The following is a 72,089-nucleotide window of genomic DNA, read 5'->3' on the forward strand; positions in this document are numbered from 1 at the left end:
AGAGTACACCTTATGAGAAGGATTTAGGAGTCATTGTGGACTCTAAACTATCAACTTCCCAACAATGTTCAGAAGCCATTAAGAAGGCTAACAGATTGTTAGGTTATATAGCACGAAATGTGGAGTACAAGTCCAAGGAGGTTAAGCTGAACCTTTATAATGCACTGGTGAGGCCTCATCTGGAGTACTGTGTGCAGTTTTCTTCTCCAGGCTACAAAAAGGACATAGCAGTGCTGAAAAAAGTCGAGAGAAGAGTGACTAGGCTGATTATAGTGTTTCCGGGGGATGAATTATGAGGAAAGATTAAAAAAGCTGAGCCTTTTCAATTTACACAAAAAGAGATTAAGAGAAGACATGATTGAAGTGTTTAAAATTATGAAGACAATTAGTAAAGTGGATCAAGACTGTTATTTTAAAATGAGTTCATCAAGAACAAAAGGACACAGTTAGTAACTCAAGGGTAAATTTTGCACAAACATTAGGAAGTTTTTCTTTACACAGAGAACCACAGACACTTTAAATAAGCTACCAAGTAGCGTGGTAGACAGTAGGACTTTTAAAACTAGACATGTTTTTTTAGAAGAATTAAGTGGATAGGACTGGCGAGCTTCGTTGGGCTGAATGGCCTGTTCACGTCTAGATTGTTCTAATGTTTAATTTCTGTGTATACAGTGGATTCTGACAATATTAACACCCCTTCACATTCTGAAAACATTTTTGTGTTGTAAATTTATTTTTAAAGGGATAATTTTGCCAGTTTGCCTATCAATCTACATTCAACCCATAATAAAAAATGAAAAAATGTCTTAAGAAAGGTTTGCAAGTTTATTAAAAACAAAAAAACTGAAATCTCTCATTCATATGAGTATTCAGACTTTTTGCCGTGGCAGTCCAAGTTGTGGTCAGGTGCCTCCTGTTTACTTTATTTCTCCTTGAGATGTGTCTAGAACTTGACTGGAGTCCGCCTGTGGCAAACTGAATTGATTGGACATAGTGTGGAATGGCACATACCTGTGCATACACTGTAGTTCCCACAATTCACACTGCAAGTTAGGACAAAAACAAAGCCACGAAGTCCAAGGAACTCTCTGTTGACCTCTGTGATAAAATTGGCTGAGGCATAGATAAGGACAAGAGTATAAAAACTAATAATAAAAAAAGAAAGATTTTGAGACTTCATTTTGATTGTGTTGGAAAACATTCAAAGGTTCGATAATAGTGCCGTCTGGTGGTTTACAGAAATCATAGCAGCCATGAACTCGACAGACAGTGGAGGAAGTGCACTTACAAGCCATTGTTAACCGCACCGTTTCAGTAGCACATGTACACTAAAATTTTAAGAATGCACTCTGTGTTCATTTTGATTTTATGATAATTGTGTCATTAAAATGCTGCAATAAACCTACATGTTACTATAGGTTTTTTTTTTTTGTAGATAAAATTAATGTTTAAATGCCCTGTCCTTAAGACATAATTTGTTGCCATTACAGAAACCTTTGGATATCGTGGGTTTAACAATGTTATGTTTAACAGAAGATCAACACTGAGAGCAATTAACATTACAAAAAAATAATTACATTAATTTCTATGGAAAAGAAACTCAGCCCAGATGTGAACTGTTTATTTTGAGTACATTTGTCTTGGCAACTTAAAAGAGTGTAACATATACAAGAATACCTAATAAAGAGTGCAGAATGCATATTGGCTTCAAAAGGTTATACTTGAAATAAAGTAGCCTAAAAGCATACTAGATCTTACCCAACATATTCCAAAAAAATAAAACTGCAAATAAATGGCAAGGATTTAAAGGTGTTTTTATTGTGTACACAGCAGCATCATGATAATTGCGGAGTGAATTATGCAAATATGTATTTAATAAGGTTTTGTCTCATTTGTGGAAGTGAAAATAGAATGACTTGATTAATGGAATGTGTAAATTTAAATAGTGGTACAATAAAAAAAGTTCATTTCTGCTTTTAGTACAGGAGGCAAAGTCAAGTTGAAAAGGCAGTTAAGTAATTGTGAAGCAGATACTCTGCTTCGTCACCAGACATTATATTAATGATGGACTAAGGATTACAAAAAGCTTTATACAAAGAGGTTGTTCATGATTTTTACATGTTCTTCACAAAACTGACAAGAGAAAGACACTGTAAGTATGATGCTGTTTACAGTAAAATGAAAACAACTTATTTTGAAAAACAGACTAAAACAAATGTGGTAATCGTTTTGAAACTGATGTCTAGTTAACATCTCCCTTAATGCCACCAGCATTTGTAGATGTCATTTTCCTTCCATGATAATACTGTGGACTTGAACCAAGAATATATATTCTTAAAACAAACTGAATTAGTCTGAATTATGTGCATCCACACAAACATTTTTACATCTAAATGAAGTTCAGCTACTCTGCAGTATTGGGCTTTATCAGTCCATAGTCCATAGCTATCTGTAGACACTGTTTTGCTGCTCTAGATGCTTGACTTTGCTTAGCGTGATCATCTTTGGCCAGGACAGAAAGTATTTCCAGCACTTCACTCTCAATTAGACGTTTAGCTAGGTCGTGCTCAGCCTGCATCATATTCATTGTTATCACTGTGCCACGATGCTGCAGGTCCACACTGTCACTAAGGAGCAGAGCCTGCAGAATTTCTAGCCAGTGTGTTGTCTGGAAAAGAATGTTTGAACATTAAGGAGAAATTGTGATTGAAGACTCACAGATTAAAGGACTACTATTTTTGTAGTCAAAGGAATGAAAAACATATAAAAAAATTACACTACATTAAAAAATTATCTTAGATAATGCTGAGCTTTGGACAGGGCGTACACAAATTAATCATCCAATTTACCCAATAAAGCCTTTAAATTTACCTGCTTATCCTGTCATGGAATTAACAAGAAAATAAAAGAATACACTTGATCTCAGACAATACCTAAAAGTGCATTTTTATCATATTATTGTACACATTGGTATACACTGCTCAATGCAAGTAATTACCTATGAGACTATCCAGTGCAAAAGAAATTATAATGATAAAAAGAAACATGGTATTTAAACAAGGCTGAAGTTGAAATTCTTATTAATGAGGTAAAGGATTCCTGGCATGCTTAATTTTGTAGCATGGTCTGGTGGCACAATTAAAAGGGCACTTGGCAAAAGATAGCTTTTTATAAGGTTAAGACTGTAATAGTCCTGTCTTTAGTGAAAGGAAGATTATTTGGAATCCTATTTATTCTCTCAGAAAAGACCTTGTGAGGGACCCATTATAAAGTACAGCGTGTACAAAGGTGATCTTTACAAACTTACTGTGTCTGGGATTCTCGAACAGAGCTGAGGCTGCAATGATGTCAGCATTGCTAGAGTCCCAGAAGCTGCTTTCCGTAGCTTCTCATCATCCTCACCACTGTATAAAACCAGAAGCTTTAACCTGTCATTTCCTGTAGCAGCAAACATGTCTTGTACCTATGAAGAATATTCAATCAGAGATGGACAAGTACCACATTAATAACAAGTTTAAACATTTATAATGACTGCAGGCCATTCAGCCATTAACAGAACTAGTGTTTCTGTAGTAATACCTAGTTATATTTTAATTCTGCCGCCTGAATCATGGTCCAATCAAAACAGTCTATATTTGCTTCCTGTCAAATCTCTCTTATAGACTTATGAAGATGTTTGTTCCCACACTCCCTCTTTTCTGCTTACATCACACAAATCTATCAGAGAGCTGAGATCTTGTGATGCCGCCCTTTTTCCATCCATCCATCTATTTGTAAACACGCAGTGAAGTTGGAGCTTATCCTAGCAAGCACAAGGCAGGAAAAGTCCATGATCAGGCCACCAGTCCATCACAGGATAAACACACACACACACAAATACACCCCAGGGTCAATTTAGCAACACCAATTCACCTAACCATCTCGTCTTTGGTGTGTCTTTAGGAAACTGCAACACCCAGAGAAAACCTACAGAGACATGGGGAGAACATGCAAACTCTATGCAGGGAACACCTGAGCCATTTAACAGGTCATTTTGTTGTGAGACTGCAGCGCTACCACTGTGTCACAGTACTGCCTGCTGCCTTTTTTATTATTCCAAGTCTGTTTTGCAACTACTAGAAAACATTCATCTGTCTCAGCATTCAAAATCGAGGCTAAAACCCTACTACGGCCTTCATGGCTTTTTAAATGAAGGAACTTTATTTATAAATTTCAACTCTCTCTGCTGTTAAGAATAACACTATTCTCACTACCTCACTGTTTATATTCCACTTGGTCTGTTACACCCCACCTTTTGATGTTAACTTCATCTACTAGCCTGTAATACTTGAGATATATATTTTTTCTACTTTTTACCCTATCTTGCAGCTTTATGCTATACCTGTATCTTATCTGCACATCTTCTTATGTGAGATAGGGTTGCCAGACGTCCCTTATATACGGGACATGTCCCATATTTGATAATTTTGTCCCCTGTCCCGTACTGACCTTTCAAGGACACCCAAATTTCCCATATTTAGTTCATTTTCAAATTTTGTAATAAAAATGTATTTTTACTGCCTTCTTACGGTACTTAGTTGTAACTTTGTAAGTAATTATACTTTCTTTTCTCAGATTCTCTTGATGAAAATAACCCAAATGTAACGAGGAAACGAGTATTTGCTGCCTGTTTGCAACTTGTTCAGTTGCTCTGGTTGGCTGAGGACAGCGACACTCTTACCGTTTTGTTCTCCAGCCGCGCTGCTGTGCAGTTCTGGATCAGCACTGCAACATACAGTGACTGTCAACAAAGTGTATTGTTACTACTTGCCACGGCCCACTTTTTTTCTAACTGCCTGTATTAAATAATAATATTTCTCTGTTGTCTGTATTAAATATTTTCAAATGATTTCACTTTTACAGAATTTTTGTTTAGCTTGTATTAAGTAATTGTCAAATGATTTTACTTTTGTTTTCCCCATAACCCATTAAAATCCTTGCTTTATGTTTTTAACTTATGTCTCTACTTTTATATAACATATTGGCCCGGGTGTGTAGGGGGCATGTCTAAATTTATATATATAGTAATATAGAGAGAGATTTTAAGAGTTTCCTGTATTTCTAATTTTCTAATCTGGCAACCCTAAGGTGAAATAATAAGATAATAAGTTTTCCATCATGCTTAAGATACTGTTACAAATGCTAATTACATTGGCTTACCTTAGGTCAAAAAAGAGATCTCAATGATTTTTAAAGATAGCTGATTTTTGCAGCACATTTGTCAGCATTGGAAGTGATGAAGATTGGGCAATTATGGACTAAAATGCAAAGTCATTCTAATAAATGTCTGCAGCTCGATTCAAGTTGCAAAGAAAAGGGCAAGGAACTCTATTATTTAATGGCAAGTGTTAATGTAAAGTAGAAGTGGGAAGCATCATCTATCAAGAGCTTTATAGAGAGAAATACAGTGGTCAGATTGCAGCACACAAGCTTCTCATTATTCCTAAAAAATATATTTTTGCAAAAATATATAAATAAATAAATCGGTGGATTTGCTTTTCTGAGCACATCAATTACATCATCTGGTCAAATTAACCATTCTTCAAACAGAGTTCCATAAATTAAATAAAGAAAAAAAGTTTCTTGCAGTAATGGGTTCTGGTGGCTCTGTTATGGTATGGATGCAATTTCCACACATGGTATAATTTAATTAATTTCTTTAAGTACAACATAAATTTCAATAAGCACAACGTGATCACAGTTCTTCAGTGATCACATAAATCCTATGGCGATGGAAGTAGAATCTATCCTAAGCACATGGCACAAGATCTGACATATAAACCATATACCATCCAAGTCATTAGATCTCAGCCCAATTCAACTCTTATGTCTAAAGCAGATCCCAATTCCACATTTTCCACCACCATTATAAACAAATTCTCTTGAAAGAAATAGTAATTCTCATGAAAGAATGGTGTCATCTCTATAAATAAAGGTGTAGTCACGTCCAGAAAGTATACTATGGTGCCCTGAAAGCCACTCTGACAAATCTGGATCTGGAAACATCAACTTATATTGATGTTTTCTTTATTTTTAGTTAGTTGACTATAGTCTTTGTCCTGCTTAAGATGTCACCAGGTTTTGGTCCTTTGTCATGAATTCTTGGTTCCACTTTTAGATTTAAGATATACAAATGGATAGAGTGCATTCTGCACTGCATCATCCAAACCTCTAAGCTACTTGTTGCACCCTTGTCCACCTGTTGTTTTCAAAGCATATTATTTTTACAGCAATAACTCAATGATGAAGTTTAACAGTTATACAATAAATTCTAATTTCATACACTGCCTAATTATAAGGCTCCAGTGGATATTTAAGTACCAAAACATACCCATCTCCTTAAGAATTTAACTTCCCTTGACAGAATAACCCACTGTTTGCTTCTTACCTCTTTGCAAAGGACCATATTGCACATGCACTCTGTGGCAGCCGTACGTATCATTTCATGATCTTCAAACATATAGCCCTCTATTTTGGTCACTGCTTTCTCCTTAACTATTTTCTGCCTGCATGCACACAAAACAGACAATGTTCATTTAATTTAAATTAGGAAAGCTTGAGAAAGTTTAAGCTTTTTGACTTTTATATTAGCATCAATAAAAATAAATACTGTATGAATCTCGGCCCAGTCACTGTCTTTACGGAGTTTGCGGATTCCCCATGAATTCCCCTGGAAAATGTTGCTGGAGATAGGATTTCCTGATCTATAGCACTCAACACATTGTCATTGTAAGCCTCATCTGGACATGGAAATGGATACTAAAATGAACTAGTCGCCTCTTACTCTTCGTGTTTGATTTGCAAATTTCTTTCCACTCAGCACAATCCTTTTATATATTAAAAACTTGCTTTGTGCATTATAACCTTCAGTAGCATAGCAGGAAACAATTCTGTGACCATCATATCAAAATCTGACAAGCCTTATCATATAATAAAAACCCTCCTTACTGTTGAGCTATAAAGGATAGAAGAGTTTAATATAAAGATTTAACAAAAATTATAAGAAAGTCTGACTCTGTAACTATGCTGCTTTTTTCATGACCCCTTATTTCACAATAAACTTCATTAACACTTCGCTTTCTTACATAATGCTGGGCCACTGATCGGTGCCCATCCATTTTTCATATTTTCAAGTCATACATTAAATGCTTCTTATCTAATACCTTGAAACCACTATAGTATACCTAAAACTCTACTTTCTCTTGAATATTAATCACTATATTTATTCTTATCTTTATTCTCTTTATCTCTAAATTCAACAGAACCAAATTGTATTTTTTTAACCATTTATTACTTCAAATATTATACTGAGGTGCAGCTCAGAAGAGCCAGTATCGCACACTATGAAAAAATGCAAGCACATGGGATCACTACTAGATTATGAATGCCTCATTCCAAAATACCAAAAACTTTAAAGATTGAACCTGCAATGTCTGATACTGCATTTGAATTTTAAGTAATGTATATTTTATATAATTAAACTATAATCAACAATACTACTTTCAGTATTAAAAAATATTTAAATTTTATTTAAAATTACTGTAAGGGAAATAAATCAGGAGTGGTCTCCCTTAGACTTTCTCATATACTCTCCGATATGTGGTTCGATATTTGAGGAGTAAACCGCAAGACAATGATTATACTTTTATATTACGTACATTAAAGAACCATCAACAACAAATCAAATCAAATTAATAATATATTGAACATTTTTTATAGAAGTAAATCGGACTCGGCACCTGCATGAATAAAAGGTAAAGTACCACTTCCGGTTAGCAGAAATAGACCAAAAGTTGGTAGAAATCTACGTTTTGTACCTAATACTTATATGCAAATTTTGGTTGACCTAAGCGAAAGTGTACTCAAGTTATCGTGTTTACATACACACACAGCACACACAGACATAATTCCAAAAATGATACTTTCAGTATAAAACGTCGAGATTCATCAAAATCTCGAAATGGAATTTTTGGAGGATTCCAATACATTCTCTATATTTTATATACGAGAAAGTCAGGGAGGTCTAAAACATTGAGATTCATCAAAATCTCGGCATCGAAATTTTCAACGATTACAATATTTTCCCTATACTTCATATACGAGAAAGTAAAAACACGCATTTCTGAACTGTGCAACACTATTATTGTTTTAAAGTGAGAAAAGCAATTAATCTGTTCATGTTTTTTTAAAAAAACAGAACCTATCCTGCTATCACAGGAGTCGACTCTGGATAGAGTGTAAGTTAATCACAGAGTATGCCCACATGTACATTAACTAACACTGGACTAGCATCAAAATACTAGTTAACCTAACCTGCACATCTTTCGGATACAGAAGGAAAATTCCAGGACCTGATGAAAAACTCACCTCTACATGATGAAACACAAACAGTGACTACACCCCAATTTAAACCTGGCCTACTCAAACTCTGAGGCAGCACCACTGCCATCACTGCTGCACCATCATTGCTATGCTGCCCAAAGTAAGAAAATATTCAGGGATTTTTTTTTAATTAATGATTCATACGATCTATGAAAGATGATCATATAATGGATGGTCTTTCCCACTGTTAAGCTGAGATCTTCTGTACGATATCTGATAGTAACAGCTCACTATCTGTAATTTAAAAATTTAAAAATGCATTAAATTGTGCATAAGACTGCTAGTTCAGTTTTATCTAGTGACACTCTGTGTAACCCAGGACCAGACTCACCTGTACACAAATAATAAACTTACATTTTTAAAAAAGAATCGATATTCCCAATAATATAATGCATAAAAACATGCCAGTTTGTTGCCTGTAAATCTGAAATGGAAAAGGAGGTTAAAAAATGTATGTAAGTATTTCTTTGGCAGGATTTAGAGAGGTCTTTGTTGATGCATTCAGTGTGATACTAAGTCAAATTTAGGGTTAGATATGTGATTGCTATTTATCCTCCGGTTTATAGTCACAATTCCTGCAGCTTGTGGATTATCTTTTAATACACATATCCAAACAACCCAAGTCATGGTCTCACATTTTTAATAGCCTGACAGGTCAAGTTTGACCAACCTGTAACCAACAAGGCTAAAATAACCAAGTTAAATTGCTCATATTGTTTTAGTCCACCTTAAATGCAAGGTCTACTGAAGATATTTTGCCTTATAATGGAATCTTCATTTTGCTTTCTTCTTAGTATGCCTCACACAGCTACATATGTAGAAGATATTAACAAAAATGTTTAATAATAGAAATATATTTCCATGATAAATGCAACATCTGGATGGCTAAAGAACTAACAATGGTACATAAAATTTAAATGCAGCATCTAAAAACACTTGGTGACTGACCTGACTCGTTCATTTATGCCAGCAAGGTTTGTAAGTGCCATGAGAGCTTCAAAGTTCTGTAGCGCAGTGCAGTCGAGTGCCAATAAGCTGACAAGTGGCCGAACCACTTCATAAATCTGGAAAAAATGAAAAATCACATGGAACTAACTGGTAAATTCACAACAGTAAAATATGCATTTAAAATAGATTAAGATGATGTGTGAATGTGAGTGAACAATAACTATCTCTGTATAAATATTTGTTTTAATTACCCACTGTTTGAATATAAAGCCTATTTGAAATGATTCATTCAATTGTACACAAACCATTTTAGGATAAAACAATTGTATCACAAACTGAAAATGGTCAAGGCAGTCTTCTGTCTATTTTTAGTTGTAATCATCAGCATTGTGATAAATGAACAATCTTTATTCTGTATTGTCAGAGCAGATTGTGTTACTTTATTCTATGCATTTATTTATACATCATATGTACACTGGGTGTATGTGTGCATAAGAAAACCTTGAGTATAGCTTTTCAAGAGGCAAAATATTCCCAAAATTCCTACAACTTTAAGCAGTAAAATTCATTTATTTGTAAGCAGCAACTACAGAATAAAAAGACCTTACTGCTCAATATGTACTTTGTGCTTTACTTGCAGCAATAAAAAATATCTTACTCTTTCCCCTGGAAATGCTATTTCAGGATTTGATGTGATGGCAATCTTTGCCAATGCTTGTCCCGCTTTTGACTTCCCAACATCGATTCCTTCTGTGGCCAAAGGAATCAAAGCCTGCCAGGCAGAAACATTGTTTAGTAAAGAAATAAACTCTTAAAACAAAATACTAATTGGAAATCAGAATCAGATAAAGCAAAAATACTGTTCTTTTTTAAAGGGTAGAAAATGTACCTGTTTGATTATAACTGCTTTTTTCATTAGGTACTTGAAAAACTGTATGATCAGTCGGTATAGGCCAGCTGGTCTTCTTTTTTACAGTCGTTTCCATGCATTAATAGTTTGTAATACACTCATAGAAATTAATATCAGGATATTAAATAAAATCATAAAGAAGATCTCTAACCTTGCCAGCACCTTGGGCAACCACTAGACCCCTGTCTTCAGGTTTCTCCACTAGAGCCAAAAACACCCTGTGGGAAAAACATGTCAAATTTCTAATCTAGAACTTTATGTTTGAGAAACATTTGTGTAAAATATGTGTTTGATTAACAGTAGACACAACAAAGACTGCCATGTGGTTACTTCAATTAACATTTTTCTGTTGGCTACACATTTGCTCTCCCTTTTGGGCCATTGATTCAAAAGGTGAGCTGTCTAACAGAAGCTGCTTACCTTGCAATGCACTCTTTACAAGCATCAGTGAGAGCAGGACTCTCTTGTTTCACCATACACACGAGTGCAGACACAACTCCAGCCTCCAAGAGCTTTGTGATGCGTTTTTCCACAAAACATGTCACATCCTACAATATAAGAAGTATGTGTAAAAATTCAATCATTTACACAGCCTGTATTTGTATGTGCTACAGCCATTTATAATTGAAATTCTAGTGAACAAATGACCAGTGTTGTTAAAAAGCACAGGACTACTTTGTGACAACTGTAAAATATAAATAATTCATTAATTAATACAAGTCCTATTACCAAGAAATAAAAGTCAGTATACCGCTATTAAATCAATGAAACTGAGGAAACAATATTTTATTTAAGTACCTACTTTATGGTGCACATACACAGAAATAAATTAAACCAAGATTTATATGGGCCTCTTTGCTTTTGACTCTGTATTACAATAAACAGGTTAAGAGAAAAAAAGTGAGTGAGGTAAAATAAAATAAAAAAGCAGATGCTGAATTAAGTTGTGCACACCAAATGTTATGTTCACAATTAGTATCTACATCCATCACTGTGGTCATCCAAACAACAAGAAAACTGAGTTAAAACTATTTTAAATGTTTTTAACAAAAATTAAAGATTTTAAAATACTTTGACAAATAATTCCAAATGATACAAGTGTCTATTATAAAAGAAAAGACGAGACAAAACTATTTTCAAGAGATTATTTTCAAAAAAAGACGAGACAAAACTATTTTCAAGAGATTTTTTTCAGGTCCCACGAGAAAAGACTATTGCCAAAAGATTTTTTCAAGTCCCGCCCTCCTCTCAAATATTTGCGATTAATGGCCCACTCCCACGATCCTCTCATTCGTGTGAATGCTTTTGTCAGACACAGTTCCTGCGCTCTCAGCTCTTATAAATTTTTACATTTTCCTCACTTTAAGTTCCTAATAATAGAAGACTTATTATGTCCAAATCTTAATGAAGAATTTCATCCCGAAGGGTTAGCAACAGAAGAAATGAGTACACGGGCAATCCTAGCACCGAGAAACGATGAAATCAAACGAATTAATGCAAAAATTGTCAATCGGTTACATGGCAAATTGGTTAAATGCGTATCAATAGACTATGCTGAAACAGTTGGTGGTGACTGTGCGGAAGATGAAAACATCAACTTACAATATCACATAGAATATCTACAACCATTAACACCATCCAGTCTTCCACCGGCCGAATTACTGTTGAAAGAAGGATGTATCGTAATGTTATTGCGTAATTCATGCATGAGTGATGGGCTATACAATAGGACAAGATTAGTTGTATTCAAAATTGGTCGAACAATTCTGACATGTAAAATTTTAACATGCGACAAGAAAGGTAATGTAGTACATCTTCCGCGGATAACATTAGACACCAAAGGAGATCTAGATATGCCATTCGTATTAAAACGTTTACAGTTTCCCATTAGAATAGCTTAAAATAGTTTTTGCTATAACAATTAAAAAAAATCACAGGGACAAAAATTTGAAAAAGTCAGTTTATTTATTAGAGAGAAAGAAACAATATGGCAGTTATACGTTGTGTTGTCACAATGCAACTCCAAACACGGAATCAGAATTCAAAGCGAATTTTTGACGAAAAGTAATTTCACATATTGTTTTTACTGAAGTTTTACAGTTAAAGTGTAAGTTTAAAAAGTATTTGCATGTTAATTTCAAAGCCAAACAGAACAAAAACGTATAACGCAACAAATACCTCTAACGCAACATGAAACACAATTTTCTTTCAATTTAATACGTTTTACTATTTTTATACTATGGTTAATTACTTGCTGTAATGTAAAATAGTTAGGTCTTTTATGCATATGTAACAATTCCCATGAAAATAACAATCTGTTTAAATTGTACATCCGTTTCCCCATACACGAGCGGTAGATCCGCAAATTGGCTAGGTGAGCGAAGCAAGCAGGGAGCAGAGCCCCCTAGTTGAGTTAAAAAAAAAAAAAAAAAAAAAAAAAAAAAAAAAAATCAAATGACAGATGATAAAAATGTTAATATATAAAAAAAAACACCTTGAATTTCCTGCTTTGACAAGTCACTGCTTCAATAACTCGATTATTCACAGAAACACGATTTCTAAAATGCAATGTAAACCCTTGTTCCGATTATAGAGAAATTGGGTTATTGGCTTCTGAGAAACCTGATTAACAGAGGTAGATTTCTATGTGAAAAATCTGATTATATGACCAGGTAAACCTTTAATTGGATTAGTGTTAAGGATTTGTAGTCTGTGCATGTCCGTTACACTCTGACAGTCTGAGCATGTATTTGCTTTACACACGCTTTTAGAAGCCATGGGTAGAAGTGTCCACAAAATACGTTTCAAGAGGGAAATGTTTGTGCAATCACATTATTCCTTCTCTTGGCTGAAATAGTCTTTGTAATTATTTCACAAATCACTAAATTTGTGTTGATAAGCTAAAACTGAGCAGCTGAGTAACATGTTAACAGTAACGTGTGTTAAGTAGTCTGATTACTTTTCTTAAAAAACCTAACACAATATTTATCTTATTGAAGTAAAAATACCTGCGTTATTATTATTATTATTATTATTCCAGTAACACTGGGCGTAAGGCAAGAAGCACACATACTGGGTCAGCCCTTTGCAGGGCTTAATCGCACAACCAAGCAGAAAAGAGTTTGCTTCTTGTAATCTGGTAAAAGAAACCTATAAATAAAGCGTCAATTTGACTAAAAATATTTTAAAAACACAGGAAAATTATCATAGACTTCATACTTATTTTCTGATTCATGGTGCCCAATGATAATGTTTAACTATTTTTTGTGCAGTTTAAAGGAGAACTCCAAAAGATTACTTGTGCACATAATGATCAGTGTGTAAGAAACTAGGATTCTGCCATAACCAAGTTATTCACCTTAACTCAATTATGTACAGTATGTGCATGTAAACACACTGGTTGTCTTACCTTGGGGTGCTCCTCAGGAACATGCTGCTTAGCATATTTTGCCAATTCCACTAACTGTGGGTCAGGCTTCTCTGTGTCATAACTATTCGTACAGTTCACTAGCGTTGATCCAACAGCAAACAGCACAGTCTTGTCCTCGGACTATCAAACATATATTTAAAAAGCAGGTCTTTTAGCAAGTCTACATAACTTTTTTTACTAACAAGACTTCTCTTGAGACAAAAAAGAAATCTCTTACTTTGTTTTTCTCAAGTAAAATACATACAGTCTGATATTTACAATCAACATAATGAAGTATTCAATACAATAAAAAGAACAGGATACTGTCAAATTTGGCGATGAATTATGACAAAGAAGCCTTTGGTACCTTGGCAAGCTGAAACATGGCCTGCAGAGCTTGCTTATCCTCTACCAGTTCCTCCTTGACATCAGCATCAAAAGTCAGATAGGCAAGGCCCTCCACAGCCCACCGCCGAGAACTTGGTGGCATTGAATCGTTGCATAACCACCTAGGGAGATAACATGCCCTTTTTAGCTCAAAGGCAAATGATTTTTAGAATGAAATAAGTTTGCATGTAGGACCTATTTTTTTTAAACAAAACCAATGTCTATATGATGAAAATATATTTTGTGTATTACACACATTGTGTATAAGAATAATTGTATTATCAATTCTCAATTAAAACATACAAGAATATTTGGTATAGAAGTAAAACTACAAAATATGAATAAAGAATAATTTACTTCAGCAAACTATAAAGTTAATTGTTACATGGTGGGGTGAAAAAAAGGTTTCAGTTTTTCTGAAGCACAACATACTATAAGTTTCTATAACAAAATGAGACCTGGACGCCCAATAGGCACAATAATGCTGGAACTGTGTACATACTAGCGAGAAACACTCACTTGCGGCACTGTTTGGCCAGTTTAAGAGTTGATCCTTCAGCAAACTGTTTCATGCTGAAATCTGTGCCTCCTGCAGATCCCAGTTTACATAATCCCTGAAAAAATTTAAAAAATAAAAAAACACCACATTTTTCAAAATAATTCTTGGCTATATTTTTAGTACTCAATGGCCTAAATGTTACTTATTAAACAAAAATGAGAACAAGTATAGTTATTTTGTAGGAATTCCAGTATACACTATCTCCATAAATAAAATAGCATTTAATAGAATTAAGGGGAAAAAAGCACGTTTTTTGGCGCTTTCGATTCTGAAGACTTGTTTTGTTTCCTGGAAAACTATGACCTGCTTCCTGCAAGTAAAGGATAAACAGCAGGGTTTTGTTCACAAGCAAGCGTAGAAGTGATTGAGATTGATCAAAGAATCAATGCAGCAAATGGCCGCTTTGTAAACACTGTATTGAACCATAACGGTGGACCAGACTTTCTCCAAACCCATCCTCATCTTTGGTCACAAGCTTTAGGTAATAACTGAAAGAATGGGATCATGAACACAAAGCAGCCGAAATTAAGTTTCCTTCACAGGATTACTGATTGGTTGTGAAGCTCAGCATTATTGGAGTAACTTCATGTAGAACCATTGCATCTTTAAAGTGAGAGTAATAAATCAAGATAGTTAGACCATGTAGTTTGAATGCCTCATGAGTACCACCCTCAGAGCAGAGCTAGGCATAGCCCACTGGGAGAGAAGACAAGTGGCGAGACATAGTGGAGAGGTTCTTGGCTGGTCTATGGTGGCCAAATACAAATATTTTATATATATATATATATATATATATATATTATATAAAAAAAAAACCTGGAAAGCAAAAGCAAGCAAGGCTACGATACATGATCTTCTCAGAAGACATTTAAAAGACCTGCGAGATGACAGAGACTTGCCACGGTGCGTCTCGCGTGGACCGTAAACATGAGACTTGGTGCCAAGAGATTGTTCCAGGGCCATCTCACGGGGACGCGGAACATGAGATTCTTGCAAGACACACCCTACTTACAAAAGATATTATATAAGCGCACACCCATCAAAAAAAACTCAGTGGTGTAAAAGTGTGTAGTACACACAGATCATGTGCTCCCAGCACATATAAAGCGTATAAGGACAATATGGAGAATAGAGACCCAAAGGCGTTGGAGAGAAAAAAAGGCAGATAAGAGATTATGAAAGCAGTGGAATTGGAAAGGCTCAAACAAATGATGGCGCAATACACATGCAGAGAAAGGTACAGAATATGAAAACAGTAAAATTAGAAAGTATTGTAGCATCCCAGCCAGGTTGAGGGCTTTTTGGTTTTAAGTGACTGTTAGGTCCGATTGAGGGAGGGCGGAGTACAGCACGGAAGACTGATGGCGGGGTATTGATTGATGCGGTAACGGTGGGCATTGCAGAGGGTGCTAGAAAGTTGTGTTTGGGGTTAGGAAGTTGGCGATTGTTCAAGTAAAAATTTTGTGACACTTTATCATGTCTGTCACTACAGTATCAAAGAAAAGATTACCGCAAACAAAAGATGATTAATCATCCGAACCAGGTGTAATTGAAAAAATAGCAGGGCAAATCGAGGTCAGAAAAAAGGAGTAGACAACAAAGTCTTTTCACATTCGCATCAATCAATGCAGAAAACATGGATTTACACAATAATGGACCATACGCTATGAGAATCTGTGGTCCTTGAACAGTTTAAGCAACGACAAGTTAAATTTCAAAGAATACACACGGATCACGGAGAAGCGATGCATATTTTAACAGGCAAAAAGAAAGGTAATGTGTATATTCCGTGAATAACATTACACACCAAAGGAGATCGTGATAAGCCATTCGTATTAAAATGTTTACAGTTTACCGTGAGCATAGCTTTTGCTATGGCAATCAATAAACCACAAGGACAAACATTAGAAAAACTCGGATTATTTATTACAGAAACAATATTCACTCACGGGCAGGTATACGTTGCGTTGTCACAATGTGTCTCCAAAAAATATTGTTTTTAATGAAGCTTTAAAGTAAAAGTGCAAACAATGAAATTGAAACAATTCCAAAGTAAAAAAAAAAAATGTAATTGTTTATCCGATTAACCAAACGAAGCCCCCTAGTATATATATATATATATATATATATATATATATATATATATATATATATATATATATTATATCTCATGTCACACATGTGCTTGGGAGTCAACCAAAATGACCAGCAAACACCAATTCCATGCCAGGCCAGGGGGCGGCGGGTTGCACTGAACCTTTTTCTTTTCTTTCCGCAGACCAAACAAGAGAAATCCTGCCTGTATCCGAGTACGCTCTGAAGATGTCACTTCCTGTCCCGGCCCCGAGGACGTCACTTCTTTTGAACCGCCTATAAAAAACCCCTCATCCTCCATACTTGATTAGTTCTGTTTTGGACTCTAACCTGTACACATTGTATGCAAATTTAAGCCTTTTGCAACCAGGGAAATTATACGGGCGGCTGCCCCTAACCTTCGTTGTGTGCCTGGCTATTTCTTCACAACATATATTATTACAATTATCACAATTATATATATATATATGTGTGTGTGTGTGTGTGTGTGTGTGTGTGTGTGTTTATGTGTAATTTTGAGAGAGTCTAGTAATTTACATCACCATTTTCCTGGAGCAGCGTTGGGCGATCGTGGTTATTGAGAAACACTACATAAAATAAAGCCTTATTGAACTTAGACTTCTCATTTTTAATTCCATCCTTATTTTCACACCAAATTTATTGAACAAGTAAACGTTACTGTAATTACTAAAAGTATCTTTGTAAATATTGGCTGTAAAGTTAACTAGGAATAGAACAAAATATAACATAATTGTCTCACCACCAGCGCCCGAACACGAATCCGGTCATTTTCACTTCTTTTGTAGAGATCTTTAAGCAATGCTACTCCATTGGCAGTAATGAAGGATGCTCTCTTAGCCTTGCCAGAGGCATGGATCAAGGCCTCGACTGCCACCTGCTGATGTAATTCTATGTCAGAACCACATAGCGTAATGACAGTATTCATGACACCTGTGAGTTCCAGGGTCCGATTTCCCACATCACTTGGGCCCTGCAGAAGAACTGAAATTGTCTGGATTGCATGTAGCTTGCCAGTTAGACCCTCAGATTCAAAGTGTGACCTGCCAAAAAAATTAATTTAATATAAAAAATTACCAGTATTATTGTTTCTACCTGCAATTCACATCACAGAATCTGTAATGTATACAGTCAAGCGTGTACAACAAGCAACATTATAGGATACTCTGCAAAGCATTTAATATCAGAAAACATAGCAACCCACAATATTACAATACAGGAGTGGTACCAGCAAGGAACACAATATTAAAAAAAAATAATATAACATCATATAAACCATGGGAAAATACTTGAGGTTAGGTAGAGTTGTAGAATTCTTTGGCAAACACTAATTAATTGTATGCATCAATTAATAACTAAACAGTGAAATATAAAAGTTTGGACTTCTTAAACAAAAATGCTTCAGGTCTTTATTCTCAACCAAAAACATGAAGTCAAATAAATATATTACTAATGTACATTATATGTTATATCAAAAGTCAGAGCAGTTCAAAGAGGAGACTTTTTATGATGCATATACTCTCTTACTTTATGTAATCCTCACAGAGACGATTAAAGTTCTCTCTCTCAGTATCACATTTTAGGTCATCATACATCTTGGTAAGCAGCACAGAGCAACTCATGTGTGTGCTGTCTGTCAAAGGTGGTCCATCTGTTATTCCTGACACTGTGCCAGCAACCTCCAAGATTTTGTTTAATCCTGAGGAAAGAACAAATATAAATATATGGTAGATATTCTCTTTTGCTATATTGTTGACTTCATAAATGATGTGTCTTTTTTGATAAGCTAAACAGACTAAATGCCCATCACTTGAATATGTCGAGGTTAGAATTTACATGTAGACTTTACTCAGAACATAAGAAGTTTGACAAATGAGGGGAGACCATTTTTTTTAAGCTTGTATGGATAGCTGACAGCCAAGTGCCCCAGTACCTTAACTAGACACCCTTCAAATGTACTCAAGGTCTCCACCCCATCATACAACTCAGTAGCACGACCCCAACCCCACAATATCTCTCTATTATAAAAAAAAAAAATCTTGGGATGAGACGAGACTTTTTTTCCTGCAACGAGACATGATCTTTTCAAGAAAGATCTTTTGAAGAGAGAGAGAGACACTTTCACGTCCCACGAGACGGTCAAGTCACATACTTACACTTTGTTGTAATGAAAGCATCTGCTGAATGTATTTCGTAGTAACGCGATTTCTATAGACTCATGTCATATGGGGAAACTGTCGGGACCATAAAAATACTTTGTTGTAATACTCTCTCGCCTCAGTCTCTCTCCTCTCTCTGCGCCGCTGCAAAGCCCCGCCCACCTAGCGTTCTGAAAAGTCTGAGTGAGTCTCCGTTGCCGGCAGTTCTCTCGCGGCCCGGCTGTCAGACGGGGGTTGGGGACCCCTGCTGTAGACCATTCATGGGAGATCCCACCTGGCCCTCTTGATGTCACTTCCGGGACCGAGCCTATGGAACGAGACCTTGCCGGCTCCAGCCCCTGTAATGTCACGTCCAGGCTCGAACCTATGGCTGAAGACCTTCATGAGCCCGACCCCTTTGACCTCACTTCCTGTCTTCCCCTTTAAAAGCCTCCACCTTTTCCCTATTCCCTCAGTTCTGTTTTGGACTCAGTTTTGTGCACATCAGTGCTGTATTCACTTGAACGACTTTGCAGCCAGGAAATCAATTATATGGGTGGCTGCCCCAAATCTTTCTATGACTCTAAGTCGAGTTTGTGACAGTATATCTATCTATCTATTTATATATCTATTTATATATCTATTTTTTTTTTTTTCCTGTCACCCAATAAAGTGTTATCCAGTTTCATTGTGAAATGCTGAGACCTTTAAGGCTTACTATAACAATAAATGTCTCATAAGTATACTATATAACCCAAAGTCTTTATTAAAGATGTGTTATGTAATAGTTAAATGACTAGTATGGGCACAATAGGTAGCTCCAATTTAAAGTGTTGTAATTGGTGCCTTATAAATCCAATTGGCATCAAACAAAACATTTGTAAAGATCCCGCAACATAGTAGTATCTGACTAATAGATGTATCTACAGCAGGTAGCCCTTCAAGAATACGTAGATTTCTAAAAAATACATACCATGATCAATGACCCAAAGAGTGAGAGCATTGTTGGGATCCTTCTGTGATTTCCGGGGAACATGCTTAATGAGCAAGTTAAGAGCATTATCTCGGCCTGCTCCTGAGACAGTTCTCTTTGTCAAGACATCCAAGATATGTTTCAACATAGATCGAAGTTCCCGTGAAGGCTCTATATTAAGAGAAATACCAGTCATATCTTTTCTTAGAACAGAGAAAAAAAGGTGTTGTTTTGGATTGTTTTCTAGTTTTTAGTTTGAGACCAGTGTTGGGGGTGACTCGTTTACAAACTTTTTTTAACACACATTTCTTTAGAGTAACATGTAAAGTAACACAATACTTACTTTCTACCACTCCAAAATATATATATACTGTATTATTTTGCTGAAGTATGCCCTCTTTTTGCTAAGAATTTGCCTGCTGCTGTTGGGAGTAAAGTCACGAGGATAAAAGGGCAAAAATGATGTCAATTGTGGAGATGCACCCCATAATTGTGTTTTTACCACATGCTGCAAATGGCAAAGCAGATGTAGCCTAAATGATGAATTTCAAAGAGAGACTGGGTATACGGGTCCAGGAATGATGAACAAAGGGATGAATATAACACAACAAGGTTATCAAAGCGCAAGGAAGATATGCAAAAAAAATCTTAAGTGCATCTCTTCGTCATGTAGGTCACCCAGTCATGAGAATATTATACTCACCCTCCCTTTACCGCTTTTCGTTAATGGGTATGACACTCTTCCTTCTCCTCTATCTTTCTCTTAAAGCCAGTCACACTTCCTCTGCTGTGAAATTGTTAGGTATGTGACATTGAGAGTATCATTCCAGAGAGTATCAACGAGCAGTTTAAACAGGCTGTCACAAACAGAAATGATTTTTTCGCTTACAGTGCATATGCTTTGCGTTGCACTCTGCGTAAACTTCACATGGCAAGTACGATTAACAAGGTTTTAGGAAGCCAGTGATCATTGCAGCAAATTGAAGTGTTCTCTAAGTGCAGTGTCTTCTCACTGCGCTGCTAAAGGGTTTTATTTTATAGCTGCTTCCTCCAAGTATTTCTGCCCCCTCAAACACGTCATGGTCACCTGAGGAACATGAACTTTTCAGGCCCGGACCCAGAGGCACTACAGTATTTCTAAAACACAAGGAAATAATTAAATATGGCTGTGTTTGTGGTCAGTTTCATGAAAGATTATAGGTTTAGGATTTAATAACGAATACTGGCCAGTGAAATGTGCAATTTTTTTATAGAAAAGTAATGTACTGTTTGTAACATATTACATTTTAAAATAAGTAACTATAAAACATTTTTTGGTTACTTTTTTGTGAAGTAAGAAACAATGCAACTGCTTTTCATAGTAATGGCCCCCAAAACTGTTCACTTTTTTAATGGCATACTACAAGCTTCTGGATGGAAATTTCTATGAAATTTAATTTCAAAGTACTTGTCCTCCCACAAGCAGAGGCTTTAGTTACAAAGTCATAACTTTTTGTAATAATACACTGACAAATGCAACGGATGGTCAATTGGTTTAGCTGATTAATTCATTACATTGTTCGCTAATTTTACTTATGCCAACTGTTGTGAACCGCTGTTACTGAGCCTTTCCCTTTCTCTGCCTCTACCTTCTGTCCTGAAAAGGTGCTTGTTACATTGTAAACTACAGTCATATGAAAAACTTTGGGAACCCCTCTTAATTCGTTGGATTTTTGTTTATCATTGGCTGAACTTTCAAAGTAGCAACTTCCTTTTAATATAGGACACGCCTTATGGAAACAGTAGTATTTCAGCAGTGACATTAAGTTTATTGGATTAACAGAAAATATGCAATATGCATCATAACAAAATTAGACAGGTGCATAAATTTGGGCACCCCAACAGAGATATTACATCAATACTTTGTTGAGCCTCTTTTTACAAATATAACAGCCTCTAGACGCCTCTTATAACCTTTGATGAGTGTCTGGATTCTGGATGCAGGTATTTTTGACCATTCTTCCATACAAAATCTCTCCAGTTCAGTTATATTTGATGGCTGTCGAGCATGGACAGCCTGCTTCAAATCATCCCATAGATTTTTGATGACATTCAAGTCAGGGGACTGTGACGGCCATTCCAGAACATTGTACTTCTCCCTCTGCATGAATGCCTTTGTAGATTTTGAACTGTGTTTTGGGTCATTGTATTGTTGGAATATCTTGGAATGCGGTGTTCTTCTTCCGCCATGCAAAGTGCTTTTTGTTATGACCAAATACAGTGGCACCTTGGATTGCGAGCATAATTCGTTCCAGAAACGTGCTTGTAATCAAAAGCACTTGTATATCAAGTCCATAAGAAATAATGGAAACTCAGATGATTCGTTCCACAACCTAAAACTATTCATATAAAAATGATTAATACAAAATATAAAGTAAAAATACATAAAACAAATTAACCTGCATTTTACCTGTGAAAAGAATCATGGCTGATGTGAGGGAGACAAGAGAGAGGAGGATTATTGTGTAGGACGGCTTTCACTCTAACTACCAGAATCACTGCTATCTGTTGGCTCACTGGAATCTTCCTCTTTTTTTGAGACTTTAAAAATGGAACCTCTCCAATGACAGTTGCTTTTGCCTGAAGAGTCACTACACTTGGACACAAAATGAAAAAAATGCTTTACGCACTGTACGGTTTCTAAATTCTTTTGGGATTCCACACAACGGGATGACATGCGGAAGAGCATCCCAAAGCAACCGCAGGCTCCCAGCGTTGTAGCAGTTCTCCGTTAAAAAGTGAATCCGAAAAGATCGCGGACATAGTATAAACGCCTGCCGTTGACGGGTGATACACGGAAAATAATAAATTCAGGGCACAGTATTACTTGGCCACTAACCTGGCTATAACCCTGCCTGACTGCTGTGTCTGTGTATAGGAGAGTGGCAGATCCCGCTACAATAAATAATTGTGCTGTTCCTGTTTCAAGCTGAATAAAGCTGGTGTTTTTAAAGTACTGAGACTCAGCTTCGTGTTTTGGGGTGCAAGACAGGGACTCGCACGTTACAACACACACATGTGGTCACAATGCTATAGTAAACAGTATAAGCTCGTACGGATGTTGACTATATGATTGTGGGAGACGATTACCGACAATCCCGCAGCGAGAGAGAGAGAGATGAACCATCAGCTCAGTTGTGATCACGTGACGCTCGACAGACAACACGTATACATACTACTTGCATTGCAAGACGTCGCTCGTTTATCAAGTTAAAATTTATTAAAAATTTTAGTTCGTCTTGCAAAACACTCGCAAACCAAGTTACTCGCAATCCAAGGTTCCACTGTAACTCAATTTTTGTCTCATCAGTCCAAAGCACTTTGTTCCAAAATGAATCCAGCTTGTCTAAATGATCATTTGCATACAACAGGCAACTCTGTTTGTGGAGTGAATGCAGAAAGGGCTTCTTTCTCATCACCCTGCCATACAGATGTTCTTTGTGCAAAGTGTACTGAATTGTAGCCCAATGTACAGATGCACCATCTGCAGCAAGATGTTCTTGCAGGTCTTTGGAGGTGATCTGTGGGTTGTCTGTAATCATTCTCACATTCCTGCGCATATGCTGCTCCTGTATTTTTCTTGGCCTGCCAGACCTGCTGGGTTTAACAGCAACTGTGCCTGTGGCCTTCCATTTCCTGATTATATTCCTTATAGTTGAAACTGACAGTTTAAACCTCTGAGATAGCTTTTTGTAGCCTTCCCCTAAACCATGATACTGAACAATCTTTGTTTTCAGATCTTTTGAGAGTTGCTTTGACGATCCCATGCGGTTACTCTTCAGAGGAGAGTCAAAGGAAAGCACAACTTCCAATTGACCACCTTAAATACCTTTTCTCATGATTGGACACACCTGTCTATGAAGTTCAGGGCTTAACAAGCTAATCCAACCAATTTGGTGTTGCAAGTAATCAGTATTGAGCAGTTACATGCATTCAAATCAGCAAAATTACAAGGGGACCCACATTTTGCACAGCCAGATTTTCACATTAGATTTAATTTCATACAACTAAATACTGCTTCACTAAAAATCTTTGTTCGGAAAACACCCCTGTACTCAGATGTTCTTAGGAAATGAAAGACATACCACTGTTATCTTTTTTGTTGAAAGTAGAGTAAATTATTATGCAGGCTGAAATGGGTTCTCAAACTTTTTCATATGACTGTATAAGTATGGGCAAATTACCATTAGAATTTAAGAGTAAAGGAAGGCCATTGTGTGATTTCACCAAAATTGTATGCAATGTCCTGAATTGTACTTTATGCATATATTGAATTTCCTGGCAAGGACAGCACAGACAGGTGGAATACGTCAGTTAGGATTTCATTTTGTTTTATAGAATCTGTACAAAGTATAGCCATTTCAAGTTAGATTAGTATTATTTATCCTAATTTAATTTACATTATCATTGGAGGCCTTCAAAACTGAGAAGACCAATAAAAGATTAAACAATTCTGATATGTGTGGATATTTTATAATAGTAAAAAAGATGATTATTCCCACACGGCAAAAAATAAGAGATTGTCCTAGGCACAATGATATGGCTTTGCATCCATCTTTTGTAGATGCACATTGACACTGCCCTTCACAAACTTTACTGGATATATTATATATGCACTGTGAATAGGTGGCAGTTAGCAGAAGGTTACAGGGTAATCCCAGGTGAAGGTTCTGGAGGAGACACAGAGACCCACACTGTCAAGTACAAAGGAACTAGATATACCAGCATGGGATAGAAGGGAAGAGTCTGCTGGAAGTATTGTATGTGTACTAAAATGAGGGAGAACACAAGGAAGGAAAACAGTAGAATAGTGAAACATGCAACATGGATGTGAGCATGCAGTGATTTTTCAGGACAGTGGACCAAAACAATCCCAAAAAGGATGCATGACACCCCATCAATGCAAGAAGTAAGGTCACTAAGGGCTTTGCAGGAAGTGAAGACACTTCAGGGTAATCGGGTGTGGTGAAAGATGTTCCCAGGTAATAAAAAAATGGAACAGTACTACACTTTTTAAGGTGGTAAGTGGCAGGACGTCAATTTAAAAACTCCAGTCTGTTAAGAGGCGGTACATACTGGAAAGACTGGAATCACCCGTTTAAATCAAACCCATATGGACGCTGTCTCACAGACCCAGCCCAATAAGAGCACCTGAAGGCTCAGAGATGTAGGAAGAGAAGAATCCAGTTGAAGGAATTTTACTTTGGTGGTGTTCTAGTTAAAAAAAAAAAAATCCATACTTTACCCCAAAAACTTGACTCAAGCCTAATGGGGGAATTTAAAGAGAAAGTGCTAGGTGGTACTTTCAGGTGATAAGTGGGCAAACCATCCCACCAGACATTAAAGGCACTCTTAGAAGATAAAGAGGGGCAGCAGGCCTGCCTTTAGAAAGAAGATGAGTGCTTGGTGGAAGTTTCAGGTAGACAAGTAGGCAAACTAACTCTCCAGATAGCCAGAGAGAAAAAGACTTGTAAAAATAGAAGCAGTGGGATTTTGGTTTGTCCAGGTTACTTTGGTATTGTGTGTTTTGCTTTGTTTCTTCCTATTTAAAGGTGTCAGTCATTATACTGTAACATTCCAAAATTAAGACCAAATTACCTAACTCCATGGTACATTAAACACAACTAGCAAAAACCAATAGACAACCAAACAAAAAGGTCACTTATGTTGGACAACTGGTTTGAGCGTACTCACCCAACACAACAGCTTCTTCTTTTCCACGTACTTCCTTGCTCATACCTTCCATCAGAGCTTCGAACATGACTTGAAGGAGATGACAAACTGCAAGTGAGACCTGTTCAGCCCCACATCCCATCACACTGCAAAGCCGATCCATACCCAGTTCATTTACAATAACCATAGTCTATTAAAAAAGATACATAAATACACACACCAATAAAAATGTGATAAACAAGGACCTGCTCACGAGTGTTGAACTATTCTGGAATTCTATAAACATCTTAAAAGTTTTGATAGTAAATTGTATCAAAACACAACAAAAACCTGAACAGAATAAAAGTGTGATACTGAAATAAACATTTCCATTCAAGAACATTGTTGTGGTCAGGGAAAAAAATGTCAAACCCGTTAATTCTTTCATATTTAAAACAAGGGGGCTCCGCCCCCTGCTCGCTTCGCTCGCCTACCCCCGGCGTTTTGAACCCGCGGCCGCTGGGCAGCCACGTGTGAGGATGACACACATCCGGGTCCGTCCCCGCTGTGTGGTGTGGACGTTTAACTGTTGTTGTTTCTGCCTTTTATATTCTGTATCTCGGTGTGCATGTGTTTCGTGCCTAGGTTTTTTTTGAAGCTGTTGCATTCTAGTTTTCATCATCTGTAACCCGCACTCCATGTGTTCGTCCCCGTTCTTTAATCCTTTTATAAAGTTTGACTCTGTTACCTACTCTCTGTTTTATTTCTGACCTCGCTTTATTCTGCTTGCGGCATGTCAGACGGTTCGTAGTCTCTCACGTTTTACTCTGGGCAGGGGGGCTTTGTTCTGTAACCTGCTCTGCATGTGTCTGTACCTGTTCTTTAACCTCTTTATGACATTTTACTTTGTTTTCTACTCTGACGGTTCGTAGTTTCTCCCGTTTCACTCGGGATTTGGTGCCTGTTTCCTAATCTGTGTTTTATTTCTGACCTCGCTTTATCCTGCTTGCGGCATGTCAGACGGTTCGTAGTCTTTCTCGTTTTACTCTGGGCAGGGGGGCTTTGTTCTATAACCTGCTCTGTATGTGTTTGTCCCTGTTCTTTAACCTCTTTATGACGTTTTACTTTGTTTCCTACTCTAACGGTTCGTAGTCTCTCCCGTTTTGCTCTGGGGGGAGGGGGGGGGGGGCTTTGTGTGGCGCCTGCGCACGTGCGTAGTCTCTCCCGTCTCACTCGGGTTTGGGGCTTTGTGTGGCACTTGCGCAGTATGTCTATTGCGTCCACGGGCAGGTCCCTGCGTCCATATCCGGTTTACCATTCTCGTTTAGTAATATGGATTATTCATTGGACTGAATGCTGCTTTCCAAATTTTAAAACATTCTAAAAGATGAGATAAAAAAATAATGGAACACAATGCTTTTCAAAATCAACCTTTTTTTAAGCATGAAAGAATAGTGCACTTCAACAGCGTGCCCCTCACCCTGGACTGGTGTCCACTGCACAGCCCTACCAACGTCCTAACAGCTGGCAGCACCATCTCTTCCTTTCCAGAATCCAGCAGTCTCTGCAGAAGTTGCACGCCATCGTTGCGAAAGATCTGCTCTGCCCCTGCATCCTCTCTGGATAGGACTACTAGATTTTGTGCTGCCTTGACAAGAAAAAAAAAAGAAGAAGAAATGAAAGACAGAGATGTATACTTTCTATAATCGATATTTAATAAAGATTAAAAAAAAATAAAAGATCAGCATGTTAGAAACAGAACTCAAGAGGAATACAATACCTCACATTATTTTTTCAAGAAAACATTTGGTGCCTGTAATTTTGTTCACAATCTTGGGATGCTGTTATGTGCAGCTTAAAAGTGATTTTACCAAAAAATGTGTCTCTCCGATCAGCTTACAATTATGACAAAAAAGGCAGCAGAAATAAGTTTGAAAACTTCCCAACTTCAAAACAGAGAATCTTCCTGTTCCTGTATATTGAGTGATGCATTAAAATTGCTATCTTGTTAAGTAAGTGTTTTCTCAAGAATGTATTCTATTTTTTGAGTTGCTAGTCGTTAAAGAATTGCAGTTGTTTTCATTACTATGTGGCCTGACAAGTGTGATATTTTATTGGTTCCACAATGCATATTTAGGATGCAAACTTTATACTACACAATTAAGTGCAACTAGCTAAAGCTTCAGACTACTGGGATCATCAAAGAATTCGAAGAAAATTAATGAATTAAGAGGGGTTTTTTTTATTTATTTTGTCATACAGATATACACACCAATCTTCTTTTGCTTAAACTAAAAGGCTCGGCTCTTTTAATCTTCCTTCATAATTCATCACTTGTAGCCCTGGAATCAGCCTAGTCACTCATCTCTGAACTTTTTCTAGCACTGCTATGTCCTTTTTGTGACCTGGAGACCAAAACTGCACACAGTACTCAAGATGAGGTCTAACCTTTGCGTTATAAAGCTTGATTTGAGCATAACTTCCTTGGACTTGTACTCTACACATTATACTATATAGCCTAACATTCTGTCAGCCTTCTTAATGGCTTCTGAACACTGTCTGGAAGTTGATAGTGTTAAGTCCACTATGACTCCTAAATCCATCTCATAAGGTATACTTTTGATTTTTAGACCTTCCATTGTGTATTCAAACCAAACATGTTTATGTCCTACGTGTAATACTTTACATTTACTGACATTAAATTTCGCCTGCCACAAATCTGCCCAAGCCTGTACGCTATCCTAGTCTACCTGTATTGGTTCAACATATTCTCGATCATCTGCCAATCTACATCGAGCTGCCGTGTGGGACATCCTGAGGGTTCGCGGGATCCTCTCGAGGTTGCTGGATATCATGGCCGGCCTGTACACTGGTACTGTGAGTGATGTGCAGAGTGGAGGTAGGATCTCTGCGTTTTTCCCAGTTGATTCTGGGGTTCATCAGGGGTGTGTTCTTGCTCCTACTCTGTTCAATGCTTGTATGGACTGGGTATTAGGCAAGGTTGTGGGGTCCAGCGGCTGTGGGGCATCTGTTGGTGAAGAAAGATTCATGGATCTTGATTTTGCTAATGATGCTGTGATCTTCACGGAGTCAATGTAGGCTCTGATCAGGGCACTCGAGAGACTGAGCGAGGAGTCTGAGTGTCTGGGCTAGCGAGTGTCCTGGTTAAAAACCAAGATCCAGGCCTTTAATGACCTCTTGGGCATAGCCATCAGCAGTGTGTCTGTTTGCGGAGAGAGTGACAACCTAGTCAAAAGGTTTACTTACCTTGGCAGTGACATTCATGTCTCTGGTGACTCTTCCTATGAAGTCAGTAGACAGATTGGGAGAGCATGGGGGGTCATGAGGTCACTGGAAAGGGGTGTGTGGCACTCCTGATATCTCTGCAAAAGGACGAAGGTCCAAGTCTTTAGAGTCCTGGTGCTTCCTATCTTGCTATATGGTTGCGAGACACGGACGCTATCCAGTGACCTGAGACGAAGACTGGACTCCTTTGGTACTGTGTCTCTTCGGAGAATCCTTGGGTACCGTTGGTTTGACTTTGTGTCAAATGAGCGGTTGCTCATGGAGTCCCAAATGAGGCACATTACCTGCATTGTGAGGGAGCGTCAGTTACAGCACTACGGCCATGTGGCGTGTTTCCCTGAGGGTGATCCGGCTCGTAAGATCCTCATTGTTGGGGACCCGAGTGGCTAGACCAGGCCAAAGGGTCACCCATGTAACACCTGGCCGCGGCAGATAGAGGGTAATTTCCAGAGGGTGGGACTGGACTGTGCGTCTGCCTGGGGGGTTGCCTACTGGGATCCCGAGTTGTTTCGTTGTGTAGTGGGTGCATCAACGCACTGTACCAGTGCATGCTCCCCAACTTGTCTTACATAGCTTGGTATCATCTGCAAACTTAACCAGCTTGTCACTTAAATTCTTATCCAAATCATAAACACCACTCTTAACATCAGCCAGTTCTGATAATGTTCCTCGCACCCTCTGTTTCTTGTGTCTAAGCCAATCTTGTACCCATCAACAAACACCCTCAACTCGCATCTTTTAACTTGATGGCTAAGCTCTCGTATAGCACCTTATCAAATGCTTTCTGAAAGTCAAGATAAATAATATCATATGCTCCACTTTGATCATATCCTTTGATTGCTTCCTCATAGAATTCCAGCATATTGGTAAAACATGATCTCCCTCTTCTGAACCCATGCTATCTGTTCATGTCTTGCCATGTGTTACTCCATCATATCCTTAATAATTCCTTCAATTATTTTTCCTGTGATACACATTAAGCTTGCTGGCCTAAAGTTGCTTGGATCTCTCTGGACACCCTTTTTATATAACAGGATAATATTTGTCTTTTTTCCAGTCCTTCGGAACCTTCTCAGTGCGCAGTCACTTCCTAAAATTATGTGTCAAGGGTTTATATACACTGCCTGTCCAAAAAAAAATGTCGCCACCTGGATTTAACTAAGCAAATAGGTACGAGCCTCCTATTGGATAATTACTGCATGGGCAATTATCTTTCAGCTGGCAACAAGTTATTTAACCCCAACTGGTGCAATGAGTTGCTTCTTATTTCTTAAACAACCATGTCGAAAGACACATCTCGTGGTCGTGGAAAAGATGTTAGTCTGTTTGAGAAGGGTCAAATCATTGGCATGCATCAAGAAGAGAAAACATGTAAGGAGATTACATAAACTTCTAAAATTGGGTTAAGAACTGTCCAACGCATTATTAAAAACTGGAAGGATAGTGGGGACCCTTCGTCTTCAAGGAAGAAATGTGGCCAGAAAAAAATCCTGAATGATCGTGATCGGCGATCACTTAAGCATTTGGTGAAATCAAATCGAAAAAAAACAACAGTAGAACTCAGGTCTATGTTTAATAGTGAAAGTAAGAGCATTTCCACACGCACAGTGCGAAGGGAACTCAAGGGATTGGGACTGAACAGTTGTGTAGCCGTAAGAAAACCACTAATCAGTGAGGCAAACCGGAAAAAAAGGCTTCAGTTTGCTAGGGAGCATTAAGATTGGACTCTGGAGCAATGGAAGAAGATCATGTGGTCTGATGAGTCCAGATTTACCCTGTTCCAGAGTGATGGGCACATCAGGGTAAGAAGAAAGGCAGATGAGGTGATGCACCCATCATGCAAAATCTGGGTCAAAAATTAATGCAACACTGGATGGAACTAAATCTTGTGACATTGCAGAAGCTTATCGAAACAATGCCACAGCGAATGCGTGCCGTAATCAAAGCTAAAGGCGGTCCAACAAAATATTAGAGTGTGTGACCTTTTTTTTTGGCCAGGCAGTGTATGTACGTGCTAACATCCTTTAGAACACGAGGGTAAAGATTATCAGGTTCTGGTAATCTGTTTCATTTCCGCCTATTTATTATAAGCAGTACTTCTCCCTCCATGTCACTCAGTACCTCCTTAGTAGTCTCATTTACCGCCGGGAGGTTATCCACTTCCTCACATGTGAAGACCTCAGAAAAATGCAAGTTTAGAGCATCTGCTATTTCATTGTCTGTGTATATGAATTTCCCTTAACTATACCTGATGCACATCACCTCCTCCTTGACTGTTCTATTTTTTTGTTTTTTAATCTTATTTATGCTCTTTCTATGAATAGCAGTGTCAGCACAGATACTGCACAGTGACTGTTGCATTAACTATATTTAAAATAATGCCAATTAATTTACATATAATTTTAGAAAATTATTACATAAAAATAATACTCCCTTATGGAAAAATTGCTTGGTATATTAATGCTATACTACCCTAAATCATACTTTTTAATTGAAGAAACTGATGCTTTGGCAGAAAACAACTAAATATTACAAAACACTAATATAAAATAAAAACTTCACAGAAATTAAAAATATTTGACTTGGAAAATTGCAAGGATCAATTCTCCAGCAGTAATTCAAAACATTTTCTGTTTTTGGCTTTATTATCAAAAATTTAACGGTCAAACATATTATAGTCTAAATGTGAAAAGTCATTAAATTTTAGTCTGAGCCATTTTTGAATTGGTAAATATTATCTGGTCATTTTGGAGGATTAGTATATACCAACATTCAAGGTGAGAATCAAAAACACTAATACACTTACAGAATTTCTTCATTTGGATTCAATACATACCTTATGTCTGTCTGATTCCTTGACTGAAGGGTCCAAAAGAAGGTTGAACATCTGCTGTACACGAGAGTCAGTGGAAGAGAACTGACTCGCCTAAAAAAAATAAAAAATCGCTGTATCAGAAACAAAAAAAGAAATGTCCAGGGGTTTTACCTCGTCACTGTTAAAATATAGTCTTGAACCTTTTCTTGAATCTGTGCTCCCAAATTCCGCAAGGATTCTTGAAAAGCTTTGTTTTTTGGTTCAATCTTTGCGCACATCTGGATGTCCATGAAGGCCTGATCCAAACGACCCAGGTTTTGTAGGGCTTGCGAACGGCGGAATCGAGCTTTCACATCACCAGGGTCAGTGTTCAAGGCTAAAAAGGGAGACAAGAAAGATCATAAATAACCTTAAATATTAATATGAGGCGATAACTGTGGGAAAGCAAATGCACAGAAAAAAGCACACCTTTTGAGGCATCGTCTTCAGCTTTTGAAAAGTCCTCCTGGTAAGAAAAAAATCTAGAGCTTTATTTGACATGTATTGGAAAAGTTTATCTTGAATACTGTATGTATTAGCTAGAACTGCTTTCTATAGTACGGCTTACTTGCTGTACTGAGCATATTAAGAAAACTTTGTTAATAACTAGTAATTATCATATTTGTAAATAACAGTTTGTACTCTCTCTCCTTCTCACCGTTTCTCCTTTGTCTTCCTTGCCACCTGTCTATACACAGTGCATCAGATCTAAGACTATCATTTTAACTTGATCGGTTGGTGTTTTGTTATTTTTTTGTTTCTGAAATAAAAAGTAATATATCAAAATCAGGTTTCCTCTCCCTGTTGTTTTGGCCACAATTTTCTGTTTGGCAAAGGCATTTGGGAGTGGTGTAGGGCATGGGCCACTGTGACCTGTACCCCACTTATGCTTTGTGTTATCTTTCTATCATCTTTTTGTGTCATCATCATGGGAGTACTGCAGCAGACATTTTTAAGCCTGGATGGCCTTCCTATTGCCAACCAACCTTACTTGACATGCAAGATGGAGGTTGACTTCATTTTCATGCTGCACTGACATGCTATCAGAGTATTCAGAGCTCCAAGTTGTGATGGTTTCACCTTCCTGCTTTAGAACATTCGTGTGAATTTTCAGTCACTGTTTATTTGTCACAGGGTCAGTAAAAAAAGCAATCATAGAAAAACTATATGTTTTTCATGAAAATAAAGAACATGTTTAATTAAAAATGTATCACTTTGCTCCAAATGAAATTCAACCACAAAAATGGAAATTCTGGCTAACCAGGTTATATTTTTAATTTTATATAACTGAGTAAGGTAAAAGGTCAGTGTTACTTTTTTTTTATTTTGATACATTTTGTTAATTCCTGAGGGGAAATTATCTTTTTGCAAAGATTTTCGGGTCCATAACACAGGGTCAGCCATTGTTCAGCACCTCTGGAGCAACTTTCAGGTTAAGGGCCTTGCTCAAGGGCACAATGAAGTAGGAAGGACACCTTCTGGGATTTCAACCGACAACCTTCCAGATACCAGCCCCGATCCTTATCCACAGAGCCAATGCTCTGCCTTTTATGTTGTAACTCTGAGAATTCAAGTAGCTTTGTTTTCTCTGAATTGTCCAACTTGTAGCTCCGAGTTCATAGGCCACTCATGTGGAATTTCCAATTCGGAAACTTGTACTCACTGTCTGTCTGATAGCATGTGAATGCAGCATAACCCCAGCTCACAGCACTCTATGGAAGTTCCAAATAAAATCATTTTGCCTGCCAAAAACATCAAGAATTCTCTGACCAGTTTAAGATAACAAGCAGCACGGTTGCGGTACAGAATTGCTTCCTCTGATGGACCGTCACTTAGCTTCAGGGCCTTGGTGTAACAAACTAGTGCACCATGGAAATCCCCGGAGTTGAATAGATTATTCCCTTCAGCTCGTAAGGAAGCAGGATCCTGAAGTGTGGAAAAAAAGAAATTTGCAAAATAATGAGCAAAACCATTCAAATACAAGCTAGGATAAAATCTTCCATATACAGTATAACATGGTATATTTCCCCTTTGGCACAAATTAAATACTGTACTGTCTAATGTAATTTAATAGAAAGAAAGAAAGAAAGAAAGAAAGAAAGAAAGAAAGAAAGAACTTTAACTGGAAAGTTATAAAATGTAAATATAAAATATGTTGCGCCAATTTTCAATCCAAATTTATAAGCAACAAGTGTTAGGTAACTACTGACTCTAAACAACACCCATATACACAATAAGTGGGTTGAAATGTATGCATGAGTGTGGCCTGTCATAGGTTGTTCTATGCCTAATGCCCAATACTGCCAGGATCTCCTTTGGTCAAAGTAACCCTGAATTAGATTAAGTACATCTGCCAATGTATTAACTAATGGACATTCAAATGAACTGCCAAAGAAATCTTGTGTTTAGAAGTGGCGTATGTGATCATCCATCCATCTGCTGAACCTAACATAATACATTCTGCCAAGACTGCATAAGGCAAAATTAAACCTGGATGAGACCCCTGTTCCTCCTAGTTTGCTAACGATTAACTCATAATGCTCCTATAATAATCATGATACATGTGTTTCCATCAACATCATAGATACAGTATACAACAAGTAAGCTGACATTGAACTTTAATTAAAAAATAAAGACACCCATATGGCGTCTTAATTTGCAGGCAACTTATTTTCCATGTGTTTCTGTAAATGAAGATTTCACTTGAATGTATGGCTGTTAACAATTAATTCAAAAATTCTCAACTTAAGATGAGCTACCACTATTGGCAAAAACATTCACTGTTGTAATAAGAGGATGTGGCACCCAATGCTGTTTAGCACAGGCACCCACTCCCTGTTAGTCTTAACTTAATAAGCGGGTTAGGAAATCATGGAGGAATGAATGGATATATATCTGCTGTAAAAACTCTTTGTTTTAAACTTAGGATGACATGTTTTGCACTTGATCAGAAAAGGACACTGTGGAGCAAATCCATTAAAAACAGTTGCTTAAAGTGGAGTTTACCGGTAATTTGATTTTACATTTCAGAAGACATTTGAAAGCGACTAGTGTTCGTCTTATATTTCAGCTAAATGGGTGTTACAAACAACCTATGTTGCAATCTAGCACTCTCTCCACATGAGAACAGAATGCATAATAAAAGTCTCCATCCAGTATTGCAAATTGAGACTTAAAACCTACAAGGCTGGGAAATATCCCGCGACCGGTCCGTTCGTATGACCTCATGCAGCACACAATACCCTAATTTGGTTAAAACCTGCAGAAGCCTATTTAATTATTAAAGATGTACGTCATCTATTTTATTACCTGCTTTTTGTCGTTTTCACTCATTTCAGATCTCTACTAAAACTCCACCTATTGTATGGCTCTGTGTCTTCATAAAACTCAAATTATTTGAAAACAGTTCCAAAGGAGGATCGCTAGATCAACAATCAATAAAGTCTACAGAACATCCCATACACATCTTCTAACTTCCTGTGTTCTGTAGGAAGCGGCGTAATGACGCTTACGTTATCTCCGCCCCAACTCCATGTGACGTATTTGCTCCGCCCTCCTTCGTGAGCTGATTGGAGAATAGAGTTTAGTGAGAGGGATGGACCACCGCTCTCAACAGACATCTGGTCGAATGTCGTAGATCTTCTTTGCGATCCTTAACCTAAAAAGGAAGAGTGGATTACTAAGAATTCTGCACATTTTGCGATATTCGAGTCGCATTCTTGAAAATGTAACGATAATGCTTTATATGAACAATGCAACGAAGTATGTTTTTGCCATCTCGCTGCATTATGAAATTTTATTGTTTATATGCCATATGAGTAGCCATCGCTAGAAGTGTGCGACTTAAAGTGCATGCACATTCAACATTCAAATATCCATTTGAAGGTAATATGTTTGATTGCTGGTGTATCGATCTTTATTGTGCTCCTGAGGCTGAACAATTTTCCTGTTTGTCATAGGTGTACAGTGTAATGATCCGTAATCAACAAGTGACACTGTTTACAATATTAAATCTACCAAATGCCAATCAACCGTAAAGAAGAATAAGCTTGAGGAAATACTCGCTCAAGTGGAGCGCCTTATGCGATACTTTATAAATATTCCTGAGTAGCTGATGCACATCCGTATCGGATTAGTCGTACCCAATCTACGACCTTGACAGGGAGTACCTACGTGGTTGTGTTTTTGTCAATACCCTAAAATCGAGTAACGCTAAAGATCTCTCCACTTCAAAATTAATTTCTTAAACTTAAAAAATAGGCACACACAAACCTTTAAGAAAAAAAAAACTAGTTATGGTAACTGCCTTTTACCGGGATCTGAGAAAACAACAAAATCTTACTTGTACTTAATGAAAGCACGTCACATAGCACGGTAAGAAATGAATGGCTTCCAGACACCAATTCGATGCTATTAATGGAGCTTCGGGGTCTGAGTTGGGTATGACGGGAGTGGAAGTCTAAAAGGTAAATGAGCATTTGTGTAGAAAAGCTAGCTTGATGAGACTTTAGCGTTATAAAGAAGCCAACTGGAACCTTGCTGAGCAGGACAACGCAACGTACTGCCAGTCAGTGAATATCGTTTCTTTCTACAAGAAATGTGTTGGTTTTGGCAGGTAGCAGGTATTGGTAGGGGGGGGGGGGGGGGGCAATGTCTTGTTAGTCTCAGAGGCCCTTGGACTTGGGCTCCATTCCTGCCTTATAGTATTTGAATCTGTTAAAAAATGATGACATGTTATAAGTAATACACATGTGTTGTGATGTCATTTGTGGCAAGCTGCTGATTTAATAAGCAGTTTTTGTATACCTTGTATTAAGGCAAAATCCAGAAGCCTAAACTTGAAATGTACCTGTCACTTTGCTCACCCAGCAATTCAGCTAAGCTTGTTGTAAGTTTAGTAAATTTCCAAGGAAGATGACAGGAATCAAAATTGTGGTTACTTAAATAAATAACAATAATATTTTTCTCTCATCATTCATATGGATCTCAATTCACAGAAGAGAACAGCATGACATTCAAACGGCAGTATCCATCAGGAGCCAAGACAAGAAATAAAAAAAAAGCTATTTACAGGTGAGAGGAGAGAGCACAATGCATATAAATACTGTATTTTATGAGCCACCAGTGTTTGATATACTCTATTGTCAAACATGTTTTACTTTGATACTCACTGTGATTGAACAGTCTTCGGCAAATTTTCAGTGGCAAGGTTTTGTTTTGCAAAGTGTTCTGCACTGCTGAAAAGCCCCCTGTTTTGCACCTTAGCTAGAATTTTCAAATTATTTTATTTTCTAAAGTTTTTGTTTAAAATGCAATCTTTTGAATATTTCTGTAAATTCACGATGTGCCTATGTAGGTGACAACAGTTAAAAAAAGATGGTATTAAGAAGTGCTACACTTTTGAATTATAGGAGCACAATATCATTGCTAGTATGCTATGAATGATGTTTATTTTCTTCATGTTTTAGTACTCATCCTCGACTGGTGGTCATTATAGCTCTAAATGCTCTTAATCGTTTAGTGTCAATGTTCCACTTTAATCACAACTCAAACATTGTCTTAAGTTACAGCCAGATGACTACATAGTACACTTGAATCTGGTAATGGAGAGATGCAGAAAAGGAATGCACAAGGCATAATTTTTGTTAGGGCACCAGGAAGGACAGGGCTATCACAGTTTGTAGGGCATATCATGTACACAGTCACATTCACTCATACTGAGCCAGTTTAGTGTACTATACTTATTATCATTCATGTCATTGGGATAAAAAAGCCAGAATATGCAGAGAACAACTTAGTTGAACACATTAAAAAATGTACAAACTCCACAATGACATCATCCTCCTTCCTGTTTCCAGGATATTGATAATAATAGTTATGTACCAAGGATATAATAGTGCAATCCAGTATATGCATAGCAATCCGGCAGTGTGCAAACAGTACAGAGCAAAGTCTTCAATAAATATTTCATGATAAAAACATTATCCTTGCAGAGGTTGAAAGCCATAAATAAATAAGGCAAATACATAGGTTCTTCTTCTTCTTTCGGCTGCTCCTGTTAGGGGTTGCCACAGCGGATCATCTTTCTCCATGTCTTCCTGTCCTTTGCATCTTGCTCTGTTTACACCCATCACCTGCATGTTTTCTCTCTCCATATCCATTAACCTCCTTTTAGGCCTTCCTCTTTTCCTCTTGGCTGGCAGCTCTGTACTTAGCATCCTTTTCCCAATATACCCAGCATCTCTCCTCTGCACATGTCCAAACCAATGCAATCTCGCCACTCTGAGTTTGTCTCCAAACTGTCCAACCTGAGTCGACCCTCTAATGTACTCATTTCTAATCCTGCCCATCCTTGTCACACTCAATGCAAATCTTAACATCTTTAACTCTGCCACCTCCAGCTCTGTCTCCTGTTTTCTGGTCAGTGCCACCGTCTCCAACCCATATAACATAGCTGGTCTCATTACCATCCTGTAGACCTTCCCTTTCACTCTTGTTGATACCCGTCTGTCACAAATTACTCCTGACACTCTCCTCCACCCATTCCACCCTGCCTGCACTCTCTTTTTCACCTCTCTTCCACAATTCCCGTTACTCTGTATTGTTGATCCCAAGTATTTAAACTCATCCACCTTCACCAACTCTACTCTCTACATTCTCACCATTTCACTGACCTCCCTCTCATTTACACACATGTATTCTGTCTTGTTCCTACTGACCTTCATTCCTCTCCTCTCTAGAGCATATCTCCACCTCTCCAGGGGCTTCTCAACCTGCTCCCTACTCTTGTTACAGATCACAATGTCATCAGCAAACATCATAGTCCATGGGAACTCCTGTCTAAACTAATCTGTCAACCTGTCCATCACCATTGCAAATAAGAAAGGGCTCAGAGCTGATCCCTGATGTAATCCCACCTCCACATTGAATGCGTCTATCACTCCTACCACAGATCTCACCATTGTCACACTTCCCTCATACATATCCTGTACAACTCTTACATACTTCTCTGCCACTCCTGACTTCCTCATACAATGCCACAACTCCTTTCGAGGGACCCTGTCATATACTTTCCCCAGGTCCACAAAGACACAATGCAATCATCACATCTATGGAGCTCTTTCTTGGCATGAAACCATACTGCTACTCGCTAATCATCACCTCCGTTCACAACCTAGCTTCCACTACTCTTTCCCATAACTTCATGCTGTAGCTCATCAATTTTATCCACCTGTAGTTACTAGAGCTCTGCACATCCCCCTTATAGTACCAGTACACTTCTTCTCCACTCCTCGGGCATCCTCTCACTTTCCAAGTTTCCATTAAATAATCCTCTTAAAAACTCCACTGCCATCTCTCCTAAACACCTCCATGCTTCCACAGGTATGTCATCTGGACCAACAGCCTTTCCATTCTTGATCCTCTTCATACTTGTCCTTACTTCCTCCTTGCTAATTCATTGCACTTCCTGATTCACTATTGCCGCATCATCCAGCCTTCTCTCTCTCTCATTCTTTTCATCTCGACACCAGTGCATTTCTCTCTCAGACTTATCTCTCTTCTTACTATGCTGCTGTCTTCAGAAGACAGAGACGCTGGCAATTGCAGCCACCTGTCTTACGCTCTTCCCCTCACTACAATCCCTAGGTGTATGTGCAGAAAATTGAGCCCTGCTTTCTTGTCCTACTATCATCCTTCAGTGTCCATGGAACAACCATAGGAGCAATCAGTCACTAGTGCTCTTCTACAATGCCCTACCTCAGAGCACCCTTCTGCAACCACCTTGCCACCTTTCCTCTGCACCTGGCTTAATCTTGATTCTGACATTTTCTCTCAGTCATCTTTCTCTTTCTTGATTTTGTATCTGCTCTTTTGGTTTCCTATTCATTCTTGATTCCCTGATTTCTCACTCTCATACCTCTTTTATACCCAGTGAGTGCATCAGCACCTAAAAATCCACAGGGGAGAAGTCTACTCAGATGAACCGTCTGCAGCAGCAGTAACCAGTATACCTCTGTGCCAGCCATTTTTAGGTGCGCTTAGCTATCGCAATGGGACTGGTAGGTCAACGAACACCTCCACTGATGATGACAGAAGAATCCTCAATATAGTAAAGAAAGCCCCAAAAGCCTATCCAACACTTCAGAAACAGACTTCAGAAGGCAGATGTGCATGTGCTATTGACTTCTATCCATAGAATACTTTATATACAGAAATACAGAGGCCACACTATAAGATGTTATCCATTAGTTAGCCACACAAACAGGATGGGCAAATAATAGTTGTGAAGAAGCACTTAAACCGCCTGCAGAATTCTGGTAAAAGGTATTGTAGACAGACGAGACTAAGATGAGCCTGTATCAGAGTAATGGCAAATAAGTGTGGAGATGAAAAGGAACTGCTCAAGGTCCAAAGCATACCACCTTATCTGTTAAACATTGTGGTTGGAGTGTTAGGGCTTGGGCGTGTATGGCTCCCACAAGGTACTGGTACGCTTATCTTCACTGATGATGTAACTGTTGACGACAGTGTCACAATGAGGTTTGAGGTTTATAGAAAAATCGTATCTACTCAAGTTCCAGTAAATGCCTTTAAAGTCATTGGATGACAGTTCATCCTACAACAAGATAAAGACTCCAAACATACTGCTAGGTCAGCACTAATAAATGGAAAGTCTTGAATGGCCAAGCCTGTCACCTGATTTAAATCCAAATGAACATGTCTTCTATATGCTGAAGAGAAAACAAGCAGGGCTGAAGATGGCTGCAATAGAGGTTTTGCAGAGCATCACCAGAGAAGATACTCAGCGCCTGGTGATGTCTGTCAATCACAGACTTCAAGCGATCATTGCTTGGAAGGGATAAGCAACAAAATTCTAAATATGGCTGTATGAATATATCCACCATTGCTATGTCCCAAACATTATGGAGTACTGAAATTGGGGGGACCAAGTATAAAAAATCCTGTATTTTCTATATGTTGTGACTGAACTGTATGCAAATAAAATGAAATGTGCACTTTAATTATGTCTGAATCGTTTGATTTGTTATTATAAATTGTGGGGCAGTCGAGGTAAGTCAAGGAAACTGTGTCTTTGTCCCAAACATTATGGAGGGCACTGTATATGTAAAGTTACTAGTGTAGTGTAGTATTGGTTGTACTGGACTCTAAACCTCAAGTTTGCTCACTCATTTCCTACTCTTGACTCTCTCTGTGTAATCCTGGCAAAGTCACTAACTTTCCTATGCTCTAATTGTATATGCTCTAATATGTATAAAGGCATAGGGACAAGGCAGTGGACTGATCTGCTGCCTTGTTTACATCCTTTGTTTTGGAGAGGGAGCTCTGGCCACTTTGTAAGACTTTCATAAATGTGCAGACTGCTTGATGAGAGTGGCCCACCTTTCCTGCACATGGTAAAATGCTCTACAGACAATGAAGAACTGGGTGTTAGCTGCTGTACAACACATTAAGAGATTCCTTGTGCAGTCTCGTAACATTGGCTGTCTGTGAGACCCTGAGCAAGTCACTTAACCAGCCAATCATTCCAATGAGACAACCTTTTATTTTATGTAATACTTTCCCACTGTTATGCACCACTATAATTTTAATAATCAGTATCGAGAAATAGTATTATGTACGTACTGTACGTACGTGTGTTTGTATTTATTTGTTTTATTTGACAACTGATGGTTAAGTGACTTGTTCAGGGCCACACAATGAACTAGAGGCAACGATTACAACAGTAGGATTAAGATTTACGGGCCACTGCCTTAATCATCATGCAATCACACCACACTGCTTGAGTATCTACTTTACTGGTGCATACTATATTGTATACTGTACATTGTTTGGATATCAGTTATTGAAGAAATTTACCTTAATGGGCCTTAAGATAACAGTTACAACATATGGTGAATAAATGTCATATACAGTAAAACTTTTTATGTAAGATATTTTCCTAAATGCAAATACTGAAAATTTAACATGTACCAAATTCTAACAGAAAACTTAAAGTAAAAGCTGATTTTACGTATATAAGCAGTTAATATTTATGGAGAATGGATGCTAAATATGCAACTCAAATGCAGTTTTCTTTTACAGATGGGGACCAGCAAAAGTGAAAGGAAAGGTCTACAAGATGATAGTGAGCCCCACTATATTATATAGGTTGGAGATGGTGGCACTGACCAAAAAATAAGAGACAGAGCTGGAGGTGGCAGAGTTAAAGATGTTAAGATTTGAATTGGGTGTGACAAGGATGGATAGGATTAGAAATGAGTACATCAGGGGGTCGGCTCAGGTTGGATAGTTTGGAGATAAAGTCAGAGAGGCGAGATTTTGCTGATTTGGACTTGTGTAGAGGGGAATGCTGGGTATATTGGGAAAAGGATGCTAAGGTTGGAGGTGAGAGGAAAAGAGGAAGGCCTTAGAGAAGGTTTATGGATGTGGTGAGACATGCAGGTGATGGATGTGATAGAGCAAGATGCAGAGGACAGGAAGAAATGGAACAAGATGATCTGCTGTGGCAGCCCCTATTGGGAGCAGCCGAAAGAATTAGAAGAAGAGATGCAGTTTTCTTTTAGGAGTGCTTCCTGAAATCATTTAGATGACAGCTTAAATTTAAATTTAATTTAACATCCAAAATCTCTCAGAATTATTGCTAAAACATAACCTGATACATTCAAATGAACTGCTCATGCTGCCATTCTGCTAAAATGGAGTTTTAACTGCTGTTCTCAAGGCCATACAATATCACATTCTGTTCTTTCACTGTTTAAATCAGAGTCCAGTTGCGTGACTTCTGTGTTCTGGTCTCCATGGAAACTCCGACCCAATGATCTGTGCTCCCAATCACTATGGAGAGATGGAGAGCTCTGCTGCTCATATATTTGTGGCTTTCTGTTGCCATAGGAACCTCGATGCTGTAGGATATTGGAGACCCAGTGAATGCAGGGCAGATGTTTCCTGATAGCACCAAACACTGTCAAGCCATAAAGCTTGCAGAACCAGAGATAGTCCACTATCATCAGAGTGAGAACCAAAATCCCATAGAGTCCCACAGCCAGGAGGGAGAAAGGCCAGCTGCAAGAAATATGGAAACAACTGCATTAAACACAATACATACTCTGGTTATGATTTCTAATCCTGCCATTAATGGGAAAATCAATAATCATATGACATGCACATAAAAGTGTTGTAACTCATGGGTTTAAATTAGTGTAGCTCAGAGATACAGTAACTAGTGAACTCATGGCTTTGCCAGAAAGACTTAACTGGATAAGATTAGAATGATACTGGAAAAATATTGTTTCTGATATTAATTTGAACATAATATTGCCCATTGTTAGGAAATGTGAACTGAGTAATTCAGGAATTTATGAGCATGATTTACATAATATGCAAGATTGTTTTGCAAGTTATAATGTGAAAGTAATTATATTTTATAAGTAACTTTAACACATGGTATTGTCTTCTGAAACCATCATTTAAAAATAGGAAGATTCCTCTATGAAATCTGTAGCAACACAAGAATGGCTAACTCTGTCATTAACTTTCAAAATGGAAGGACTATGGAATTCCAAAATTATGAGGAAGTTTACATTCAACTTATTCCTGTGTGGGTTTTACTTCAGGTACTTTGGTATTCCTTCAAAGACACTCCTTTCAGGTTATCTGGTGATTCTTAATTGGTCTCATAATACTGAGGGGTGGTGTGTCTGTAAGTGTGCCCCCCACTGTTATGTTTCTCTTTTTTGTACCTTGATGTGGCACTTAGTGTCCCTGCTTTACTGCCAAGTTGTTCTCATGCCCAAGGAAACTTCACCTCAGATACTGGGAGCCCTGGAGTCTTCGGATGGAAAGATTCATTCGTCACACTGGATGGCTCATCACAGACTCTACGGTAAAACGTCCAGGAGGGGGCGGGTGACAAGCAGGCTTTCCAGGACTGTGTCTGTGTTTGACTTTCTTTCTTACTGTAAAATCAGAGTTTTATTTTCTCCAGGGATGCTGCTGATTGACGATTTTGTTTTCCACTCCTCCATTGTCAATTGGCCATGGTTCAATAATTAATTAGTGGACAGTGTGGACGCTAGGGGTCGCTGTTGCCCCTTAAACCCAACAGACAGACATTCTGGACACAGGGTAAATGCACCAAGAAGATATTTTTTAATGATTTTCTCCCTGCACAATGCCTCCAAAGCACCACAGAGATCTGTGGTATCTGAGGTGATATTCTCCAGGCTGGTGGTAAGGATGTCCTCCTTGCATTGCAAGCAAACTTTGCTTCCATTTGGGAGACAGGCGTCATCCCAGCTAACTAGACAATGGTATTTGTTGTTCCTATCTGGAAAGGGAAGGGTGATTGCCTGGATTGTGGTGATTACAGGGGGTTAACACCGCTCTCAGTGCCAGGTAATGTCCTTGATAGGGTAGTCCTCAATAGGATCCATGATCACTTGCTCACCTACTAGCGTCCGGAGCAGTCTAATTTTATGCCTAAGAAGTCTACTATCGACCACACTCTGGCACTGAGGGTTCTTATGGAGCTCAAACATGAATATCGGCAGAGTTTCTTTGGAGCCTTTGTCAATTTTCGGAAAACATTTGACTCAGTTGATCAAGCTGTCCTGTGGGGCATCCTGAGACTTTGCAGGATGCCCCCAAAGTTGCTGGATATCATGGCTGGCCCATACACTGGTACTGTGAGTTCTGTGCACAGTGGAGGCAGAACTTTTGCATTTTTCCCAGTATATTCTAGGGTTCGTCAGTGGTGTGTTCTTGCTCTTACTCTGTTCAATTCTTGGTGTTACGCAGGGTCATGGGGTTCAGTGGCTATGGGGCATTTATTGGTGAAGAAAGAGTCACTGATCTTAACTTTGCTGACGATGCAGTGATCTTCGCTGAGTCAATGAAGCATTTGATTGGGGCTCTCAAGAGAATGATCAAGGAGTCTAAGTGTCTGGGCTTGCGAGTGTCCTGGATAAAAACCAAGATCCAGGCCTTTAATGACCTCTTGGGCACAGCCATCGGCAGTGTGTCTGTCTGCGGACAGAATGTTGATCTTGTTGAGAGGTTTACTTACCTTGGCAGTGACATTCATGTCTCTGGTGACTCTTCCTATGAAGTCAGTAGACGGATTGGGAGAGCATGGGGGGGTCATGAGGTCACTGGAAAGGGGTGTGTGGCACTCCCAATATGTCTACAAAAGGATGAAGGTCCAAGTCTTTAGAGTTCTGGTGCTCCCTGTTTTGCTATATGGTTGTGAGATATGGACACTATCCAGTGACCTGAGACATAGACTGGAGTCCTTTGGTACTGTGTCTCTTTAGAGAATCCTTGGGTACCGCTGGTTTGACATTGTGTAGAATGAGCGGTTACTCATGGCGTCTCAAATTAGGCACATTACCTGCATTGTGAGGGAGAAGCAGTTATGGCCCTACGGCCATGTGGTGCAATTCTCCGAGGGTGATCTGGCTTGCAGGATTCTCATTGCTAATGACCCAAGTGGCTGAACCAGATCAAGGGTATGCCCATGTAATATCTGGCTGCGACAGACAGATGGTCATTTCCAGGCTGTGGGACTGGACCGCATGTCTGCCTGAGAAGTTGCCAACCAGGATCCCGAGCTGTTTCATCATGTGGTAAGTGTGGCAACATGCTGTAGCATTGTATGCTCCCCAACCTAAACCTGACCTGATCTTCATTTGCATTCGATTGCCCTCCCCACTCCCCCACCCCAAATCCAACAAGATTAAGATTGCTTAATAGATTGTAAAGATAATTGCACAAGTGACTTGATAAGTAAGTAAAGTTATTGAGGAAGTGGAAAATTATTTTTAAAAGTGGTTTTGTTCTTAATCCGAGAAAATCCCATCCCCAGTGGTACTGCTAGAAGTTCTAATACATGTGTTTTTTAGGTTTTGTTTTAGACAATAGATATATTTTCCCCATGTGTAAAGGAGCACCTGTGAAGAGATCTATGGTGCAATCACAGGGATGATGTAGAGGCATTGTTTGCACTCACTGTGTACTAAAGGCAACAAAATAATCTTTGCATTGGATGGGTAAGATAACATATTCTGATTCAAGGTTTTTTGACTTGTCTTAGGCATTGCAATTTGAAGGAATTTCCCCAAGGCATCAATTCCTTAGTTTTATTTGTAGTTCCCTCATTTTATTTTATACAAATTAAGTTTGGTTTAATATTTGGGGAAATTACTTAAATGTGTATCTTGTACAGAACATTTAGTTTACAGTCAGAACATTTCCATGGTAATTATACAACAGCCTATGTATCTTCTTTTCTCTGACAAAAAATGGCTTAAAGCTGTTAACCCTTACAGGCACCATGTTTGTGAAGTTTGCATGCCCTCTCCATGTCTGCATGGTTTTACCTCCCAGCTTTCAAAAGGCACGTATGTTAGGTTAATTGGTCAGTCTAAACTGGCCAGACATGAAAGGGAGAGAGATGAAGTGGTGCCCTATGGGATGGTCCCTGCTTTATGCCCAAAGACCCTGACTCAGACAAATAAAATGGAGGAATTTTATTATATATACTTCATTGTGTGTTAATTTGGTCTTATCATTACATATCCTCATGTACTTTAACACAAAACTATTCTTTGTATTAGTATTTCAGAAAATTTTGCAAGGTGTTTGAACAAGTGGCATTCAGCTACAGTATTTCTCCAGGTATTAGGCCTGCCGGCAGTTTCTAAAATGATGGAACACTGATTAGAGTTGATAAGGCTGTGATTTTTTTTAGTTATTTTTTAGTGACTTTTTCTTGTGCTCAATACATTTGGGAAAGACTATAGTCCCTTTGGCATGGAAGAGTATTAAGAGGAATCAGTATATGATAAGGCAATTATACATTATACCAAAAAAGTATTGTGGTTAGCCTTTATTTAAACATATGTATTTTTTCTGCAGATTATTTAAAACATTGAAGCTCACCTCCATTTTTTTAACCAATAACAATTGGCAGTAGTTTTAAATTATTCTTGAAAAATTTAATCATATTTACAGTGCCTTCAGTAATCATTCAGACATCTTCACTTTTTACATTTTTCTGTGTTGCAGCCTTGTGTTAAAATCATTTAAATTCATTTTTCCCTCATCAAGGAACACTTAATACCCCAGAATGACAAAGCTTAAGGAATATTAATTTTTTTTGGAAATTTATTAAAAATAAAAACTTAAATATCACACTGGCACAAGTACAGTATTCAAACTCTTTACTCAGTACTGTTTTGAAGCACCTTTGGCAGCAATTATAGTCTGCAGTCTTCTTAGATATGACACAATAAGCTTCAGACACCTGGATTTGGGGGTTTTCTGCCATTCTTCTCTGCAGATCTTCTCAAGTTTTGTCAGGGTGAATGAAGACTGTCAGTGGTCAGCTATTTCTAGGTTTTTCCAGGGTTGTTCAATTGGATTCAGGTATGTGCTATGGCAAGGCCACTCAAGAACATTCCAAAAATTACCCCTAAGTCACTTCTTTGTTGTCTCTGCTTTGTGCTTGTTGGAAAGTGAGCATTCAGCCCAGTCAAGGTCCAGAGCACACTGGAACATTAGGAAAAGCTCAGTTCAACTTTCCCTTAACCCTGACTAGCCTCCGAGTCCCTACCTCTGAGAAACAACCCCACAGCATGAATATACCATGCCCACACTTCACTCTTATTGTGCAGGTGATGAGCAATGCCTGATTTCCTCCAGACATGATGCTTATAATTGAGGCAAAGCATTTCACTCTTGATTTCATCATAATCTCATAGTCTGAGAGCCCTTTAGGTGCCTTTTTGTAAAGTCCAGGCAGGCTTTCATGTATCGTATGGCCACTCTGCCATAAAGCCCAGATTAATGGAGTACTGCAGTGGTGGTTGTCCTTCTGAAAGTTTCCCATCTTCACACAGGTTCTCTGGAGTTCACCCAGAGTAGCTATTGGGTTCTTGTTCACTTCTCTTACTAAGACCCTTCAACTCCCAGTTGCTCAGCTCGGCCAGGAAGCCAGCTCTAGGAAAAGTTGTGGCTGTTCTAAAAATATTCTGTTTAAGAATCATGTATGTCAGTGTACTCTTGAGAACCTTCAATACTTCAGATATTTGTTAATAGTCTTCCCCAGATCTGTGCCATGCCACAGGTCTGTCTCTAAGCCCTGCAAGCAGTTCCTTTAACCTCATGGTTTTTGCTCTGATACACACTGTCATCTCTAGGTCCTTCTATATACTGTACATGTTCATACCTTTCCTATTCATGTGCAATCAACCGAATTGACTACAGGTGTAGGACACCAAACAAGGTGTACAAACATCCGAATGATGACCAATAGAATGGGATGCACCTGATCCAAATTTCAAGTGTCATAGCAAAGGGTATGAATACTTGTGTCAATTTGGCATTTCAGTTTTCTTATTTTTAATAAATTTCCAAAAAATCCTAACATGCTGTTTTTACATTGTCATTTATGGATATCAAGAGTTGCTTGATGAGGGGAAAAATGAATTCAAACATTTTTAGCATACAGCTGCAACACACCAAAATATGAGAAAAGTGAAATATTTTCTGTGAAGGCACTGAACTTTAGGTGCTGCTTTCAGGTAGGGACACAATACTACAATTATACTTATCACCACATGTTGATTTTCCTTAGGTTGATTTAATAATTGCAATAATACCAAATTCATTTGCATTCAGTCCAGCATGTTATAAACTAATACTGTTTTATGATTAATTTTACCCTACTGGTTAATAATTTGAATTTTCAACTTCAACTGCAATTTTGTCACACGTTCAATGACATTCTTATTTACATTTTATGCTCTAAACAAGATTCTGTTTTTTACTATATTTTAATAAACCTAGTTTGAACACTAAATTCAGTACAGGTTAATGGGAAGGTGGGACATACAGTACAGAAGGTAATATTTGGCAGGAAGCAAATCTGAAAGAGATGACACTCAACTGCAGAGTATGCTCAGGGTACATCCACACCCAGGTACAGTATATCAAGTCAGTTAATTAACAATAAACCTTGTCAGGCTCTGAAGGCCAAAACCAAATAAATGTACACTCATTTATTGGTCAAGAATCTTGTCTTAATTCAAAAAGAAAATCTCATGGAAGCTTTAGTCTCCTGTTTATGATGTGTGATACTTTTTCTAAAAGTATCCATTCAACAATATTTTAGCAAAAAACTTATTACACATTTTGAGCACATGACTGAATAACTGACATGTGGAATGTGCAATATGAGTAAATTGATATATATCTTATATATAAATGTCTATGCGTGGAAGTGTGTGTGTCTGTCTGGCCTGGATGTGAGTGGTAGAGTCAGGGTAAGGGCTCCACTTCCTAGGAAACAGAAACTCACTTAGCCACTAATAACACAAGCGGGGCCAGCATGCCAGCAAAACAAAACCTCAAAAGAAAGACAAAGTTGCTTAGCCTCTAACTTCAGCAAAATGGTATCCTTTTTACTTTTCCTCCCGCCGCTAATACACAAGCAAGGTGAGCACATTGGCAAAACGAAACCTCCAAAGAAAGACAAAGTTGCTTAGCTGCTAACATTGGCACAATGGTATCCCTTTTACTTTTCCTTCCGCCACTAATGCACAAGCGATGCGAGCACATCGGCAAAACGAATCCTCCTTGGAGAGAGATACCCAGAGTAGTTCATTTCAATTACCTGACATCTGTACATTTCTGTTTTATTTCTGACAATTTCAATAGTGTCTAGGACCCCGGGCTTTATATATTGTCATAAGAATGACCAAGAGTCATCGGGAAGGTTGGGGCAGCCACCCATATAATATTTCCTGGCTGCAAAATTGATTAAATAGAACAGACATGTTCACACGACTGAGTCCAAAACAGAACTGACAGCTGCTTTAAGATGGTGGCCTTTAAATGCACGTAGAGGATGTGATGTCATCAGGGACGGAATGGGAAGCGACGTCGTTGGTTGCCCCAGAACCGGGTGGAACTTCCCGAGAATGGTCTGCAAAGAATTGAGAGAATTAGTGCACATCGCCACCCCCTGGTCCGGCATGGAATTACATTTATTCAAGCCCTTTAGTTGTCCCCTAATAGCACGTGTGTGACAATATATATATTTTGTCACACACGTGTGAGTAGGAGACAGCTAAAGGGCCTATGTAACATTAATTCCATGACAAACCAGGGGGAGGCGGGATGCATTAACTATCTCTCTCGATTCCTTGCAGACCACTCTCGGGAAATCCCACCAGGTTCTGGCACCACTGATGACATCAATTCTGGACCGGATGACACCACTTCCGGTTCCAGCCCTAGAGATGACGTCACTTCCTTAACCAGCCTATAAAGCCACCAAAGACTTCAGTTCTGTTTTGGACTCCGACTTGTGAACATATCACAATTATTTAACCCCTTAACCACCCTCTGCCGGATATATCCGGCATCGTAGCTTTAATGCTCACGCCTTACTGCCGGAATTATCCGGCACATTTGCCTGTGGTTATGTGAATGCCTGGCGCGTAGTACAACTGACAGTTTGGCGTGGGTATTATTACTACGTTGTATTTCGACAACTCTGCGCTTGTATTGGCCGATCATGTGATGTGATTCGAAAGTGAAAGCTGTGAATATGGCGAAACGTAAACTGACTCAAGTGAGGTTTTGCAGGCGATTTTGGACAATAATTCTGATCATGATTGTAGCAGTTCTGAAGAAGATTTTAGCGACAATGATGATCAGCAACGTGCGCTGCATGATACTGTGAATGACGGCGCATCGGATGACGGCGATGAGTGGGTGTATCCCCAGCATCTCAACTGGACTGCTGCCCGAGGTGAACTACCTTTTCTGCATCCGTTTGAGGCAACGTGTGGCTTTACTGTTGATGTAAACAATTACACTGCTGAGCAGTTTTATGAGCTGTTTGTGTCACCTGATTTGATCAGACATTTTGCTCATCAGACAAATCTGTATGCAGCACAGTTTATTGAGAAAAATCCCAATTTATCTCCACATTCCCGTGTTCGTGCTTGGGTAGACACTGATGAAAACGAAATGAAAAAATTCATTGGGATTTTGATGTTGATGGGAATAATCAGAAAACCAGATATTGAGATGTACTGGTCTACAGATCCTATGTATGCAACACCTATTTTTGCAGCTATCATGACACGTAACCGATTCTCTTTGCTGCTGAAATTCTTTCATTTGAATGACAACAGAAATGAGCCAGATAAGAAAGATCCAAACCGCGACCGCTTGTTCAAGCTACGTCCTTTGATTGACCATTTATTTGAAGCATTTCAGTTGCCCTACATGCCAGGACCGTCAGTTACAGTTGATGAAAGTTTATTGTTGTGGACACCTGAGAAAAGGTACATTTTGTGTTTTATTATGTGTTTGCCCATTTCTAGAACTTGCACAACATTTAGTGGTCAATACTGCTTGAATAAATGTAAAAAATGTAAAAAAAATGTAAAAAAGTAAAAAAACGAAAATTGTTCAGATTTCACCTGGCGTGGGGAATATTTAGGGAGTTGGCGGTTAAAGGGTTAAACCATTTTGCAGCCAAGATATATCATATGGAAGGGTGCCCCAAACCTTCCTGATCACTTTGTGTCTTTATTCTGACAATATATATATATATATATATATATATATATATATATATATATATATATATATATATATATATATATATATATATATATATATATATATATATATATATATATATATATTCTCTCTCTCTCCATGGGTCTTTTCACATCATATGCCATTGTACAATATTGCTAACTACTGACTTGAATTATATCATGAACTTTTATCTCTCTGCATGAAAACATTAGATTAACTTGTTTCTCGACCATCACTAGAAAGTACATGGGGTAAGTAATATTTAAAAAATATAATTTTTAAGTGGAGCATTTCTTTGAACATATTGTCATTTGCTGTTGAGAATATTAAGTAGTTTGAATGGCTCTTTAATTATACTGTTGCTTACCTGTCAGCACGTTTAGAAGTGTTATTCTGTGCAAGATTATGAAAGTCCATCTTTAAGAACTCTGATTGGTTGCAGCAGTACTTTAGGGAATGGTTTCCTTGGTGGCAGCAATAAGTTAATCCTGTAGGATCAGTCAGGCGGGGACAGTAAAACCCTGAGTGATGTTGTCTTTGAAGATCCCAGTACCCCTCGCACAGCATACTGCAGCAAGAAAGATTCACTAAAGGGAGGCAAGTTAAAACATCAGTGCTATACAATAGGGTAGAGAAATAAAGTTTCTATCTAAAATAATATGACAATAGATAAGCAAAGTTGGATCTTTATGTTCTGTGTAAAATGAAGGATAAATAAAAAGGTCATCGCCTACCAGAGAACAGGAGCACAATCCATGCAAAAGCCCAGTGAGTTTGCATCCCTCCAAACATGTGATATATGGTGGCTGAGGCAGGAACACGATTCAACAGCGCAGAAGCCCATAGAAGCATAGAAGCATCTCAGCACTTACGCTCAATCTAGGAACAATTCAAATCAATTATAAACAAACTATTAGCTTTAAGTATTTTTAGTAGGATGAAGGAAATTTTATTTCATTTTAAAAAGGACTACTCACATTATTTTTAAGAAAAGAGCCTTTGAATACAGTTGGTACTCACAATAGGTTTTTGTTTTTCCTGTTGTTGATATTCAGTAGACCTGCCTCATTAACAAGAGAATGCCACAATTCTCTTCTTATATTTTGCTTCTCTCTGGCAATGCACATATTTACAGTAATATAAAACTTAATGCAACACATATACTGTACATATACTCAAATGAAGAAATACAGTATACAGTAATATAGACATTAAACTAGGAATACATTTAAAAGTTTATATGCATGCTTGTTAAAGGCTGCTAATGAAAGGAAAATAAGGTAAGCGTATTTGACAGAGGGAAATCAAAAATGAAGACTGAAGCCCAACAATAAAACAAGAAGAAACAAAGAAGCTCAAAAAGAAAGTCTTACAATACCTGAAATGGATTTTACTGTTTTCTAAAAAAGAGATGGTTCTTGTTTTGAACACAACACACGCCTGGTTACTCCCTGAGGTAACCTGCTTTCTCTGCTTGTGCTTCTGCAAAGTTCTTCCATTCGCATTTGGTTGAGCAGATGCTGTAATGGGTCCATGGAGGTTCAGTCATCCTTGGGGAGTCATTTAAAAATAAGGAGCTGTTCTCACACAACTAAAAGTCATTTGCCTGTCTTGCACATTCATGTCGAGGAGTTTTTGAATTGCTGCTTTTGCTAGTGGATGCGCTGGCATCCTTTACAGAGAGCTTAACTTCTGGCTGGTACTTCAGATATACTTAAAATATTATGTTTTTGGACCACTAAGTAACTTTAAATTACATGCTGTATATGAGTTTATAAAGATTTCATTTATGCAGTTACTTCACAGTTCCAAGAGACTTGCATTAAGTTCCGTCTCAACTACAGTCTGAGGAGCCTCCATGTTCTTATCATGTCAGCATAGGCTTTTCTCCTCCCCCCTTTTTTTTTGTTACTTTACATCGTAAAGATGTTCATGTTAGGTTAATAGGCAACTCTGTGTCTGTGGCTCTCTGTGTAAAGAAAAAACTCCTAATGTTTGTGTGAAATTTACCCTTAACAAGTTTCCAACTGCATCCCTGTATTTTTGTTGAACACATTTTAAAGTAACAATCTCGATCCACTTTACGTACTGTAACAAGAATGACCCAGAGGCATTGGGAAGGTTTGGGGCAGCCACCTGTATAATATTTCCCGGCAGCAAAATGTGTCCAGAAACAAAGACATGTTCACACAATGGAGTCCAAATCAGAACTGACTATTGTCTTAAGATGGTGGCTTTTAAATGCTCGCAGGGGAAGTGATGTCATTGGGACCGGGACCGGAAGTGACGATGTTGGCTGCCCCAGAATAGGGCGGGATTTCCTGAGAATGGTCTGCAAGGAATTGAGAGAGAGAATTAGTGCACTTCGCCACCCCCTGGTTTGGCGTGGAACTACATTTATTCAGGCCCTTTGGTTGTTCCCTAATCACGGTAAGGGATGCAGAATCATGCAAAGACCCCTACCAGTTCCCATGCAATGCCTTTGGAAGTAGCTGAGCGCAACGGAACAGCTTCTGGATATTGGATTGCATAATCCACGAGGACTAATATATATTTATGTCCTCGGGCTGAGGGTTCCAAGGGTCCCACGATATCAACCCTTATTCTATTAAATGGGACATCAATTAAAGGAAGGGGAATGAGAGGAGCACGGTCCCTCCTAGGAACCTGCCACAGTTGACACTCTGGGCAAGAGATACAAAAGCGGTGAACCTCCTCGTTAATTCCCGACCAATAAAATCGGAGCTTGATACGCTCTAATGTTTTCTCGGTGCCCAGGAGGTGCTTCCTCACAAACCTGCCACCGGAAGGTTTGTGGAATCAGCAACAACTTCCATACCTCCCCCTCATGTTCACTGACCCGATATACAGTAACAAATCATTTTCAATAACAAAGTGGGGGCCCTGTGGCATGGGGTGATGGGTGCATTGGCCATTAACTATTATCACTGCATTCTTTGCAAATTTCAGGGAGTCATCATTCCATTGCTCCCTTTTAAACGAGGCTGGCGTTTGTCTAAATTGAAAACTTAGTTCAGAGAGAGGGTCTGGTCTGACCTCAAGAGGCAGGGAGTCATCCCGATCCATTGAGACGCACTCTGTTGACGTAACGGTCTGCGACGGACCAGAAACCTCCCCATCCACCTCTTGGTTTCCCACATCACTCTCCTCCTGCTGAGTACACGGCATGGAAACAACCTGCAACATATTATTTCCGACTGTTACTAGGCCCAAATTAGTATCGGGAGTGAATACTACTTCACCGCTTTTAATATCAGACCAGCCTCACCCTAGAATCACAGCAAAAGGGGATTTTGGGAGGAGCACTACGGGGATTTTTCTTTCCAGTCCTCCCTGGCTGATGAAACATCGGGCAGTTTTATAGTATCGGATATCTCTGTGTACACAAGTTATACTGGTCTTTACATTTATCCATTGTCGCAGCAGTACGTACCGGCGGTCAACAATAGAGATGTTGCTGCTGGAATCAAATAGGGCTTTTACTTTATCCATTAACAATTATCACTCCCATATGAGGCATTGACAGGGGGTTTGAAAGTGCGCACAATCCACCTCTCCCTCTCCACTTGCATCCCACCTCGTCCCCAAGTGAGCGGCGCACCTGCGGATCCAGGGACTTCGGCGCAAACTCTGGCTTGTGTCAAGGGAGCAGTCTAGTAGGGATGTAATCTCCATAGTGTCTGCTAAAGGACCATTCTGCTCTCTCAGACTGTAAGGCTGTCCTGGTGGTTTCTACGAGCCTGATGAGCTCGTCCATACAAGTGAATTCCCCCCAGACTGGCTGGGTGAAATGCTCAAGTATATTATTCAAAAAAATAAAGCAGGCCACCTTTTTTTACTATTTGAAAGGTGGAGCACTCAGAGGAATTTAACCACTCCGCCACCTTTTCGCAAAGAGCATCAACCTGCTCTCGGGAAGATCTCTCAGAATCCAGTTTCCAGGTCCACAAAAACCTCACCTGCTGGTCTGGGGAATCCCTACCTTTCTCTGAGGCCTTTGCCCCGGCGGGGAGGACGGCCCTCTCATCCGAGAAGGAATAATAAGTCCCTATCGCTTAACCCAAAGATACCAGCCCACTTCTGTGTGTCCCGTCGACACTCTCCCCATGCATTCTATGTGGCCCAGAACTAGACAAAGGGAGCGGAGTCTGCACTGGTTCTTTCCAAAGTCCGGGACGAACCCCTCACCCGAAAACTCAGCCCCGGTACTCTCCCACCTGTTCATAATTCAGGTCCGATCCCGTTTTCTTCTGGGATACTTCCATCCTGCTGATTACGCCACTGTAACAAGAATGATCCAGAGACATCGGGAAGGTTTGGGGCAGCCACCGATATAATATTTCCCGGCTGCAAAATCTGTCCAAAAGCAATGACATGTTCTCACAATGGAGTCCAAAACAGAACTGACTATTGTCTTAAGATGGTGGTTTTTAAATGCTCGCAGGGGAAGTGATATCATCAGGACCAGAACCGGAAGTGACATTGTTGGCTGCCCCAGAATAGGATGGGATTTCCCGAGAACGGTCTGCAAGGAACTGAGAGAGAGAATTAACGCACTTCACCACCCACTGGTTCAGTGTGGAACTACATTTATTCAGGCCCTTTGGTTGTCCCCTAATCACACGTATGTGACAGTACTAAATTCCCTTCATAATTTTAATCACTTCAGCCATGTCACCTCTTAATCCCCTATCTATTGCTTAAACGTAAAAGGCTCAGCTCTTTTAATCTTTACTCATAATTCACCCCCTTCTCTTATGGAATCAGCCTAGTTGCTCTTCTCTGGATTTTTTTTCTAGTGCTACTATGTCTTTTTGTAGTCTGGAGACCAAAACTGTACACAATACTCCAGAGGAGGTCTTAACAGTGCGTAATAAAGCTTTAGCACAACCTCCTTGGACTTGTACTCTACACATCATTCTATATAATCTAACATTCTGTTAGCCTTCTTAATGGCTTCTAAACAGCATCTGGAAGTTTATAGTGACGACCAAATCCTTTTCATGAAGTGAACTTCCACTTTTCAGACTTCCCATTGTGTATTCAAATCGAACATTTTTACTTTCTACATGTAACACTTTACATTTACTTACTTTAAATTTCATCTGTCACAAATCTGCCCAAGCCTGTGTGCTGTTCAAGTTGCTCTGTAATGTGTGACAAGAAGAGACCCGAGACATTATAAAGGTTTGGGGCAGCCACCCATATAATGTGTTCCTGGCTGCAAAAGTAAAAGGTTTGGTAGCGAGTAATGTTTACAAGAGTCCAAAACAGAACTGAATTCCAGAGGAAGGGAGTGAGGCTTTATAGTCTGGGGGAAGTGATGTTGTCCTCGGGGCCAGGACCTGAAGTGGCGTGTCCCGAGTCGAGGCAGTGGCTCCTGGTGGGATTTCCCAGGAAAGGTCTGAAGGGAACTTAGAAAGATCGTTAGTGTACCCCGCCATCCCCTGGGCAGATGTGTTACGATTATTCTCCAAGCCCTTCAGCTGCCTCCTATTCACACGTGTGTGACAAATGATTCAATGGATTCTAGATTATCTGTCAATCCACCTAGGTTGGTATCATCTACAAACGTAACCAGCTTGTTATTTATATTTCTATCCAGACCATATATATATTAAAAATAGCAGCAGCCCTAGCACTGACCCCTGTGGGACACCACTCTTAATATCAGCCAATACTGAGAAGATTCCTTGCATCATAACCCTCAGCTTCTTGTGTGTAAGCCAGTTCTGCACTCATCTACGCACTACACCCTGAACTCCCACTTCTTTTGGACTCGATTCCCAACCTCTCATGTGACACATTATCAAATGTTTTTTGAAGTTAAAGATAAATAATACCTTATGTACCACTCTGATTGTATCATTTTGTTGCTTTCTCATAGAATTTCAGAATGTTAGTAAAACACAACTCCCCTCATTTGAGCCCTTGATGACTGTTCAGTAAAACTCTTGTCATGTGTTGCTCAAGGTTTTCCTAATTATTCCTTCTGTGAATTTACCTGTGAGGCACTTTAAGCTTACTGGCCTAAAGTTACTTGGATCTACCCTATCACTGTCTGGTCCTTCTGATTTGTTTTGTTTCAGCCTGTTTAATCTGAGCAGTACTTCTTCCTTTACAATTTCCAAATCACTCAGTACCTCCTTAGTAGTCCTTTTTACCCCTGGGAGGTTATCCACTTCCTCATATGTGAACACTTTATAAGCATATTTTTGTGGAGAGGTTTTTTTTATCTCCTACTTATTCCAAATTCTGGGATGTACTTGTCCTGCATTATATGTAACACATTTTTAAACCTGTTCCACTGCTCATTGGCTATTTCTACATTTAAAGGCTTACCCCAGCTCATCCATCTTAGACTTTGCTACATCTTTTTAAACTTTGCAATACCAAAGTTAAACTTAACAGTTTTTGTCTTTGCATCCACACTCTGCCAAAATGCTGAGAACTGTAGTATATTATGGTCACTTGACCCTAGTGGTTCAATCACCTCAATACCCTGAATTTTATTCTGATTATTAGAAAATATGAAATCTAGACAAGGTTTCCATCATGTTGGTGATTTAGCATACTGTGTTAAAAATCAGTCACTAACTACATCTATAAACTCCTTCTCTTGTATTTTGCTATTGGCAATGTTAACCCAGTTAATAATCAGGTAGTTAAAGTCCCCCATGACTATAATGGCCCCCTCTAAACTGGCCTTTTTAATATATTAAGTAAAATATTAATATTACATAAAATATACACATTGAAGTTGTTGTCTGCATTCGTGGGTCTCTTTCCCTAATGCTTTCCAGACAAATAAAGATGGCCTTGATAAGAATATGGCTTATCATCTAATTGAAAAAGACTTGCATTTAATATTTGTTTTACATATATAACAGCCAGGTTTCTGTTATTGCTATAATATCATAATTATGTTCAGCTACATACAACTACAACTTATTTGTTTTATTTTTGATACTCCTAACATTCAGGCAAGCTATTTTTATTGTGTTATTTATTTTGCTTTTGCACTTAAACTTTGGGTAAAATTTACGTTAATATGCATATTTGTTTTTACACTATTGATCATCCCTTCATGTACCATTGTAAACCTGGCATGTCCTAAACTCTCTGCCTCCCATTCCCTAGTTTGAACATTTCTCAACTGACCTACTCATAGACCTCCTCAACAAACTGGTACCCCTCCGGTTCAAATGTTACCAGATGTGTCAGAACAGGTCCCATTTGTTCTAAAAGAAGTCCTAATGCCCTATAAGCCTATATTTTTACATCTTACACCAACATTTGAGCCATGCATTAAGTCTTCTAATCTCCTCAATCTTACCTGGACTGGTGCGTGGCACAGGCAAAAGTTCATAGAAGACTACCCTTTCAGTTCTGCTTCTCAGTCTGGCGCCTAACTCTTTAAATTTGGATTGCAGAAGTGATAGCCTACCCTTATCTACGTCATTTGTTCATACATGGACAATGACAACAGGATCCACCCTTTGAGGGGGTTCTCCCACCATGTGCACAAAGAAGGCAACACAATGTGTGAGACACTCTGTCTATGGAGCAAACCTGCATTTCAGTCCCTCAAACAATTAAGTCCCCCACTACCACAACCTCTCTCTTCTTGGGGACTGGCTTTGAGGTAGCCCATTAGAGGTCCACATGCCAGCCTAGCACCTCAGAGTTTTCAGAGGCACTTACCAGCTCTGCATGTTGCTGAAAACAATTTCACACTTCCAGTTCTGGGGATGATGCCCCTGGACAGTATATACCCTTTGCTTTATGGCTATGTCCTACTGGGACCCATCTATCTCTCACTATCTAGTCTGGAGTATCCTCCTGCACCACCCTAGGGGTATGCACTATCTCCATAAAGGGCATCTCGGCTGGGTCCACCAATTTTCTACTGTAACACAGGCCAGCAAACTCCTTCTCTAGCTGAATTAATCTGAGCTTGAAGTCCTGGATGAGCTGGTATCTCCTGCAGACATATCCTTCAAGGATGACTCCACCAATTCATCCTCCAAAAAATCTGCCATTCAATAGAACTTGCATTGCATTGGACTCATTATTGAAATTCGGCTTTGGATTACTAAACTGCTCAACTTTTTTTATTAAATATGAATTATTAAACTTAAATTATTATATTTAATAAAGTAAAAGATTAAAGACATGGTACAGCAACTTTACACCTTCAGGCTCCTAAAGCTCTTGTAATACTTTTTCCCTTCAACTGCCTCCTATATGTCATATTTTGAAGTTATTAAACTTTACTACTTTTCCTTGTCTGTTTCCTTACTTTGTTTCCCTCCTATTACTTCCTTATTTTGAAGTTCTCCACTTACACCATTTGTACTCCTTCCTAATAATGAACCATTACACTATTACCCTCTTTATTGTGGCAACATTTCTGAGGACTAAGAACTATTCTATCAAGTAAAATCTTTTACACACTACTTCCTTCTTCCTACGAAAACTAGCTTTATCAGCAGCTAGTTATTTACTGTATTTATTCACTATTCTGTTTCTACTGCTGCTTGCACCTGATGGATGCTATCTCACTAGATGCCTCTCTACATAAGAGGTGGGTTAGGATTCTTCCAGTTGAGGAAGATAAGTCTACGTGCCAATAGTGTAGTAAAGGCAATTACAGTTGGTTTGTCCTTCTCCACTTTAAACCCATCTGGAAGTACATCAAACACAGCTGTTAGTGGATTAGGAGGGATTGTGACACCAAGGCTGTCGGATAGGCATTTAAAGATTTTGGTCCAAAATGATGTTAATTTGGTGCAGGCCCAAAACATGTGGCCTGGTGAGGCTGGAGTTCAATTGCAATGTTCGCCGGTTGGATCTTACCCTGGAAACATTTTGGACAATTTTAAATGAGTCAGATGTGCTCAATATATAATTTTAAATTGAATAACTGTATGCTTTGCTCATATGGAGCTCAAGTGAATTCTGTGCATGGCTGTCTTCCATTCCGTTTCTGAGATGTTGAGTGAGAAATCCTTTTCCCACTGTACTCTGGGATCTTTGAAAAGGAGGGACTGTAAAAAGTGTTTATATACAGTATTAGAGAAGTGCTGTCTGAGTCTTTGAAACTGATCAATATTTTTTCCAGAATAGAGGTAGGTGGAAGGTGAGGAAAATTGGGCAGGTTTTGTTTAACAAAGTTTCTAATTTGGAGGTAGTGAAAGAAATGCGTTACTGGAAAGTTACATTTGGAGTGTAATATTGTTCGTAAGTTGCGAAGACGTTATCTATGTACAGATCTTTATGTGATTTAATCCCAAATGTTTTCCAGACATTAAACACTGCGTAAGTTTGAGAGGGGGTGAAAAAGGTGGTTCTCGTGCAGAGGTGCCACAGATACAAGCTTCTCTATCTTGAAGTACTTCCTACATTGGTTCCATATTCTGAGTGAATCAAGCACAATTGGGTTTTTAGTATATTGGCTATAACTTGTACTTTTTGGGGTAGAAAGCAAGGAATATAAAGAAGTACTGCAGTATTTTATTTCTATTGTGGACCGATATTGCTCAACTTCGAGGACTTAGATACCATCTCTGCAATATATAAAATTATTTTATAGTCCCTCCCTTTCAAAGATCTGAGTGGACAATGGAAAAAAGATTTCTTAATCAATATATCAGAAAGGGAGTGGAAAGTAGCAATGCAGAGAATTCACTCGAGCTACATATGCGCAAAGCATGCAATTATTCAACTCAAAATTATATATCGAGCACATTTGTCTTGCCTAAAACTGTCCAAAATGTTTCCAGGGCAAGATCCAACCTGCGAACACTGCAATCAAGTCCCAGCCTCACTGGGTCACATGTTTTGAGTCTGCGCCAAATTAACATCATTTTGGACCACAATTTTTAAGTGGCTCTCAGACAGCCTTGGTGTCACAATCCCTCCTAACCCATTAACAGCTGTGTTTGGTTTTCTTCCAGATGGGTTTAAATTGGAGAAGGACAAACAAATGGTGATTGCATTCACTACACTTTTGGCACGCAGACTTATTTTGCTAAACTGGAAGAATCCTAACTCTCCTCTTTTATGTCAGTGGGTAACCAATGTTTTATACTATTTGAAATTGGAAAAAAAATCAAATATTCAATTAAAGGATCTGTACAGAATTTTTTTAAAACCTGGCAGGATATAATCAATAAAATTTTAGAATAAGCTCTTAAAGCACAGAGGAAGTAATTATCTCCGCATTTCTTTTTCCTCTCCATTCATCTCTACTGGCCTATGAAAGTCATCAATTTAAGTTTTACCCCATTGACCATGCTCTCTCTCTCTCAGGGGTGGGGGTCAACTTGTTTTTCAATCTTATTTTTTGTAAAAATTGATCGATTTGTATAAATGATTACAATAAAATTAATAAAATTTAAAAAAAAAGAATATGTAAGATTTAATTATGATTAGGATTCAGAAGTTATCCTGCAGGGAGATCTATTGAAAAGAATGGATATACAGTATTTATATACTTAGGATCTATGTTTGCTACCAATATGGGAAATTGGAAGTAGAGAAAATCCACAGAGTATAGTATGAATTCAACAAATTGGAAGAAGGTGTCAGAAGTATTGTGTAGCTGACGAATTAAGGCAAAGGTTAAAGGTAGGGTAAAAAAGATGGTGGTAAGACCAGCAGTGATATATTGAGCAGAGACATATGCAGTAAAGGGAGCAGAACATAGCAGAAATTAGAATGTTGAGATGGATGTGTGCAGTTATAAAAAAGGTCAGAATAAGAAATGAGAAAATCAACATAACAAAAGTAGGAGAGATAGCTAAGAAAGTACAAAAAAAGTAAGTTGAAGTGGTGGCCCTACTTCAGGCCATGGCAATGGAAACTAAAGGTCCAGGTGGGAGAACAACAGGCCGAGGTACAAAGCCGAACACGTGTCACCATCCAGCAGGAACAACTGATGGGTCTGTCCCATGTATTGTTGCCATTAAAAACTGGTGATGATATTCAGACCTGTTTTTTGATATTCAAGCATACGGCTACCTGTAATCACTGGGAGCGTGTGGAGTGGCACACATGCTGTTCTTGAAGGGACCAGCTCAATAGACTTATTAAGACCTTGACAAACAGGCCATTGTGAATTACGATCAACTAAAGGCTGAGGTACAGCATTGGTCTGGAATAGCAGGTGAGGACTTGTAGGAAGTGAAGTTATGACCCAGAGCGGCCAACTTGCTCCCAAGTATTTGAACTCTAGGGCAGAGTCGGGCGTTGGCTACAGCCAGAGACCAATAGCCCAAAAAGGATAGTAGAAATAGTCACCTCTGACCTCCTGGTAAACACCCTCCCAAATTACCTTGCCCGGTGGCTGGAATATAAATCCATTAATGACCTCATTGTAGCCCTTGAGTGGCATTAGGTGGCCTCGCAAGTTGAATTCTAGGAACAGCCTTTTGATCACTACAAGTCCCAGACAGGACATTGTGCCATCCCTAAGCCTTTCCACTATGAGACAGAGTCATTGGAAAAACCAAAGGAGGAGCGCACATCCCTTCATCGCTGTTGCAGGTCTGAGGAGGTGAACCACAGTACCTCTCTTCGGCAAGCCAATCGACTGCAGTTGGGCGAGAGGTGAGAGGTATTGTTTCACGGCCAATTCCATGTCCCTTCCTTGCACTGGCGTGATGGTTGAAAATGGTCATAAGGTGATAGCACCCATTGATTCTGGAAGCAACATTTCCATTGTTACACTCCATTATGTGCTACCTCGACAATGGGAGTCTGGATCGACCCACCTAACCTGCATCCATGGGTAAACATGGTGGTACAGGTCTGCCTCATGCATAATCACATACCATGGAGCAACTCGGAAAATCAGGGTGGCTGTTCTACGCAGTCCACTTCATCCTTTGATATTTGGGTAAGACTAGTTCCAAAGTAAATGCAGAGAAGCACGACCAACCCTGACTGGAAAACTGAGCCTTATCATAGATGGTATGAACTAATCTCAAGCTGTCTCCATGCCACGCTATCAGCTAACTGATGAGTGGGTTTAAGTGGCTGCCTGCCCAGTGTGACATGGGTGATGTAATGCCAGCTCACACGTATCTGGTGGAAAGAGTGCCATGTCCTCACAATTCCTATAGTGTCGCCTTTCCGGATGATGTTGTCATCTGTTCCGGTTTCTGGGAGGAACATGTAGAAAATGTGCAAAGCATGTTCCTGGCACTAAGCAAACCTGGTTTTTGGATCACCCCAAAAAAATGTTTCTTTGGGCTGACTGAGGACATTTATTCATTTTTCAATGCTTATCTGAAACCAGATTGTGGGGAAAACAGTCTTAGCAGTGAGGCCCATATGTTCCTTTCACCAGCCCCACTTGCCAGCTCATACTGTGGGATCTCAAGGTGTTCCAAGGCCATTTGGGAGATATAATCCTCCCATTAAGCCCAGTGTCTACCCTGGGGTCTATTCCCAGCTGGTTGTGCTTGTAAAACCTCCATAGGGAGGTATCCAGGAGACATCCATATCAGATGCCCAAACCACTCCAATTGGCTCCCCTTGATAGCACTGGGTCAGCGGCTATACTCTGAGCCTCTCCCAGATGTCTGCACTTCCTTCTTTATCTTAAAGGGAGAGCCCAGCCACAGAGAAAGCGCATTTCGGCCGCATGTACCTGCAATCTCATTTTTTCAGTCATTACCCAAAGCTCATTACCATAGGTGAGAGTAGAGACGTAGATCGACTGGTAAATCGAGAGCTTTGCCTTCTGACTTAGCTTCTTCTTCACCACTACAGATCGGTATAGCAACTGCATAACTGCTCACCTCCCCAATCTGTCTGTCGATCTCAACATCTCTTTTCCTCTCACTTGTGAACAGCACCCCAAGGTACTTAAACTCCTCTACTTGAGGCAATAACTCAACTTATACTTGAAGAGGACACACCACCCTTTTCCTACAGGGGACCATGGCCTATGCATACATTGTGAAAAAGGCACTATATAAGCGCCCGACCCGACACAGACTGGACGCGGAGGCACACATAAAACAAACAAAAAGATTTATTTTTTTCTTCACCTGTGGGAGCACATCTTCTCCATGTCCCACAGGCAGTACACAGTCCCAAGCACAAATTTACAATAAAGCACTGTCTCTTCTCCTTTCTCCACCACTCCTCCCAAGCAATCTCATCCTCCTCTCAATTCTGGCTCCTCAAGTGGTGGCTGCTGGCCCCTTTTATAGTTCACCCGGAAGTGCTCCAGATGCTTGATTGCCGAGTTCCGGCTGCACTTCCCGGTGTGGTGAAAACTCTGCCCACAAGGGCTCAAGAGTTCCAGCTACAGCCCCCCCTGGCGGTGCCTGCAGGACCCAACAATGCTGCCCCCAACTATAATTCCCATGGAGCCCTGCGGGAAACTGAGGCACCGCTCCAACCCAGGGGGGCGGCCATCTATCGTCCAGGGGGAGGTATTGCACCATCCATGGCTGTTCCCCCCGAGCATATAACAAAGAGGCATCCCGGCCGTCCGCCACAACATGTACACTGAAAAAAAATCGGTTAGATTTAATAAATTGAATTGTGAATATTGGTTCCACATGAATTGTTAGCTTTTACAGTTATTCCAGTATAATTTATTCAATTAAATCATGTACATTTTGCTAAAGTTACTCCAATATGAATTTGTAATGTTATTGTAACAGGAGATTAGATTAGATTAGATTAGATTAGATTAGATTAGATTAGATTAGATTAGATCAATGCTATTAATCTGATGGGGAAATTCAGATGCATACAGCTGCAGAAACATAAAAAACAAACATATATATTCACAGGATAAATAATACAGCCGATCAATCGATCAATAAATAACTAAATAAATATTATGCAGATATTTCAAAAAGAATTTAAAGAGTATACTGGGAGTAAGCACTGAATTGTCTGATAGCAGTAGGCAGAAAAAAACCTCAGAGGTGCTTCTTAGCATACTGTGGTGCAATGAGCCTGTGGCTCAATGTAGTCCAAGAGAGAGCGCCTCCTGGAGGGGATTTTTCATGATGGTCTCCAATTTTGCCATCATCCTCTTTTCCACAATAGCTTCCAATGAATCAAGTGTTTGCCCCACGATGGAGCAAGCTCTCCAGATAAGTTCCAGATAAGTTTGTTCAGGCATTGTGCTTCTTTTGAGCTCAAGTTGCTTCTCCAGGATAGTGCAGAATAGAACACCACACTGGCTACTATGGACTGACAGAAATTTTCCAGCAGCTTGCTGCATAAATCAAAAGATCTGAGACTCCTTAGGAAGTGCAGTCTGCTCTGGTCTTTCTTTTATAGTGCCACTGTGTTGTCAGATCAGTCTAGATTGTTGTTTATGTGAACAACATACTGTGTTGTGAGCCCACAGTTACTTTGAGCTCTGCATCACTTCCACGTCCTCCCCCTGAATGGTGACTAGTATCCCTAGTATACCTCAAGTCCACTATCAGCTGTTTTGTCTTGTTGATGCTGAGTTGCAGGTTGTTGTCCCTGCGCCACAACAAAGACAAAGTCCTCCACAACCTTCCTATACTCTGACTCATTCATTATTAATGCAGCCTATGATGAGGGAGTCATCTGAAGATCTGTTTGTACTGGAGGTCTGTTGTGCAGATAGTGAACAGGAAGGGAGACAGGATAGTTCCCTGAAGTGCTCCAGCATTACACACAACCATTTCAGACACACGGTCCCTCAGCCTCACAAACAGCTGTCTGTTGGTCAGGTAGTCTATGATCCAAGAGATTGTCAATGCATCATTAGATATGGGTGTCTTCACTAAATGTCTAAAGACAGCAGTTGTTAAACTGCTCAAGAAAAATAATCTTGACTCCTCTGTACCTGACAATTTTAGACCACTTTCTAACATGCCTTTCTTAAGTAAAATTTACTAATTTCTTCTTTCTCTGCTGTCATTTCCTGTTCTTTCTGTGCCACCACCATCTGATCAAGGTGGATTAGCAGATAATTTGGAAACCTTTAAATCATAACAGACGGACTTGGATAGCATACAGACTTGGGCAGATTTGTGGTGGATGAAATTTCAATGTACTGTAAGTAAATGTTAATTGTTACACGTAGAAAGTAAAAATGTTAGGTTTGAATACACAATAGGATGCCTGAAACTTGAAAGTACACCTTATGAGAAGGATTTAGGAGTCGTAGTGGACTCTACACTATCAACTTCCAGGTGGTGTTCAAATGCCATTAAGAAGGCTAACAGAATGTTAGGTTATATAGCACAACATGTGGAGTACAAATCCAAGGAGGTTATGTTTAAGCTTTTTAACATACTGGTGAGGCCTCATCTACAGAATTGTGTACAATTTTAGTCTTCAGGCTACAAAACATGCATAGAAATGTTAGAAAATATCTAGAGAGGGCCGACAAGGCTGATTTTGGGACGGCAGGGAATAAGTTTAAAAGAGCTGAACTTTTTCAGTTTAATAAAAGGAGATTAAGAGATTACATGGTCAAAGTGTTCAAAATTCTAAAAGGAATTAGTACAGAGGATTGAGACTGTTATTTTAAAATGAGTTCAACAAAACATGGGGCACAGTTGAAAACTTGTTAAACATACATTTCTTTCATGTTTTCTTCACACAGAGAACTATAAACACATGGAATAAGTTACCAAGTAGTATGGTAGACAGTATGAATTTAGAGACCTTCAAAAACTAGGCTTGATGTTACTTTGGGGTGAATACGACTGACAAATTTTGTTGGGCTGAATGGCCTGTTCTTGTCTAAATTTTTCTAATGTTCTAATTCTTCCTTCAAGATAATATTGTAAAACTGAGTATCCATATTGTGCTCATCTTCTCAGTCATCCATTCTGCTGTACTTCTTTGTAAATGCAATAGAGTGTAAAAACACTGCTTTGACTCTTCATGTCAGGTCATAAAGACTAACATCATCAGTAGGTCACTCTACTGTCTCATTACACGAGAGCCATTACACATTGTGTAAACTATGCTAAATTGTAGATTCTGTGGAAGAAAACCCCCCGAGGAAGACAGGACAAGTTCAATCAGTTAGATTTTTATTCAGTCACAGATGAGTACCTGGAATCTACATTGCAAGGCAGAAGAGCAAAGTTACAATTTTTGATTGGCAGTTTATAATTTCTTCTTCCTCCCTCTTGCCCTTACTTAATCAAAAAGCATAATATTGTTTACTTAAGCATTTTATTTTATTACACTAATGGACTATCTGTTCTTATTTTATTTTTTACTTTTGTCAGATAGATCCTAAGGAAGGAAAGGTCATCTTTCCTGTGTCAAATAGATGCGTTATAGCAAAACGGCTTTGTCAGCTATTAACGATAAGTAGCTTGCAAGCAGTTCATTTTTTCTTTCACAATTCACAAGATTTTTCATGGCTGATTAGTCAGTGCAAGAGGCTTTCCAGATAAAAGATTATTTAGCACAGGACATTTCATAACATGGGTGGCACGGTGGCACAGTGGTAGCGCTGCTGCCTGCCTGCCTCCCTGCGTGGAGTTTGCATGTTCTCCCCGTGTCTGCGTGGGTTTCCTCCCACAGTCCAAAGACATGCAGGTTAGGTGCATTGGCGATTCTAAATTGTCCCTAGTGTGTGTTTGGTGAGTGGGTGTGTGTGTGTGTGTGTGCCCTGCAGTGGGCTGGCACCCTGCCTGGGGTTTGTTTCCTGCCTTGAGCCCTGTGTTGGCTGGGATTGGCTCCAGCAGACCCCCGTGACCCTGTAGTGAGGATATACTATAGCATGTTGGATAATGGATGGATGGATACATTAACATAAGATATATCATAAGGTCATACATACAGTATCATATCATAAGATGAGTCCTGGGTATGACGTTAAATCCAGCACTTGCAGGGAAAACTTGAAGATTGGTGGCAGGATTGGCACTCCATCCACTACAAAAAAAACTTCATGCAGCTCCAATGTGACAGACAGGACTCCTTTCTGCTCTCAGTGGAAGGATAGCTGCTTGCATTTTGATGGGGGTGGGGGAAAGCCTTCAAGACCCCCATCCCCAAAAGAGTTGAAAACGCCAGAGAGCCAATTAAGTCAGCCCTGTTTGGGAACAGAACTGGTGTGGTGCTAAGGCATCACCCTCTTCACAGCAACACTCAGGTCCCAATTTGAGGTGGCCCATCTGGGTAGGTACTTGAAATGTCTTGCATGATGATCATCTTCCTCCGCTGTCGGAGCTACTTCATAAGCTCTGCATTTCAATGGGGGCACTCCCTGAGGTACGCAGAACTGGGACTGGCCAGATCTCTGTAGGTGGGTACACCTTTTATTTGTCTGGTCGCTCTGGTGGCTGTCATACTCAGGGAGTAGCTGTTACTGTGGTGGATTAGCTACTTCCTATGGTCTCCAATATCACTTCTTTCAACGAGCATATTATGAAACTCTCTGGGTGACTTGTCTGTAGTCTCAGTGTACACTCCAACTGTGGTGAGTGATGTCTCAGTGAGGAAGACATTTAATTTACAGCTTCGGTTGGTGTTTAATGGTTCCCACAAGGTGATACTCCTCTGGTCATGGGTGACTTCACTGTGGCCACTGACACCGACAGGGCTGGCTATGAGAATTGTGTCTGTCCCCTTGGGTTTGGTGACCGTGGTGCAAATGTCTCCATGATCTTTGATTTTGCAAAAGGTCAGGGGCTGCAGATCACTGGATCCTGGTTTCAGTGCCCAGAGCCACATCTTTGGACTTGGTACTCCAATACTAGTGGTACGGTGAAAGAGATCGATCACATCCTTGTGAGCAGATGCTGGAGGCTTCTATAGAACTGCAGGGTCTACAGAAGTGCCCAGTTTGTGAATTCTGACCACAGGCTTGTTTTTGGATCTGAAGATCCATCTTAGATCCATCTTAGGCCCAGTAGGCTACCACCTACTAGGAGAATAAGTCTGGACCTGGCCAGACTCCAAGATTAGGCTGTTTATAATGGGTTTGCATGCAGTTTGTGTGTGGAACTGGCTGACTTAGGTGTGACTACCCATCCTAATGTGATGAGGGAGACTTTCAGTGACAAGACCCTGAAGGCTTCTGAGGGTTGTGTTTGTGTTGCTGGTGTTTCCAGAAGGAGGTGTTTAATCTTGCAGGGCACTCTGGATATCATTGAGAGGAGTCACAGCACATGACTTGATGGCAACTCTGATCTGTACCAGGAACTGAGTAGAACGACTGCAAGGGCTCTGAGGACAGATAAGGAGGCATTTGATAGAGGAATCTTTGAATAAGTAACACACCATCTATAGTCTACTAACCCACGTCCTGCTTATATAGGAATCGAAAGCATTGTGCACATCTGAAACTAGCAGTGAGGTCAGGTGATGGAACATTCCTTACAGATGAGCGTGCAGTTGTGACCTGCTGGGCTGGCTACTTTGAGCAGCTATTTAAAGACGATCATCCAGCTATGATGTTTGACATCTCTGGGTCAATGGTTCTTGAGGCTGATCCTCCAATTAGCTGTGAACAACCCAATCTCACTGAGATTATACAGGTGGTGAACTTGCTAAGGGTAGGGAAGGCTGTCGGGGTCTGTGGTATCTGGATGAACTTCTCCAAGCTGGCGGTAAGGCTGTCCTCCTGGCATTGCAAGCAATCTTTGCTTCCATTTGGGAGACGGGCATCATCCTAATTGACTGGAAAACAGGACTTGTCGTCCCTATCTGGAAAGGGAAGGGTAATTGCCTGGATTGAGGCAATTACAGTGGAATAACACTGCTCTCGGTGTCAGGTAAAGTCCTTGCTAGGGTCACCCACAGTAGGATCTGTGATCACTTGCTCACCTACCAGTGAGCAGTCTGGTTTTATGCCTAAAAAGTCTACCATTGACTGCGTCAAGGCATTGAGGGTTCTCATCTAGTGCAAACATCAGTTTTGCCAGAGTTTCTTTGCAGCCTTTGTTGATTTTTGTAAAGAGTTTGACTTAGTTGATCGAGCTGCCCTGTGGGACATCTTGAGAGTTTGTGGGATCTCCACAAAGTTATTGGATGTCATGGCCGGCTGATACACTAGTACTGTGAGTGCTGTGCAGAGTGGAGGCAGAACCTCTGCATTTTTACCAGTTGATTCTACGGTTCATCAGGGGTGTGTTCTTGCTCCTACTCTGTTCAGTGCTTGCATGGACTGGATGTTGGACAGAGTCTTGGGGTCCAGTGACTGTGGGGCATCTATTGGTGAAGAAAGATTCACTGACCTCGGCAGGGCCATTCATGTTTCTGGTGACTCTTCCTATAAAGTCAGTAGGTGGATTGGGAGAGCATTGTGGGGTCATGAGGTCACTGGAAAGTGACGTATGGTGCTCCCAATATCTCTGCAAAAGGACGAAGTCTTTAGTCTTGGTGTTTCCTGTTTTACTATATGGTTGTGAGACATGGATGTTATCCATAGACCTGAGATGAAGACTGGAATCCTTCCGTACTGTGTCTCTTCATAGAATTCTTGGGTACAACTGGTTTGACTTTGTGTCAAATGAGTGGTTGCTCAGAAATTCCCAGCTGAGGCACATTACCTGCATTGTGAGGGACCATCAGCTGTGGCACTATAGCCATGTGGCATGATTCCCTGAGGTTGATATAGCTCGTACGTAACACCTGGCTGTGGCAGATAGATGGTCATTTCTGGTGGGTGGGAAAGAACCTCGTGTCTGCCCTGGGGGGTTGTCAACCAGAATCTCAAGCTGTTTCATCATGTGGTGGGAGCTTCAACATGCTATACCAGCGCATGACCTGATCTGATATATCATAAGATCTAGGAGCTGATAGTTTGGGCTGTGTGACTGGCACCAAAATATTTTTGTGAATTTGCAAACTGTATGAAAGTGAACTTCCATAGCTTGTTTCCTCACAAGTATGTTTCTTCAGCTTTAATTAAGCATCTCTGGAAACACTGCATGCTTTTGAGGATGCCTGGAGACTTGTCAATATATGCACTGGCATAACAACATAACACTGTGGGATACCAGGTGTTATTTTTAACTGTTAGTTATTCATGAAGTGCATAAGATTTAAATGGTACTCACACAGGTAGTGTTAACCACATCGCATCAACAGGAAACTACAACAGACCAAGGTGCAAATCTATGCAACCAGCAGTCGACATGTGCAAGAAATGCATCTATGGGGTCCATAAATAACTAAGAGTTATGTGGAACCTGCTGCATTACACAAGAATTCATAATCTGAGCTTATGACTGCAGCAGCAGAAGTGAAATCTTAGGAAGGGTGTATTTAAATCTACGCCCAACATTAGAAATGCCATTTCAGATAGACAGAACAAGTGAAAAGGGTTTCACCTGCTTGTTTCCAGGCATACATCAACCATTTTTCATGACTCTTGCTATAATTAACCTTATTTAATAAATGTGTACACTCAATTGTAGAAATGTGAACAAATTTAGATTATTTGTCTACCCCTTGCATTGGAAACAGCCAAAAGAGAAAAACACAGGAAATCTAAATCCATAGAAGAAAATCACAACACTACTAGGGAAAGTCAATAAGAAAAAAATGGCAAAATTTAATTTATTCTCTCCAGATTCTCATGACCGACAATTAGAATCAGCAGGTTCAGAAAACGGATGGGTGATTATATTTTTATTATTATTTTTATCTTAAAATCTTATCAATTACTATAATTAACACGTTAATTTGAAAGCAAGCAGTGCAAGAGCTATGACAGATGTACTGTAACTTT

The 72,089-nt window shown here is 39.2% G+C and overlaps 2 protein-coding genes across 3 annotated transcripts; both read right to left on the bottom strand.

Moving 5' to 3' along the window:
- Positions 1-2,039: 2,039 nt before the first annotated feature.
- On the bottom strand, positions 2,040-35,209 carry unc45a (unc-45 myosin chaperone A). The gene is made up of 20 exons (XM_028822441.2): positions 35,018-35,209; positions 33,479-33,634; positions 32,138-32,174; positions 31,870-32,045; positions 31,691-31,780; positions 27,029-27,196; positions 25,591-25,759; positions 19,858-20,028; positions 18,274-18,445; positions 17,489-17,789; positions 14,595-14,689; positions 14,056-14,197; positions 13,689-13,829; positions 10,700-10,827; positions 10,431-10,497; positions 10,028-10,141; positions 9,370-9,485; positions 6,428-6,545; positions 3,308-3,463; positions 2,040-2,668 (listed from the first exon to the last, which is right to left on the bottom strand). Exons 1-20 carry the CDS (start codon positions 35,039-35,041, stop codon positions 2,405-2,407), a joined length of 2,805 nt encoding a protein of 934 aa, XP_028678274.1. The 5' UTR covers positions 35,042-35,209; the 3' UTR covers positions 2,040-2,404.
- A 6,424-nt stretch (positions 35,210-41,633) lies between these two features.
- On the bottom strand, positions 41,634-52,828 carry LOC127526189 (protein shisa-like-1a). Of its 2 annotated transcripts, none has more exons than XM_051920851.1 (4): positions 52,728-52,828; positions 52,084-52,228; positions 51,717-51,936; positions 41,634-42,793 (listed from the first exon to the last, which is right to left on the bottom strand). In XM_051920851.1, the coding sequence occupies exons 2-4, from the start codon at positions 52,199-52,201 to the stop codon at positions 42,448-42,450; spliced, it is 684 nt and encodes a 227-aa protein (XP_051776811.1). In that variant the 5' UTR covers positions 52,202-52,228; positions 52,728-52,828; the 3' UTR covers positions 41,634-42,447. The 2 variants fall into 2 exon arrangements, with proteins under 2 accessions (XP_051776811.1, XP_051776813.1); XM_051920853.1 differs by lacking the exon at positions 52,728-52,828 and adding an exon at positions 52,370-52,448.
- Between the last annotated feature and the right edge of the window lie 19,261 nt (positions 52,829-72,089).

This window comes from Erpetoichthys calabaricus, chromosome 17 (genome assembly GCF_900747795.2).
Source record: "Erpetoichthys calabaricus chromosome 17, fErpCal1.3, whole genome shotgun sequence".
Taxonomy (NCBI): domain Eukaryota; kingdom Metazoa; phylum Chordata; class Cladistia; order Polypteriformes; family Polypteridae; genus Erpetoichthys; species Erpetoichthys calabaricus.

What these genes read in the sequence shown, in the direction of transcription:
- unc45a (XM_028822441.2), bottom strand. Translation starts at nt 35,041, where the DNA reads ATGAGTGAAAACGACAAAAAGCAG. An exon ending in TTCCTGAGGAGCACCCCAAG is followed by an intron (nt 10,828 to 13,688) that starts GTAAGACAACCA and finishes CTTATATTGTAG; the next exon opens with GATGTGACATGTTTTGTGGA. An exon ending in GGCATAAATGAACGAGTCAG is followed by an intron (nt 6,546 to 9,369) that starts GTCAGTCACCAA and finishes GTGTGCATGCAG; the next exon opens with GCAGAAAATAGTTAAGGAGA.
- LOC127526189 (XM_051920851.1), bottom strand. Translation starts at nt 52,201, where the DNA reads ATGCTTCTATGGGCTTCTGCGCTGTTGAATCGTGTTCCTGCCTCAGCC. An exon ending in GATTGTGCTCCTGTTCTCTG is followed by an intron (nt 51,937 to 52,083) that starts GTAGGCGATGAC and finishes GCCTCCCTTTAG; the next exon opens with TGAATCTTTCTTGCTGCAGT. An exon ending in ACTTCTAAACGTGCTGACAG is followed by an intron (nt 42,794 to 51,716) that starts GTAAGCAACAGT and finishes TATTTCTTGCAG; the next exon opens with CTGGCCTTTCTCCCTCCTGG.